We start from the raw sequence: 68924 nt of genomic DNA on the forward strand, positions 1-68924 counted from the left end.
TTGGGAGTCGACTGTATGTGCAAGGCAGCCTTATTTTGTTTTTGTCATTTTCTTTTTCATTTGACAATGTTATTGCTTTGAGGCATTTTAATATACTTGAAGAGTGTAGCTTTCAAAAGTAAACATTTTTAAATAAAAATGTAGGCACATTTTTGTATGTATTTTACTTAAAGGAGAGGTAGCCATGCAACTATAAATGTTTTTTCACGATGTATTTAACAAGAGCCCACGTCTCTCTAGTCTCCTTCATAGCTGTGATGGCCAGAGTCTTGTAACGCTCCCTGTCCAGAGAGTATTGAGTGACTCCACCCCCAAGTGGCTGCGAAGGAGACTCATTTGCTCTTAGCTGCTTTAGCAGTAAAGTACATTTTTATCTTCGTCCAGTATGCCAATATATTAATGACTCATTTTTAGAATTACTTCAAGTAAATTATCATTGGAGTAATTTAAGTACTATTTCTAGGGTTGCAGAAGGAATCTTAAAAGCCTCTCATAAGAGATGTCTGGGCGTTTTCCAGACCAAACTTGTCCCTGGGCAAGTGACCATGTAAAAATTGCTTTCCCAGCATAATGAGCTAGATGGTAGAGATTTAGTGACTGAATTAATACTAATATCGCTCAGTATAAAACACGGACTGTGGACTGTGGGCTATGGACTGGGTATAAAATACAGACCAGGTGTAAAACACAGACTGGAAAATACGGACTGGGTATAAAACATGGTAAAAACTGTGCTAATTGGTTCTAGGTAAGGAAAAATAAGATAAAGGGATCAAGACTCGTGAGTTTAAGTTATGAAAACTCCTTGATATTCTTGGTGGAGGTGTACCGCCCGGTTCTCCAAATCCTTAACCTGCAATCAGGTGTCTTTCTGAACCTGAGCAAAATGCTATTTTCTACACCCATTTTTAGACCTAGCCTCAGTCTCTCATATTCAATGAAAGGGGCCACAAACGCAATGTACATGTTTACATAGGTGCAGTCATCGCTTATGGGGCGTAGCCAGCCTAGGCCATCAAATTTGTGGTTTGATCACTCTATGCATTGTTGGGGTGAGCTAAAAAGCTTAAGAGCAGAAAGTGTTGGCGAGGTCAGTAGTGCATTTTATACCTACTGGTAGTCCGTGTTTTATACCCAGTCTGTAGTCCATGGTCCGCAGTCTGCAGTCTGCAATCCACAGTCCGCAGTCCACGTTTTACACTAATACTAATATTAATTTTATTACAGAAACAAGATTATGTTCTCCCACTCCCAAAGTTAATTGATGCGTGATTGATAGATTAAACTGGAGACGCTAGACAAGCTTGGAAAATCCATGCACTTTTGATAATAACATTACCAATGCAAAATAGCTACAAGACTAGTAAACAAAAGAAGACAATGGAATTCTACTACCTATTTCATGGGTTAAGTAAAATCACTCTAATAACTGTGGGAAACTCAACTGACTGAATTAAGATCTAATGAGGTTAAACTTGAAAGATGACATCTCTGAAAGTAATGTACTTTTCTAAAAAAATGTTGCCAAGTTGCTCTCACCTTTACTGTAGGATAACCTTCTATTTCATAATTTATACATGTCTGGAGATTACGCTCTTCAGCACAGTCAATAGCGCCAACATGTATGAGCTTTCTCCAGTCTGAAATAAATGAATTTTAATCAGAGCTATTTTTTAATATTGGAGTGCATAGAAAATAATAATAAAAAATAACATACAACCGGCCATGCAATGAAGTGCTCTAGGAAGGCAAACTACACTATTCTCAACATCTTTATCTTCTGGGTAAGTGAAAACCTGTTTTGATAACGAAGACCCTACTATAACAAACAATTTTTTCAGTACTATGGTACTTTCCAGATTTAGGAAATAATTTAGAAAATTGAACTTTTCTGAGTATATTTCTAATAATAGTAACTGTTGTAAACTCTGCAGTGAACAGACAATAATTTATTTTTATCTTATTATTATTATTTTTTAACTTTAAGTATTACAGTATCATAATGATCTACTTTCTGATGTATTTTATTGAGGGTGTAGATTTTATTGTAAATACTAATTTTTAGCATTTTTTTTCTAAATCGTATAGTCTATTTACTGTCCCCAACTAATCCCTTTGGGCTAATTAGCCATTCTTGTCATTCAATTACCAATATTTTTATATATATTTATAATTCTAACTCCTTACAGTCCCGCCCACAGTTTTTCACGTTTTTATTAGACTATATAACTTTTTAAATTCATTCAGGTACAACACTGAAGCCAAAACTTCAACTTCTCAATGGCTGTTAGATGTGTATCTCAAGTTACACCATTCAAAAGTAACACCTCACAGCTTGTGGGCTTATTCAATTTGCCCTGATCTTTCTTGTGGATAACCAGATGCTACAATTCAGACATAACACTTAAACTCAGAATCATTTTTGCAGCAGTAAAGGTGTATTAAACAAGTTGCAAATGGAAAAAGACAAAACAAATTCATGGTACATGTAGGCATGTAAGGTGAGACAGGATGAAATGAAGCTAAGAAAGAGGAGAAAAGAAGACCCAGTGAAAAACAAATGGAAGCCAGGAGGATAGATCATTGATCTCCTGGACATTTTTTTTAGACTGAACCTGCAGGGAAATAAAAAACCTGACAGCAATATTCACCCCACCTCTCTCCCCCCAAAATTAAAATATTAGGCACCATGAGGAGAGGGAAAGAAGAGAACAAGCTGATTAAAAATTCCCCCTTCCCACTCCTCTTTCATGATCTTGTGGCTTGTGGCTTGTGGTGCATTCTAGTGGTTTCATGGTCAAAAGATATTCAATTCAATTCATGGTCAAAAGATATTCTTGAAAGTCAGTTCTAACACAATTTACCTTAAAATGACATTTTGTGTTTAGGATATTGCACTACAAAATTTCTTATAACCACATTATTGACGCATTTGGAATGCCTAATCTTTTTATCTAAACATTAAAAGAGGACTACCGTGCTGTGTTATTAATTATCAACATATTCTGCTTTCATTCTATGTAGCTTAGCTGAGTTGATTATCAGAATCAAAGAAAAAAAGAAAAAAAAAGAATGGCTAGATAATCAACAAAAGAAAACGACAACCCAAGATTAAGCTTAAATTAGATGCGGAAGAAATGTGATCGTTACAAATGCCAGGTGTTTCCACTCGATTTCACGCTCGACAATTTTTTCTTTACGTCCTGGTTGTGAGATTTACACGTCAGCCATTGCTTAACAATATTGAACCATGGGTTCAGAGTTGAAATCTCCATGACACAGCTAAGCAAAGCATGTCAAGACACACGAATCTTGATGACATTTTAATTGTTCCGCTTCATATTGCTCTCTTCGTCTCTCATGTTATGATTAATTGATGTGGTAAAAACGAAAAAGGAACACGACCTATCTGACGTTACAATACTAAATATAGATCGTTTCAACCCACCACGACAAAAATTTAATTTTCCTGGCTTAACAAAGAAATGAAAAATTCTAGATAAATAAGATATAAAGCACTGGCCACTTTGTAGCTATGCTACATTGTACTTCATTAAAAATATATGTTACATTTAAACAAAGAACCGGCTATCGAGCAGATGTAGTCCCCTTTCGTTTTTCCTGACGACGTTTCCTCTCTTTCCTATCCCTTCTTTTCAAAATACCCCTGTATTTAGAAGATATCTTACTTAACTTTCCTTACCTTTCGCCATCCTTGCTAGCGTTTTCCATGTCGGAGCAAAGGCATGACAATGTCCGCAAAAACTAGAGTAAAACTCGACGATCCAAGCCGACTGACTATTATGAATTACACTGGAGATTGTATCGTTTTCTAAAAGCACTATATGGTCGGCAGATGAATATAATACACCATAGGAGAGTCTAAAAGAACAGTAAAATACAAAAACAACTAGAAAACATCTACAAACAAGCAAGTGATCGGCCATACTTATTTCCTATCTGAAGCCATCTGAAGGGTAACGGTCCGAAATAAAGCCGTGGCTGTAGTTTACCGCTGCATCATTGTGGGCTCAAGTCAATGAAATGGGAGTAGGGAGAGACAGTTGTGCAAGAAAAGAATTGAGCAAGGATGGGGTTTAGCACCAAAGTCCAGTTTATATCAGGGCTAAACGCTGTTTTTAAAAAGGCTAACTTTCATTCAATGTAATGAGCAACCCCATGTAAAGTACGTTGAAAATAACCAATGTCGAAAGTTAACGCTTAATGGTATTGTAGATACAGATTCAAGCCTTACACATGAAGCAATTTTCTCCCTTCTTTTATTTACTACTTTAAATTCTACGAGTCTTCCATGTATTTGAGTGAAGATGACAACCTGTTCTTGGGAATCCGTTCCAGTAAAAAGTATGAAGTTTCAGTGAACCAAAATAAAAAACAGACTAAAGAAAATATGACAGGACATCGTCTCAAAATGAACATCTCTAACTTCCTTATAATCGTTCATTTGTCTACCCTCTTTAAGACAGGAGACCTTATTTCATGACCCTGATTTATTTCGTTTCTCATTCAAATTACAGTATTGTTTTTTTTAACTGACATTTTCACTTGCATGGAATTAGTTTGTTTTTTTTTTAAGGTAAAAAAAATTGTCGATACCACACATGTAGACCGCTCTCAACGGCAACTTTCACACTCTTTTGAGTCATGAGGGCTTTCCTGTCCAAAAAGACACCTTGTTAAAAACGCGCGCCAAATAACTTGTATACCCTGTTCATCGTCACATACCCACTTAGGCGCAATAAGGACATCGACATACTGTCATGCATCTGAAGGTATTTTACGTTAAGGAAGACTTTTTGACACACGATTGACAATGTGTTCGTATTAGTGAGCCTAACCGTTCTACGAGAATCTCTTGGACAAGAAAAAAAATGTCCGTTAACAGGTAACCATTCTAATCGGAAAGAATGAAGAAAGAATGAAAGGGATTTTTGAATTCCCGGGACAAAAGATAAGTGTGCCCGATATAACGTGGTATCTCAATGTATAAGGCGGACGTCTGTAAAGTAGAGTTCGACTGTACGCTTTTAATTTGGGGTAGAAAGGGGACGGAGGACGAAGGGGTATTTTTAATTTTGTCCGAAAACTTTCGTGGCCCTTCCTTTTTCTCACTTCTTCAGTCATGACCCTCCCTTATCAGACAAAACAAAGACAAAACAATAAACCAACGGTGACCATCGACTGTTATTGAACCCGATAATCCACGTTATCGCGTTCTACTACCGTGGGGAGTATCAGTGACTGTGGAATATGCGCTTTCAGAAGTTCAAGACCGTCAATGAAGTTTCTCACCGGCCCTATTCTCGTCCCCAGAGCCACTCGGCTTTTTTTGTAACGAACCCCTCGTTTAAAGACCACGCGACCAAGAAGACGGGCTCGGGATGACAATACACCTGCCTCGACTAATAAGTTACCCTTTTAGTCCCAAGAGTGAACAGGGACAATTTTCTCTTAACAATACACTTTGAAGAGAAAAGGTTAAAAGAATTAATAAAATGATCACTTCAAAGAAATAAAGTGCTTTCATGTGATCTTTTGATAATTTCTTTCAACCAGTCCTCTGCAGTGTAGAGAAAAGTGTGGAGATCAATCTAGAGAATTAGTATGGGGATATCAGGGCTTCATGGTTTAAAGGTGATGTTACATGGGACGATTCGCAACGACGATTTTTAGCGCAACACAGCGTTGCCACATCATTGTCGGGACATTGTTTCAAATGGTTGCAACACTGTTCCAACATTGCAACGCTGTGTTGCGCTAAAATTTTAGTCTTCTCTGCGAATCGTCCCGTGTACCATCACCTTAAAAAGAAATTTAATAATTTCAAGTAAGGAAATAAAAATAATAAAAAGAGTTGTGTTTCTTCAATGATCAGTGGTTTTAATGATATTCCGAAGGCCCTTATAATTCACAGTTCATTAAAATTTCAAGTTAGCAGCAGGTGAATTTGCTAACCAATCAGAAGCTAGAAAAACTTAAAACATTATTGCTTAGTTTCCTATAATGTAAATTAAACTATATTTTCAAGAAGCATCACGGATCGATACATGTCGCTTCAAGGAAGAAACGAGTTCCTCAAGAAAGATGAAATAACAAGTTTATTTTCACCTCCGTCATCGAAATCAGTTTTCAGATTTGGGTTACTCTAAAGCATCATCTCAAAGCAGTTTTTTCTTGCGGCCAAAACGTCGGCGATGAGGAAAATATCATGAGTGAGCTTATTGCTACCGCACCATTGTATGCGAAAACTAGAGTTCATTTTACAAAGATTGGAAATATTTTATGCACCGGCAAAGGTTGTATCGGCTGCGACAGGAAATTTCATGCAAGTGAAGACGAGGAATTGTCGCAAATTCTTGGCGAAGTTGATTCCGTGGATTTTAACAAACAGGAACCTCGTTTTCTTCCAAACTCAGATGAACTTGCATATCACGAGGACAAAGCTCGTTGGTATGGCAACACGTTTCCTGCTCGGCGGATTTTGATGGGGACAAAAAAGAAACCCAGGAAAACTAAGCTGCAAAGGATAAGAAAACTTGGAGTGGAACAAGGCAGTGTGAAAATCAATTCACCTAGAACTGCGCTTAAGGAAAGAATCAATAAACCTGATTTATCAGGGTTTCGTGATAGCAAAGACCTTTCGAACCGTCAACCTGAAGGAGATTTTTTATCAAGTGGGAAATTTAAGCAGAAAACGCAAGAAAAAAGTAAAACAGTAACTTTTGCTGCCCCTCTAGTTAGACAGAGCACATTTACGGTCGGAGAAGAAAGAAGAAGATTAAAAATAAGCGATATCAAACCTGAGAAAGGTACACTCAAATCAATTCAATTATCAGGAAACAGACAGGGTAGTATAATTCATGCAAGGTCAAAAACATGTCCGTTTATTGCCGAAAAGAGAACAAATTTCTTGAAAATGCTTCAAAATAGTAATGTAGGAATCTTTGACATTGAAGCAATGCAAACCAAAAAATCATCGAAATGGGTTGAAGAGGCTTTGAAATCTGGCGCAAAAGAGGAAGACATTTTCCCTCTGATTCACTCTAAGAAACAGACTAGAGCGGTTAAGAAAATTAGTGAAAATAAAACAGCGCTTGCACGGAAAGACCCCCAAGAACAAAACAACAAAAAACCGCCGACAGAAACATCTGAAAGAGATTGTCTTGCTTATGGAGAAAACAAATCTGTTCTTGTGATTGAACATGCCTATAAAAGAGTAAAAGAAGACGACAGTCTGCATAAGCTTGGTTTCCGATCTCAGCAAGGTCAAAGACATAAGAGTTTTCCTCGAGTGTCAATCTTGGAAATTGCAGAAAGTCTGGATGACCTGGTACAATTAGGAGTTGTTAAACTGATCCAGGAAGTCCAAGGACGCTGGTTTATTCTGGTAAGCAGCAGGATTATTCGCGATCTTCTTATTCTAAAAGGAGTTACCTTGCGTGGAAGGACTTTTGAATTGATTGATCTAGATGTCGCCGCGAAGTGACCGTCAACTAACACAATTGCGGTTTGGACCAGCATCCAGGCTGGAAGTTGGCCGCAATTCCTTATTTGGCCTAAACGGGTATGTGCCGTTGAACATGGTATGGTTTTCAGGGTCTTGAGCCTTTCCAAAAGATCTAATTCTATGATGTTAGTGTGAAAAATTACGTAATCCACTGGATAGTGATTTATCCAGTGGATAGCGCTATCCAACGTTTGAACCGGACCGGGGCCAGGCCTTGAAAGTCAGTTGAGGGGGGGGGGGGCACTCCTCTGACCAAACTTCCTTTGAATTCTCGTCTACCTAGAATGAGTACAAAACATTGGCTACGAGCTGATACCAGAATCTTCAATTTACCTTCTTTAAAGAAATGATAAGTATCCCCGGCAGCCTCTTTTATATGGCAGTAATCCTTTAAAGATTAAATCGCGTTCTTTCAAACTTTTCCGCGTTTATTCCAATTCGCTTGAAATGTCAAATGTAGACGAATTTCCCTGGAGTTGATTTCATGGGAACCGCACTACAGCTTTTAATTAAAGAAGAGAACGAAAAATTCGTCGTCGTTTGTTTACATTCTCCACAAAATGTGAAATTAGGCATTTTCAGGTCGTAGTCTTGCAGTGACGGCAGAGAAATGTACAAGAAAAGGGTGATCATGGTGATGCACGCGCAAATTTGTTGTCTTGCTTAATAAACCTATTGCTTTTTGATAATTGCCGTTGCCAAGGTGATTACACGAGACGATTCGCAACGACGATTTTTAGCGCAACACAGCGTTGCAACATTGTTTCGAATGGTTACAATATTGTTCCAGCATTGCAAAACTCTGTGTTGCGCTAAAAACCGTCGTTCCGAATCGTCCCGTGTAACATCAAAGCTCCCACTTTCTTGGCGGTAGAGCGTCCACGCGAAGCGAGAGCGGCGTGCGTAGCCGTGAGGGATTGTCTTGCTCCCAGTCTTCAGGCGGCTCCACCACCAAAAAAAGATAAAGCATTCGCCTGCTAATCCCTCCAGCTTCTTAACTGTTTGTGTAAAGTAAAATTCTCACATCTTTAATACGTGAATAAAACATGTGAAAAAATCTGGCGCAGGCTAACTTTCATTTGTTCGCGCTTTGTGCCTGGTGTCCATCTTGAAAATGACGCCACGACACCACGAATGTTCACGATGTGTTCAGTAAGGGTTTCCAAAGATCCCAAAGGGTTCTTCTATTATATAACCTACTGTATGATCCCTGGGTAATCCCAAAGTTTTTTTCGACTAACCGATCCCAAACATAGATAGAGAATCAAAAAAGGAACGCAATGTCAGATACGCCTTCAGGAGAGTTGATCATCCTGTAACCAGACGCGCATTTCATAATAAATAATTTTGAGGTAGGTAGTTTTTAGCTTGACTCAGGAATTCAAGCTAGAGCGTAACTTTTTTCTGCAGGGATCTCAAGAAATGGAAGGTGGGCTTGATCTTTTCTGGGAGACTCACAACTGAAAGATTGACGAGGAGATGCTGGTCAGAAAATTAGAATTTTCCAATCTAGGTGTGGATTGGGCTTTATGTGATCTCTAAAGGAGACGCACAGCCAGGTGTAGGCCCCTGACACAATCCTATACGATACCTTTGAGGACAAAAATATTGTCTTTTTCTGCTGAACACCATTGGTGATACCAATTTCTGCAATTTCTACCCTAAAGCGAGACGACGATTATCCCCGTATATTGGGGAAAGCTTAGCGCTTTACTTCTCCATTTACCAATCAGGGGCACCCAACGACGATTTCCTCTTACATACCTTGAAAACACTTTTTAGGTTGTCCAAAGTACTTTTACGTCTCTAGAAATGCGTCCAAGGCTGCGCTATAAAATTTGTATCTGTTCGGTCATTCTAGGGAACATGAGTCCTTTGGAAATTACAAGGGCTTCAGTATTATTTTCCCGAAAATGTTAGATGCAATTTAACGTATTACGAGGTTTTCTTGTCGAAGAACATGCAACACGAGCTCGCAAAATACTGTTGAGCCTTTTCCGAGGTACGTTGATGATAAAAGAAAATGTTACTTTAAGCAGTACAAAGGAAGGTAAAATACAAAAAACCAAACAAAACTTAAGGGACTGGTCAAAAAGTATGGGGGGGGGGGGGGGCCGGAGCATTTGGAAATGTGGTTGATAAAAAACAGATGACCCACCCCCTCCCTTCGGCACAAAAATGACTGACCCACCCCTAAAGCAAGGTTGGAAATTGCATGACCCACCCCCTAGTTAAAACATGGATGTTTGGTTTCCTCTAAGGCCATCCCCTTTTTTCTCTTCGTTTACCGTCGAATGCGTTTCCTGATATTGGGTCGGTCGGTCGGATTGAAAAAAAAAAAAAACCTTAAAAAAAATCAAAAGAAGTCTCGGAATAGTGGGCCCTGGTCACCCCAGGACGACGTTAAAAGTTAACATTCATATATTTGGATTAACAAAATGTAAAATATACTGTGAAAAATGTTCATGTTTTTGTTCTTGTTTTTCTCTGTGCTGTTACTATGCTCATTTTTCAGATTAAAAAGAATTATTCCAAGTGAAAAATGGTGTAACTATGACGTTACTTTTTTTAAAAAATGCCTAAAATTTGGGTCGGTCGGACGACGGTAAACGGAGAAAAAAAAGAGGATGGCCTAACCTTGTTCTGTGCTTGACAAAATTTGTTGATACACTGCTACAACAAATATCAAAATCACAGAAATCATACCTTTCACTGAAAAGACAAATGTGGAAAACCGAACATTTCTTGTTTCGATGGACGTTATGAGTCTTGACACAAATATACAGCAAAACGAGGGTTTATTGAAATTGTATGTCACAACGCATATGAAAATTCCCACAAAGACAACCCATTCCTACACATTACTTGCCGGAAATTCTTAGATTAATCCTCAAAGAAAATTTCTTCCACTTCAATGGAAAGCACTACCTACAAAACCATGGAACTGGAATAGGCACAAAGACAGCAGTTTTGATTCCTTTGCCAATATTTTTATAACACAAATTGAAACAACCACTCTAAGCAAAACCTTCCTTTAGAACAACAGTTTGGAAATGCTACATACACGATGTCTTTTCCCTATGGGACATGAGTAAACCAGACATCGAAGCCTTCATGGAACAAGCCAACTTTCATCACCCAACTATTAAATTCATGGCCGAAACATTTGACACTGAGATGCAGCGTTTTTAGACACGGTTGTATACAAAGGTACAAGATTCAAGAAAACTCTATCCTTGATGAAAGACACATTTTAAACAAACGGAAACCTTCTTGCACACACATTTCACCTCGTGTCACCCTCCAAGTGTTAAAAAAGGATTTGTCAAAGGAGAAGCCTTGAGAATCCTACGAAAAAACTCCTCAGAAACAACCTTTGAGGAAAATAATTCAAAAAAAGCTTGATGGACCAAGGCTACCCACAAACTTTGATAGAAGACGTACTATCAGAAATAAAATTCACAAAAACGAGTCTAAACTCCTAAAGCAAAACCTACAAGGAGGAAAAAGATTTATTGCCATTTGTGACACAATACCAACCCTCAGTGTCTACTATAAAGGAAGCTTGAATAATAAAAATGGAATCTTATACAAAGCCAACCATAACTTTAATAAATCTTTAAAAAACCACCAATCATTTCCTTACAAAAAGAGAAAATCATTAAAGGACATGCTCGTTAGAGCTAAAAAAAAAAAACGTTTAATAACAAAGAGTTCAAGGGAAGGGATGTGCGGTCTGTCACCCGTTGCATTTTCTCGCACAACAGGTTTGTGAGTATTTTAGCAATAATTCCAGCTGGCTGTGTTTTATATAACAAGTGTGGTCAACTGTCTCGTTAGCAGTTAGTGCTTATCTATGTAATAAAATAGGGTGACCCACCCCCTAAGGGAAGCTGCAAATTGCACGACCCACCCCTTGCACAAGGCTCAAAACCTCATGACCCACCCCCTCTCTGCTCCGGCCCACCCCCCCTATACTTTTTGACCAGTCCCTAATCCCGGGGCGCGATTCATTCAACCAAAGTTCAGACCAGTCCGACCGGGAAAAGTGGTCCACCTCAAAAGGTGGACCAGTTTTTTCGAAAACTTTTCCGGTTGGACCGAACCGATCCATTGAGTTTTGGACCGAAATTTGCGGAAATTTTGGTTGAACGGATCTAGAATACGAGTATTTCCCCATTTTTCCTCAGGGATAGTGGAGGGAGCGAGCGAAACGAGAGCGTGCGTGAAAATCACCCCACGCGAGAAACTGCGCGTGTCGCCTTTTCTCGCGTGGGGTGATTTTCACGCGCGCTCACGTTTCGCTCGCTCTACTATCCCTGAGGAAAAATGGGGTCTTCTCGTAGTCTAGAACGGATCGCGCCCCCGGAGGACCCCCTGGAATTATTTCAGGAAAGGGCCAAATTCGTACCCAGATCCCATGAACCAATAGGAGCCTTGCGGTTATTCAAAATGGCGGCACCACGGGGGCATTTACTCAATTTATCAGTCATACTTTTTTTTGGCTTGCGTGGGACGCCATTTATTTGTCTCGCTGTGTGTCCGCTTCGCGTTATAGTGGGAAAATCTACAAGCCCAAAAAGCGACGGTAAAGTTAGAATCTTGGGTCGGCAGTTCACAGGTAAGAGCAATGAGCTTATATCAAACTTTCGATTACTGAGTAGTGTTTTTAATTTAACGCTGTGGCTATTGCTGGTTTTCAGTGTCACGCCATTCAAAATAGATCAAAATAAAAATCAAAACCGTCCAATAGATAAAGTCCAGAATCTGGGAAATGAAAGGAGGTACATATACAAAGACCCTGCCCAAGATTCAGGTCAGAGGAATATTTCGTATACGAGATATCCGAAGAAATGTTTTAGCCAAACTTATAGATTTCTATGGAGTCGCCATGCTGGTACTCACCCGGATGAGCTCCAACATGGCAGACAGAAACCAACAGAAACATCTGTTACCGAGTTTTGCTACAAGAGCGTGAATTTATTCTTTGAGAAACTTATTAACATTAAAGTAATACTTTTTCTAATACACAAACTGTTTAGATAGCAAAATTTTCTGAAATAAGTCATTTTTTTAACCTACATGACAGCTCTCTTGGCCTTCATGTAAATGCCGCGTGACACAAAAGTAGAAATTCAAGTGTACTCTATTACAAAACCAAGAACCCTTTTGAAGCGAAAATTTGTATGAAAATTAGTTTTCAGCTGCTCTAATACATCGTGAAAGTAAAATCTTGGTAGGATTGATACTTTTTTAGTTTGAATTTTAGTGACATCATGTGAAAGCCAACAATATGGCCGGTAACCGGTCAAGGTTTTTAAAACACTAAATGACTGGCAGTCCTATATTGTCAGAAAATTTCTCAAAATCAAAAAATCCCAACTAATCTATGTTGATAAAGAAAAGTCAAGCGATCCTGAAATGCTTTATAGATCTCAAGTCTAGCGTTTGGTTTACGCTGGGCTCAGAAGACGAAACCATCAGTTTTGTGACACTTAGAACTTTGTTCAGCTCGTCTGCCAGTCAAGGTTTTCAAACACTAAATGACCAGCAGTCCTATTCTCCGTATAATTTCACAAATCGAAAAAATCCAGCTAAGCCAAACTATAATATGTCGATTAAGAAAAGTCAAGCAAAATTTACTAAGAAGTATTATATAGGACTGCCGGTCATGTATTCAGCACCTTAACCGGCAGTCGAGCTCAAAAAAGTTTTAAGTGTTACTTAACATGGTTTTGTTTTCTGAGCTTGGCGTAAACCAAATGCTAGACTAGATTTCAGGAGCGCTTGACTTTTCTTAATGACATATGATAGCTTAGATTAGCTGGAGTTTTTTGATTTGTGAAATTTACTGAAAATATAGCACTGCCCGTCATTTAATGTTTTGAAAACCTTGACTGGCAGTCGAGCTGAAAAAGTGCCAAGCGTCACAAAACATGGTTTCGTTTTCTGAGCCCAGCCCCAGCGTGAACCAAACGCTATTCTTGAGATCTATAAAGCATTTCAGAATCGCTTGACCTTTCTTAATCGACATGTGATAGTTTGGTTTAGCTGGGTTTTTCGATTTGTGAAATTTACTGAAAAGACGGGACTGCCGGTCATTTATTATTTTGAAAACCTTGACTGGTTACCGGCCATATAGCCACAGCGATAAATTGCGTTAATTTTAGTTACAGGCTGGTGAAAAAATCCGCATTCTGAGACCACAAACGAAAAAAAGGACACAATAAAAAAAACTTCCATACCTTCTTATATCAGACAGCCTAATAAGCCATATTATTGATATACCAAGTGATAAATGGGGATATGTAGGTCATCCCCTGTGCAATAGGGTTGAGGTTAAAATCAGCACAGCAGATGATGAACCTGTAAAAATTGTATTTTTGTTTTTGTTATCAGGACTAAAATGGGCGGTAACCATAGCAACTTGCCTCCCAGGCCGATTAGTTTTGCTTACATGTGCATAACCATTCGTGACTCAGATACACTGAGCATCATACTTGGCAGTGATCATGAGGCATCCATCGTACGCCAGATCATACAAGAAACATGGCCCAAAGGGATGCAGAAAGAAACCTTTGAGCTCAATGGAGTATACAAGTTCAGATTGAAGGGCAACCCATTTTCCCCTCTTAGTTCATCAAGTGAAGCAATTGCTTGCAGAAGAATGGCTGAGAGAATTTTGAACAGGCTATACCAGCTTGGATGGAAGCTTCAGATGACAAGCACCTTATCCCAAGAGCTTGATCTGGCCACTTGGATATTTAAGAAAGTTCCAGTTCCAGAATTTACCCCACCCCCATTTCTTGTTGTTGGCCTTAGTAATCTTGATAGTTTGATGATACTCAATGCTCCCAGTGAACTCCATCAAGTCTTCAAAGATGCCATAGAAGAATCATGGCCCAGTGGAATACAGAACTGGACAGTTGACAATGAAGTGCTGTCCATCAAGCTGAAAGGTAAGCCATGGCTTCCAGGTGGAGAGGATACTGTCCATTCAAGAGTAATGCTGCAAGCAATCATCAGCAATCTAATAACAAAACAATGGAATTTATATGGAAATTCCAATATCAGGGCTGACAGCAATACGTTCTTCTTCGAGCACAACCGAAGCATGGTACCATGTGAGCACCCACCTCCAGCCTTTTTCATAATTACCTTCAACATGAATGATGTACTAAGGGTGATTGGCCTCCCAGAAAGCTTAGTGCCTGTGATTCAAAGTACTATCCAAAGTGCTTGGTCAAAAGGAATTGAAAAAGAATCACACTATGCTGGGAGTTACCAGTTCAAGCTTAAAGGATGCCCATGGTGGGCATCAGGAAACGAGGCAGTAGAATCCAGATTCCTTGTCATGAAACTGATGGAAGTTCTATTAGCTCATGGTTGGAGCCCTATCACAGCATTTGACAGCTCAAGAAAATGGTGTGATAAGAGATCTCTGCTTTTCAGACAGACTCAGCCTCGGAACACACCATTTTTCTGTTTGAGTCCATATCTCAACGACAAACTGCGGTTCATTAATGCACCAGAGGATGTAATCAAGGTATGTTATGACAAAGTGAGGGGTTCTTCCATTAATGTATGGGTCACCAAATGTCCCCCAAAAAATAGACTTTTAAGCTTTTCTGTGCTGTAGTTTGGAATTGAGCTCACTCACCCAAAATTGGAAATATTCTTTGATTTATAGTACAGTGTCTGGGGCATTTTTGCACGTATTTGGTCACTGACAAAGATTATTTCTTTATAGTGAATTTTGATGCTTGTTTGTCATGTAAGACTTTTTATAATAATAATAATAGTAATTTATGAACTTATTGTGCGCAGCTTAACATGAGAATGGTCAGCTGCTCATTACAACTACATTACTTTAAAAGAAACAAATAAAAGATAATGCATTAAAAAATAAAAAGAATATATATGCATGCAAGTAAGAACTGAAGATAAAATTGCTCACCAATATAAAGTTTTAAAAAGATAAGTCTTAATATGCGCCTTAAAACTGTTCACATTAGTAATCGACTAATTAGACTTTTGACTGAAGATCTAAGGTTATATAAGGACGATTTAAATGTTAGTAAATCACATAGATATTTAGGAGCAAGGCCGTGAATTCCTTTGAACCTAATAAGCAGTATCTTAAATTCTATCCGGGCTTAATGTAACAGCCAACCTATAATTTTGGGACTCGGTTAATTTGTGTTTATCATGAGGGAAGGGGGGTTGGGTTGTTTTTGAGGGAGGTAATGCAAAAAAGGAGTCTCCAGATTTGGAATTGGAACCCCCGCCAAATTTGTAGAAGGCAAGTGGTCTCTTCACCACTGTCACCCTTGCTCGCTAACAATAAGGGCAACAACAACAATAATGACCTTATTTACTCTCAGTAAAAGAATCGTTAGGCAAAAAAGGGTATGAGTCATCAGGGTTGTTTTCTTTTTCACATTTTTAGATCTGCCAGAATGTCATCCAATCCCAGTATGCCCCTGGTATTAAAAACATGAAGCAGTGTGGTGACAGCCTGAGGTTAAAGCTTCTTGGTAATCCTTGGTGTGCCTCAGTTAGTGGTCATAGTGAAATCCATGCCAGAAACATGATATGCCATTTAATTAGTGCTCTTGCAAACCATGGTTGGATGGCACTAATATCAGCTGATTTCTCAGGGAAACTTTTCTCTAAAGGAGGCACAGGCTGGCCAATTGATGTTGACAGTTTTTTCTTCATTTATGAGCCTGCAGTTGGGTCTACACCACCAACAGCTCTATCCTTGCAAATGTCATAATCTCAGTTGTAACTCCAGCTTCAGATTCAAATATATTCCTCACTTTTTCTCATCTAGTAAATTAATTCAACAAAAATCCAACTTTCCAGTGCTGTTGTAAAATACTGATAAACAAAGATTTCTATATCAATGCACTGCTCAGTTATTTTTATTTGTATGGACACAGCATAGGTTTTCAGCCATAGTCTCAAAAAAAAAGAACCATGTCTGAATGTACTGCTGAAGGACCTGAAGAGTTTTCATATCAGTGGTCTCAGGTCACACCATAGCCTTTCATCCACAGACTTAAAAGTTAGAGCTACATACTGAGTAAATAATGCCATGTAAAAGTACTGCTGAAGGGGTTTCATTTGAATGGTCACACCACAGGATTTCATCCATGAGATGAAAAAAGAAAGTAGTTGGTCTCGCAACTGGTAATGTTGATATAGAGTACGTCTAGGCTGCTTCACCTGCCTTTCTTTCCCTGCTGGGACAGTTTAATGGAACTCAATGCGCCTATAGATCTGCAAGTTCTCAAAGATGTTATAAAAAGATTATCCACAGGCATGGACTAAAGGTATCCAGAAGTTGACATATTAAATTGAATTGCTTTTAATCAAGCTAAAAGGTTATCCCTTGGCGTCCAGATGGTGAGGAGGCAGTTTATCAAAGGTTATTGATGCAAACTATCAACAGTGATCTTTACGAGACAACGGAATTTATATGGAAATTCCAGTATTAGGGGTGACAGCGAGACTTTGTTTTTTGAGCAAAACCCAAGCATGGTACCTGGGCAGCCACCTCTATCAGCTTCAACAGCACTAACTTTTTAAAGGTTATTGGAGTGCCAAAGAGCATAATAGGGACCTTAAGGTCCCTAATGTGTGCATACTATGGGTTTAATGGCACTATTTTGTGTGCAAATTCAAACCATGCATGTCAGGTCATTTAATTACATAACAGACTTGCTGCTATACAGTAGACAGCAGCATATTTAAGAACCTGTCTTTAAATGTTTCCTTTTATGTAATGTCAAATGGAATTGAAGCTACATATTTAATTGGTAGGTTCATTTATTTAAAAAAATTCCACTGAACAAAACAAAGCAACTGTGAAGATCATGAGGTATAATTCAAAGAAGGAACTGTGAACGATTCATTGCTGTGTGCTGGTTCTTACTTAGCGTTCGGGAAAGGCGTTACATATATAATACTTTAGCAAAAGAAAATAATGGAACAGAGAGGTCAGAGCCAGTCTAGCCCTTGGGGTTTGTGAATTTCACCAAAGCTATTTTTAGACCAAATGAACGCTTGAAATTAATCGGAACTACATTGTGCATTGTTTTCTTTGAGGCAGTCATACATGGACTTGATGATGTTGCAAACAGTCGATTTAAATGTGCAGAGGTCTCAGGAATTAGACTTCCGTTTAATTACAACCTCTAAAAGTAACCTAAGTGAAATTCCCATATCCCGGCCAACGCTCTAAGGTTCCCTAAGATTCCCTTTATGTCCCATTGTTTTTATTTCCTTTTCTTGTAACAAACTGTCAGTAAATTACGCATCATTTTAGCAATAGACCCAAAGTTTTATTCACAAAGTGTAACTTTAATAAAAATTTCCTTACGACGCCCTCCGTTAATTTTCAATGGTCCGTCCGACACGGTACAGTGCTTTTTTGATGTCAAAAGCATAGGCTGCTCTGAGACTCTATGGGACTTAAATAGAATTTGAATTTTACAAGAGAATGTATGAGAATAATGCATGGTTCAATTTAACCTGTTACCAACTCCCCCCCGGGGCATACCCCCCAGGGATTTGCAATTTTTTTCTTTCTTGGTTGTCTATTCCCCACCCTCTGGGCTCGCAGAAAGAGACAATTCCCCACCCCCGAGCTCGTGATGGACTTCACATGCGTGGTTTTGGGTACTACTTATAGGAGAGTAATACTGATTTCCGCACAAGAGCAAAACGAGACGTTTTTACTAGAACTATTAAACACGTTTTCTAAACATGAATACTAAATTTGAAAAGAAAACGAAGAAAAAACTTTTAACCTCTTCCTTGAAAGAACGACCAGCGAACAGAATAAGATAAGAAAGTTTCTTAAGACGCCTGTTGTTTTTTCGGACCCTAGTCTCTTTAGCTCTGAGCGCTACCTTGAAATACAGATTTCATTTTGTTTCAGGTTATTCTTGCCCAACCACTTTCCAAAAAATTCCCGCGGTTTCCCTCGAAAATAAGCAGTCTCGGGGTCTGCTGCCATCATGTCAACCGCGCGAGGAATGACGTACTTCACAAAAACATGGAGAAGCTAGTTTCGATTTGCCCCGCACCCTGCCCCGGGATAGGACCGTTTTAAAGAAATCCCCACCCCCTAACCCGAAGGACTGGACCTGTCCCTGGGAGTGCCCGTGGGGATGGTAGCAGGGAAAATTGAACCCCGCATAAACAAAATAGGTTATAAACTGAAATGGCTCTAGAAGCGAACTGAAAGTAAAAGACACAACACAAACGAAAGGTCAGTCATTTTTATTTCGAATCTTTTTAAAGAGCTGAATTTAGTACAACGAACGCCCACATGGTCTGGGCTGCCTGTGTCAATAGGGGAAATTTGCTCAACGCTGATTGGTTACGTTTCTTACCTGAGTTGAACATTGAAAATCTTGTTTTTGAGCAGACAGTTTTATTTTTGGAATCCTTAGTAGATGAGTTGAAGAAACCGCCTGCCAACCTTTGGAGTCCGTTCTAACCAGTGCCAGCTTTGCGATAAATGAAAGGACTCCCCGACTTAAGGATTTTCTCGAACTCAGGAGGAAGACAGCAATTAGCTTGTTCGACATCTTTAATATCATTGTGGACTTATGGTGAAAAAGCTCTTCTTCGCACGGTCATATCTTCACCATGTAATTTAAAACTTTTGAAAAAAGGAATGGGAAAACTCGCGTCCAAATGACTTGTTCAAAATTGATTGGACTTGAAAACTGTGGAGAGGTTCGGTGATGCATGGACAGGTTAGTTGAAGTTTTTTCCGTAGAAAAGTAAAACCACTTTAAAAAAACATTTGATGTTTATATTCCTTCAAAAACGGCAAAACTTATACTGTCATAAGTTTAAACTTGAATTCAAACGATCTTCAACTGGCCTTGTTTTTCAAGAAAATTGTAAGATTACAATTGTAAGATTATCAACTTCCTTTATGCTGTAGGAAAGGGTTTTTTATTGCCTTCAAAGAAAACTTGATTTTAAGCAGCAGATTAGACAAAGAAGGCTAAATTCCACATGAATTCGGAAAATCTTACGATATTTGCCTGCAGAATGTCTTTGCGCGAGCATTCGAAGAAAACTCGTCTTCAGAGCAGCGTTTGTGACGAAATACGTTTCCATAGCCATTCAAAGAAAACAATCATTTCGCTTCAGCTTTTCGTACGTGTGTACTTACTTTTGGTGCGGAGAAGTTTTTGATATTTTAAAAGTGACTTTCAGAAAAAAAAACGGCGAGAAGCAAAAACAAACAACAAAAAGTCAGTAACCAGTTGAGAAATCAGTCGTCTTGTGAAAATCCCTGTGACGATCACGATGGCTTCGGCGAGCGTAAAGTGTGTAAAGCAATTATGCAAGGATGTCGTTAGACAAATGAATGAGGAGTGCAGGATGCAAACAGAGGACACCAAGGTCTTGAATGTTCCAGAGGAAGCAGAGTTGGATGAAGGCAGTTATAATGGTGAGGATTCCTGGGACGCTTTAGTAGAGTTATACAAGAAAGAAAATGAAAAGCTAAAGGACCAGCTTGCTCTAATGAAGAAAGATCTTGAAGAAGTTCACAGCGAGAATGAAAGTTTTCAAACTGAAGTTGAAGCTTTAATACTTGAACTAAAGCGTCGCAATTCTAATGAAGAATACAGAGAAAGAGCATTTACAAATCTAAGAAAATCCATCAGGAAAAAAGACAAACAGTTAAAGAGTTTGGAAGATGAACTGAACTATACGCAGATGGATAAAAACTACTACTTGTACCAGATTGAACTGTTAGAGGATAAGCTGAAAGAAACCAAAGAAAAGAATGCTGATTTACAATTTGAATGTGACGAACTGGGGGAGATGGTTAAGGAGTTAAAGAAAATCAAGGAAGATGAAAACAACTTTGCGCAGATGGATAAGAACTATTACTTGCATCAAATCGAACTGTTAGAGCACGAACTGAAAGAAAGCAAAGAAAGCAACGAAGATTTACAATTTGAATGTGACGAACTGAGGGAGACTTTTGAGGAGTTAAAGGAAATGAAGGAAGCTGAAGACAACTTCGCGCAAATGGATAAGAACTATTACTTGTATCAAATCGAACTGTTAGAGGAGAAGCTGAGAGAAAGCAAAGAAAACAACGAAGTTCTGCAATTTGAATGTGACGAAGTGAGGGAGACGTTTAAGGAGTTAAAGGCAATGAAGGAAGCTGAAAACAATTTCGCCCAGATGGATAAGAACTATTACTTGTATCAAATCGAACTGTTAGAGGAGAAGCTGAAAGAAAGAAAAGAAAGCAACGAAGTTCTGCAATTTGAATGTGACGAACTGAGGGAGACTTTTAAGGAGTTCAAAGAAATAAAGGCGGATGAAAACAACTTCCTGCAGATGAATAAGAACTTTTACTTGTATCAAATCGAACTATTGGAGGGTAGGCTGAGAGAAAGCAAAGAAAGCAACGAGAATTTTTCTCTAGTTTGCGCATTAATTCCAAACCATCCAATTTTCTTAGTTTTTAAATAAGCAAAGCTTTACACTATTTTGGTTGCAGATATTTCAAGAACATAATTGACAGTAAACTAAACTAAAAATGAATCGAGTTTGAATGTGTGTTTAATATTCATGTTATATAAAAATTGTGAGAAATATTTTTCGCAAACTTAGGCTAAGTAATGAAATTGTATTATATAAGTGGAATTAAGTTTAAATAACATTGAGAAAATTGTTTATAAGCTTTTGTTTGTGTTATTGTGTTTAGGAAATATTGCCTCGTTTGGGAGCCCGTTTTAAGCTAATCGCCATTTACACAGTTCCCATTGTCCCACAAAACTTTGCTTCACCTTTGTTTTTGATGTCTCCGGTGTATTATAGCGGTCCCTGTAAAAACGAGTACCATACTGTCAAGAAGCTAGCAAAAAGTTTCCCAGAAGTCTTTTTAAAAATCATCTTTCGTTTCACGTCTCAGAAATTTTCCCTCGCCACGAGCGAGGGGGGGGGGGGGGGGGGGGGGGAACTCCCATATATCATATAAAAGTGACGTGATGCTCGTCGTCTCGCTTAGGGATTGAATGAATTTTTACCAAAGGTATCGCTTAAGGATGTGCATAGAGAAATATTTACATAAAAAGAAACAAATACCGTCGAACTTTGTCTTCATTAGCGGTCAAATAAAGCCTCAGCTACGCCCAACCTCGTTCCAAGGGCTTTTTCCTCAGCCTCGTACCCAGGCCTGTTCGCGCGATCCGAGTGACCAGAGGAGGCTTGGAACCGAGCGCGATAGGCGAATTTTCCCGACAAGCTTGACAGGTGACGTCACATCCGCAATCGCCGAGGACGACTAGGAACGAGGCTGCTTTTTCCTTAGAAAATGGGAGGAGCGCCCTGTGGACGAGCCGGTTGAGCTACGCACAGTTTGTTTCCCAAAACCTAATTTTCCGACGAGCATCCTTGTCTATAATGTTCATATTAGTGTCTCCACGGGGAATCACCGATTACCTAACAAGCGGAGAAAAAACGTTAAGGACGAGGTTGCCCATTACTCTCCTGCTTCCTGGCTGCTTCCTTGGGCTACTGGAACTGCTAATATGCCGCCAGAAACTTTCTGAGGGATTGCGAACCTTTTACGTTTTCCTTTGCCCCTGTACGGCGTCCTTTAGGCCTTCTTGGTCGATGCATTTCGGTGACATAGCCGTATGCAGGCCACAAGCGCAGAAATTCCACACTGATGACCTGTCACTTCCCAGATCTGGATCGTGCTTCTGATTGTTTGGAACAAATTTTTCACACAGTAGGACCAGTCAAGAGAATTACCCAGATCTGGGTAGTGACGTTCATTAGTATGGAATTTCCCCGCTGTCTCCGCTCGTCACGGGGAAACCATGTGCCAGTGGTGGCGCCTCCAGACTGTAAAATCAGCCTTGCTTCTTTTGTTCGATATTTTAATTTATAGCTGATTAGATCCTTTATTAGGATCCAGTCCTTCTATTTTATAACACTGCTCCTTGCTTCCAAAATTGAATTCACAAAACGACGGCTGCTGTTTTCTGAGGCTTACGACGCTCTCTCAGACCACGTGATCCGAAACGCACAGTAAACGATCGAACTTTTTTCGCGCTGACCGAGAGCAAGAGAGAATACCTCCCTTGCCGAGAGGCCGGCACAGGCTCCCTGTGAGGGATTTAAGTGAGGGATAGACTACAAGTAGTCCTCATTTTCCCCCAAGGGTAGTAGAGCGAGCGAAACGCGAGCGCGCGTGAAAAATGGGGACTACTCGTAGTCTATGTGAGGGATAATCCACATCAGCGTATTTGAACTTCACCGGCGAAAAATGTCTGCGCATGCTCTACTAAAAATGGCACGTGATCTATTTCGCGCAATGTCATTGGCTCTGAGGCAAAAATGCCGATTGAGATGAAAAAAAAAATGGCTGTTTTTTTGACAGTGATAGCGTTGTGGTTTTCTTGCCATAGTAAGAGATCAAAAAACATTTTGGTGAAAGTTTTGAGTGGAATGTTTTCTCTAGAAAATGTAGCGCCTTGGAAACGGCGGACAAACCCAGTGGTGGGTATTTGTCGGAGATATTGGCTTTGCAATCGCCGGCATGGGTGCGAAAGGCATGCCAAAAAGGTGGGTAATTTTGACTTTCTATGCTTACTGTTAGTTTCGTGCACATCGGTACAACAGGAAATTGTAAAGAAGTGAAAGAAAAATTATTGGGCTTTGTTATGTATATAAATTAGCTTGTACCGCTGTGCACGGAAGCGGCAGTTGTGTTAAACGTGTGGACCGTTTTCGTACCAAATATCGACTTGCATCTTTGAAGTTCAGGGACCCTCTGGAAGTCTAGTTCAGTGTATCCTCAAACATTCGAATTTTTATTTATTAAGCTTCGCTGGCATTTTATGCTCAGGTTAAAGTTTCTCGCCCCACAGTCCAACACAAGAGAAAATTGAAAGGTACAGCTGGTGGAGGGCCGTTTGAGCAACAGAATAATAATCATTATAATTATAATTAATAGGAAGACCGCTAAATCTAAATCAGCGCGTTTTCTCTTTAGAATGTGTGTCAAATGGGACACGATTTTGATCGATCGAAAGTGAAAAAAATAGTATTTTCCCTAGGGACCGTACATGCATTATGCGTGCACAAAGTTGTTTTTTTAAGTGAGAACAAAAATGGCCCTATCATGTTTGGCACCTTATATTACAATTTAAACTATTTCCTGAACGTTTGCTGGAAGTTATTCTGTACTTGTACTTAGACATCTTTTTTAATCAGCCATGGCATTAATGTTTTCAGGTGGATTGTTCCATAATAATTTGCCCCTCTGTATTTCACTTAGAATTCTTTGGATGTTAATCTATGTATACGTGTATGTTGTGCACAGTTAATTTTGTATCTCAGCATAAATATTATTTTTTCTTTTATTTTTAGCATACATTGCCATACACAAAAAGAACAGAAAATTATAAATTAACTGCAATAATGACAGCCCTGAAAAGGGATGGTTATATCTCTGTAGAGCAATCCTTGGAGTTATTATTATTTTACACCAGCATACTTGCCCTCTTTGGGTCACAGAAGATTGCTAGCATTGGGGGTTTACCTGTACTATGTATTTATTAATTGTGATTGAGTACTTTTAAGTTTTATGATATGTATACGCATAATCAGTTCTTGTTTTGCCAAAAAATGCTTTCCAAAATATGGGTTTTCTTATTTACGATGTCAGCTAGAGCCAAAAATTGGCACATCATGCTGGTTAGTTTCAGCCGGTGAGAAATTTGGTACATCAAGTACAAACTTGTCCAGTTTTCAATTCCAAACCTTTGTCAAATTCATGGTTACATGACTGATGCATGCACAGCAAAACATTAATTTTTGACATTGTTTCATTTTCTTCAACAAAAGACCAATTTACATAACTTAAAAAAAGGGTAAGAAAATACATGTAACTTAAAAATAATATACATTTCCTTTCTTTAAGTTCCATCATGAGGTCACATAGTATTACATCTTTCTTATTGTTGAGTGTTGGATTTTCTTTTGCGCATGTATCAAATTCATCCATGAATTGGCTCACGGGAGGCAAAGTCTATGATCGATAAGAGTGCAGTCAGACCCTTCAAAAGTATTATTGTACACTGTAGCCAGTTTCAAATAGTAAGTTGTTCGTAATTAAATTTTTATACCATCTGGAATAAGATAAAAAGAACTGCTGGTAAATGAAGTTATAAGCACCACTTTATGAACAGCTCATTATTACAGACAGTTTTCTTTGTCCAGAGAGAACCCAAACAGTGTATTAGCTAAGAAATAATAATTTAGATGTACATGTAGTAACACTGTATTAGCTTATAAGATAGTTATCTTGAGGTGTAACTGTCGCATCCGACTCGCCTGACAAGCAAGCATTTGACACTGGCAATGTTAACGATCTCTGATTCAAATCCCTTGTAAAACGAATCATAAAGAAACAGGAACACAGGTTCTTACATCTTATGTTATTAGCTACTACAGCATAAATGCAACTTAGAATTATTCCATAATACAGCATTTGAGTTCACTGTGTCCAGTCTTTGGGCCGTAGTAAAAGGGGACTGCTCTACAATGTACACTGTAGCTGTAAGCAAAGTACCAAGCTTTTTGAGAAAAATCCACTTTTCAGCATAAAACAACCAAATCTGGCTATTTAATGCAAAATCAGGTGAAAAAGTCAGCAAAAGGCGATTTGTAGGTTTTTTGATTAAGGGATAGGTAGCATGATGGTCATGGACCGCTTGCATGTGTATATCCAATAGTGTTTATTTAGTGTGCAATATCAGGGCTGTCAAAAAGTTTTTAAGTAGCAGGCTCATAATAAAATAATAGTAGGCGGCTTTGGAACTTGCACCAAAGGATTTTGTTAGAGTCTCAGTAATGTCCCAGACCTTCCATGACATTGCACCGTTCTAATGTTTCACAGATCTAATTACTGTTTAAATATGCATTCAATGTGATTCAAACCTGGGAAAAACCTTACAGGAGTTTAAAGTTTGGAGTAAACTTTTAGTCTTCATGAAATTTTAGTTGGATCATGTTGATGAATGCAGTTGTGTAGGATATGCAGTTTCCTGTTATGATCTTCTGTCAGAATTATGAGAGAACTCTCAAATACAGATCTCATTCAAACATTATAGTTTCATTGTAATTATCATTTGTTTCTTTTCCTATAAACTTCTCATCAGGTCTACATTTTGCATGAATTTAATGTTACAGTGAAGTATTTTTCACTTTGTTTTTTTTATATGAAGTTGAGTTTCTTCTTAGTTGTTGGCTAAGGCAGTGTTGAAGTAGTGACATGCTAACATACTTTATTGTTCATTTCTCTTCAGAAAAGATTGATTGATCCTGAATCAAACAAAGTGCAGCTTCACAAACAAGATTTTTGAAGAACAAATGTGTATTCAAGCAAAGTATATGTCCCTGACAGTGTCAATAAAATTTATTAATGGAAAGATCTGGGTTTTTACTCCTTTGTAGCACTTTTGACTACTCATCACTTTTCTAACCTATATAGTAAAAAGATCATGTAGTATAATCAGTATTTTTTCCAACTAACATATTTGCAATCAAAGTTCTCTTCTTTTATATATAGTATTGCCCTAATTTTAAAAATTTCATTATCTTATTCAGATCAAGCACAGTAACCATTGAAAAGAAAAAAAGAAAAAAAAAACCTGCTCGGTCATAGACGGCTTTAAAGTTTTGATATTAAAATATCGATGAAAAGAACATGAATGCAGACACTACAGTTCATTTAGCTCATGTTCAAGCTTTTTTTATAAATTAGAAAGTCTAGCTTGCTGGAGAAGACATAATTTTGCTTTATCTTTTCGGTAAAAAAAGTAATAAAATAACTTCCAGGTGTCTAAGCAATTTCAAAGGACCCATAGTGTCTTATTTCTCTGCTGCATAGAGCTGTGAACAAAGGCCGTTCTTTCTAGTGACCCGGCTTTCATCTAAAATATTGTTGTCCTTCGTGATCGTGAAGAGTGCAAAGTTGAATCCGGTAAACCGGCCAAAACGTGAGCATCGCAGGGAACGAATCCCATAGGAATAGGTGAAAAAGGATAATAAAAAGTCTAGGCTATTCTAAAAATATCCGTATATGCATTTGCAACTCATATTAAGCCGCAATTTCACTTCTTTCCACTGGAATAAACAAACGATGAATGTATTGCCGCCATTTTGAATTTGGCAATGTCACGCGGTCGCGCGTCGACCAATCAGACAATTTTCGCCGGTGAAGTATTTGAACAACCTACTGCAGTCGGGCACGCGCATTCGATCGGACGCTGTTGCTAAGTTACGCGGTTTGTGAGAAAGTCATGGCTTCCCGGCTTGTTGTTTGTCTTGTTTTTGTTAAGAGATTCTACGACTGGAACGGTTTTCAATCGGGAAATGGCCTTTGATGTTTCAAATAAGGACTTTCCGAGGACTCCGGGGAGAGGAGCAATATCGAAGACATGGCAAAAGTCGAAATTTGAAAAACAACGCGAAGAAGAAGTGATTCGCAATGCCCACGAAAGAGGATATTTGAAGGCTCCAACTGTTAGTGGTATTTGGGACAGCATAGGTGAAAAATGCGATCTTGGAGAAATCAGCTACCTAAATATGAGTGGGATATGTCTTCATACCGTGAAAACGATTGACTTATGTACAAGACTTCGAATCTGCGTGCTACATTCCAACTACATTTCGACGTTTGATTCCCTCGCTTGTTGTCGCGAGCTTGTTTACATGGATTTGCACAATAACCAGGTGAGTTTGAAAATGTGATTTAATGTTGTGAGTTAAGTTAAAAAAATAACTTTTCCTATTAAACTCTCTAAAATACTGCATTAAAAAGCTGATGAAACGTTGCTATCTATGTGATGCTGGCATTTCCTGATCTTGTGTCGGATTAAAATTGGTTAAATAATTAACACAGCACCGTTAATTTGTAATGAAATGGTTCGATTTTCAATACCGGCTGTAAACGTACGGAAGCATGCTTGGGTATATATATATATTTTTTATTCAAAGGACAAATGTACCAAATCTGCAGCTGCAAGTGTCGTGTTGGGGATAAGCCGGGACCTACCGCATTGGTCTCAGAAACTTTTGAGCAGATTCAAAAGCTCAGAAACTTCTTGAAAACTTACATTTATTTGTGTGTTTCTTTGCTCTCATCGTAGGAAAATATTGATGACAACTGATGTGCTAACAGTGCTATTTATTTGCTAGATTGCCAAAGTGCCTGGTCACAAGTTTTGGGCATCTCTTTCTGAACTCAAAGTTGTATTTCTTCATGACAACAGCATTTCAAAGCTTGATAATGTACATTACATGGTAGCATCCCCAAGTATCTCTATTCTGACACTGTATGACACTCCGCTTAGTCTAAAACCCAACTACAGGCATCACCTGGTGAACAGTCTGTGGTCATTGAAATCTCTTGATAACATTGTCATCTCTGATGAAGAAATAATCGAGGATTCATCATTTGGTGGTTCCTTCTCAGCTTTGCAGCCAAGTTTTTTTATCAAGTCATCATGTTCTCTAACAAAGGTAAGGTGATTTAAATTTTGTTAGTCTCTTCTCGTTGGTGGTCTCTTATAGCCTGTTTCCCATATCCCACCAACCCCGGGGGGGGGGGGGAATACTCCCATACATTACCTATACGGGTATGTGCCGCCCAACGGGGTCATGATTTTGAAGCTCCTGATGTAGAATGGGGTATCCATTTCAGAGGCGTTTTCTAGAACGGGGTATAAAAAATTGTGGATCACGGCTTTATCTTCTGCTTAAAATTGTTGCTGATTATGAAGAAGCATTTATTTGATGTATAAGTCGAACAAATAAAGAAATATCTTTTTAAAAAAACAGGGCTATTTCAATTTACAAACTTTCTAGAATGGAGTATAAAAAATTGGCCCAGTTCTAGACCGGGGTATCAGTTTTAGGGCGAATTCTAGAACGGGGTATAAAAAATCGGCCCATTTCTAGAACAGGGTATCAATTTTAGGGGAAATTTTTTTTTAGAACAGGGTGCCAATTTGGAGTCCCGGGCGGCACATACCCACCCAAAAAATACCCAAGTGCCCTCCCCCCCCCCCCCCCCGGGCCACCAACCTAACTGCAAAATAACCGCCAGTATTGCCTGGGATACCATTCCAATATGAGCAAAGAAGACACTGGCAACATTGGTTTTGCTACTTTGGTTGATTTACTTTGCCAAGATTGCAACTCCACGATATCTGGTGGTATTAAGAACACCCTGTGATGACTCTTGTTGCTGCTGGTGTGATGTTAGATTGGTATCCTTATCTGTCAGAAAAGTTTAGCGGGCAGTGCTGGAAGCTAATTGCTGCAGGTAGGCTTTTGTACAGTTGGTGCCAAAGGTGTGTAGTTGTCTTCGAGAGAATTGAATTTGTACTCATTATTAACATTATTTGTATTTATACATCCTGGATAAAGGCTTTTTTCGAGAGGCACTTTACAAAGAAAAAAAACTAAAACCAGGCCAAAAAACACAAAACAAAAACAAACAAACCAACAAGAAAGAATATTGTATTTACTGTACTTGTTGAGGGTGACTGTAAAAGTTAATGTGGCTAACTCTAACTGTGGTTCTTGTTTAGGAAAACACATATGAAGAAGCCTGGAGAGAGGTTAACAGGCTTATAGCTGTAGTGAATGGTATCCAGGCTAAGTACTGTCCTGTTCTGATAATCCAGCGTTGTATCAGAGGATATTTGGCAAGAACAAGATTTAAATTTATCCAGGATTTGAGATTGTGGTAAGAGCTGTTAACCGGTGCAAGTTTTTTGCTTTCAAGTTGTGATAACCATGAAATTTCTGAAATAATCTGTCCAAGCGAAGAAACTAAAATTAACTATGAACATAAATGTAAGATGAAAACACTACAAGCACTATGGTTCAATCAGATTCAGCATGCCCCCATAAATTTTGTTCATGAATTCATTTGATTGTCTTAAAAATTGTACTTTTTATTTCATCATGGGACTCAGAAACTCGAGATAATCATTTTGGTAGCTGTGGTGGTCATTTCCTTCCAACTTTTTTGTGTTTCAATGGTTAGGGTATCCAGATACATGTAAATTCGATTCATCAAGAAGCATTTGAAGTAGAAAAAGTTATTCTGCCTAGGAGGAAAGCTCAGTGTTGAAGCACAACTAATTTGAAGCAAAGGATATTATTCATGGATTGACTGGGTACAAATGTTGGCCTGAACACCTCAGGGGGTGGGGGGAGGGGGTAGCCTGGCCATGAACCAGGTTTTTTAATTTTATTTTATTCTATTAGCTTTGCCAGAAAAAAACAAACAAACAAACAAACAGAAAGAACGTTGGCAGGGACACTGCAACAGCTGTGGCCAATTACAGCGGGCCCGGATGCTAATAAAAAAAAAATTAAAAAACAAGAAATATTAAAAAACACAGCGATACAAGAAAAACTACAACTACAGGTTGGGTGTGACTTGGCTGGCAAAGCAAAAAAGAGGCAGAAGCTGCAGAGCTGAGTACCCCAGCCACTACTAAAAGTTAGAGAATGGCCTTGCTTCCCATGTTAGAGCCTTCAGGGCAGTCATGGGATGGCTCTCACTCAGTAATAATGGCACGCCTGTACAAATCAATTATATTACAAATCTAGGGTACCACCCTCTTCCTTGCATAGTATTGGCTGGTAATTGTCCGTACTTTTTTGTCATTTATTTCTTGACAGGGCTGCAGTATCTATCCAGCGGTTCTATCGTCATTACAAAGGTTTCACTGAGGGGGGTACCCTGCCACCTCCCACGTCCCCAGCTCCCAGCCGCTCCTCCACGGCCCTGACTCGTTTTGATTACGAGGCTTATTTGCATGGCGCGAAACCAGCGTATCCCAGTAGCCCTCGAGGTTCCTCGGGAAAAGTTTTAAGAAGAACCAGGAGTCGAAACGTGTCAATCACGGTGGAACCAATCAGTAGCATTGTTGAGGAAGGTAATGGAAGAACTGAGAGCAGGGTGACTACATCTCCTGTGGGGGATATCGAGCCGACAAGAAAGGAAAGTTTTCCTGTTAGAATCACCACAAGAATTACGTTGAACCTGAAGAGGCTGGAAACGAGTACTTCTGACATCATCAGGGCGCAAGAGGAGGCCGTGAGCGTTCAGAGGAACCTGGGTTTAGTTGGTATAAGATCTAAGAAAAGTATGAGTGAAAGCCGTGAGTCAATGCGGATTAAATTGGCTACAAGGAATAGAATCAGGGCGAAGAGCAGAGAACTGAAAAAAGAGGAGGAGAGAATAGGAAACAAGGATAGAAAACAGAAGAAAAGGGAGCGTATTGGAAAGTACTATGCTGTGAATGTGTTTTTGGGGCGGGTTGTTGATACGCATCCCCGCACCGATAGCCAACCGATTGAGACCGAACGAGATCCGAAAAGGCTCCGGTTCAGGTTATCGGGATTTCGTCCTCCGATTCAGAAAGTAGATCCTTTACGCGAACTGCTGATTTCGAGGCAAGAAGCGGGAAAGGATGTAAGAGAAGCCGCGAGGGAAATAGAAAAGAAAGCCGCGGAGGAGCCCAGAAAAGTTGCCGTCAAGAGACATACGGTTACTACGGACCAGAGGTTGTTTATCCGTACTCATGGCACAATGGGATTGGCGTGTTTACGGGCTGTACAGCATGCGTACAGAGAAAGAGAACGCGCTGATGCAGTGTCTTCCAAGGCTAACACCGTGGCGCAGCTCAGGGAAGACAGAGAACAAGCTAAAGAACGTGTTAAGGTTTTTAAACAGGAATACAAGGAAGCGTCGCTAAGAAGAAGGGTTCGGGATGGTGTAAGAACTGCTGAAGCATTAAAGGAACGACAAGCTAAGGAAGTTATTGAACACGAGCGGCTCTCAACCGCCAGAGCTGTCACGGCAGAGCAGGCGAAATCTCGACGTGCAGAGCTTGCCTTTATAACAGACTTCAACTGCCAGCATACGTCTATTTCTAATGCGCTGCAGCGTCATGACAGAGTCTCACACAGAGACGAGCGGGCTCAAGAAATTGAAGACTTTGTCCGAAAAGAAAAGGAAGTCACCGAAGACCAACAAGTTTTGGTGCGCCGCTACATGGAACACAGGCAGCTACTGCGTCAGGCGGAAACCGCCATGGCGCGCGCTGATCTGGACTCGCATTTGACACGCGAAGCCAATCAGCGCAAAGCGGCGGCAAAAGAACGCGTTGCGCAGATAAAAGCGCGAAATCGGGAGACAGTCGAGTACTTCTCTCCACCGTTGACGCATGCACCAGCTAAGCTTCCTCCACTGGCTGTTGTTTCTCCAGAGCAAATGGACGTATGGAATGATTTGGAGAAATTTGATTGGACGCCTGCAAGACACGATCGTTCGTATTCTGAGCCTTACAATAGAGTGATGTCGTCAAGGAGACAGCGCATGTATTCTTTGGAGCCTACATTTGGGGTCGCTTAATCAAAAAGAAATACTTCTTCATTTCAGAAATGTTCAAGGGTATTCTGTTGCGTAACTTTCATAAAACAAAGAAAGATGTTTAATCCTCTCGAACCTTGTTCGCTAAACCAGAGCTACATTTTTACAGTGTGTCAAGTTGAAAATTTGCGAGTTTCAAATGAAGAAGTGCACATTTTGTTAAGTAAAATTATTGAAATAAGCAAATTCGTAAGGGAAAGAAACGTCTTTTCAAATTGCTGAAGCCCGATACGGTTCATTGAAAACTAATGAGATGTTGTAAAAGTGAATTATGTTCTGACGTTCTGTTTTCTTTCTTCCACCAAATAGGTTGGTAATAATGATGAATTGTCTTAAGAGACCTAATTTAACCTAAAAATCTATTTGAAATTTCATATTACTGGGTTATTAATTTATGCTTTACAGTAGATTCTATTGTAATATATTTCAAAAAGTTCACCTAGTCAAGAGTTCGTTCTATTTGATTGTATATGAAAAAGAATAAGTATGAAAAATATGTATGTGGCTGAATGGCCATTTTGGGCAGGGTTTCTACAGAGACTGGGTCGGCATTGTGTCGAACTTCATTATTGGATTGTTTCTGGATTACGACTACGCGAACGAGGTTTTGTAGCCTGCAAAAACACAAATGCATAATTTTTCCTGCTCCCTTCCCCGTCGCGCGTGTCCCGGGCTCCTCGCTCGCTTCGCGCCTGCCTTCGTTCGGCTGAAAAATACTGGTTTTTCTGCAGGCTTGACTGCTGGAGATTTTCCGCGAGCTTGAGCCAGCGTCATTTTGGCGGGAAAACGCAATACTGGTTATCATTCTATTACGGGTTTTGGAAAGAGAACGAGTTATCCATTGCGTTCAGGAGAGGTCTTTTATTACCTCCTCCAATAAAAATACCAAGCTAACTTTCCGTGTTGAAAAAAGAAGAGAAAAATGAAGCTTTTCGGGGTCTCTATCTTCTCGTCCTTGAATCTAACAGTCTCTATTGGTTATTAAGAAGTTGCGCATGAAACTAAACGGGTCGGAATTGGTCCCCCAAAGCAGTCCCATAATGAAATTCGACGCTACATAGATCCAGTCTTGTGCTCATAAAGTTGGCTTTTAATTTTGAGGGCATGCATCCTAAAGCAGGGTATCATTTTTACCGTAGATTGTTGGCGCTGTGTTTCCCGTGTGATCCTTAGATACGGCACCGGTATTATATCAGCTAAAATTCAAGCGCGTAATTGCACAGCTACATGAGAAAAATCATCTTGGTAATACTGAACTTAACCTTAGAGTAGTAGGAAAGCGATTTACTGCGCTTTTCAAAAACACGCGAACTCCGAATTTCAAAAGCCAACCGACGTTTGCGTCTTTCGCTGCCGTCAATCATCATAGCGGAGCTCTTACGAAACAGAACTTTACTTAAACGGGTTCAAAAAGTCATGGTTTGTGATCTGTGATTGGTTGATTTGGATCCTTTTTGTGGGTTCCTTCAAAGTTCGTTGCTTGTGATCGTAATTATGATTGACGGCAGCGAAAAAACGCAATTGTGACGGCGGGTTTTGAACTTAAGAGTTCTTTGACTCATATCCAGTCGTCACTGATCAAATCTGGGAAGATGTTGATGCCCGCAAAGGCGCTTGGGAAGGAGGCAAAAACTGTGTGTTGCCGTTTTTCTTCCTTCCTTCCCTTGACGCAACACGAACTTGCTTAAACCTTCCCATCAACCATTGCGCAAACAAGAGAAGCGGCTGGGTACGAGTTTGTAGTTTTCGGGTGTTTGTTAAAAGCGCTGTAAGGAAGATTTGTGTGTTTCCATTAAATTTGAGGTTTGGGCCTTAAATAGCGTGTTACATGGTGCCTACAGTCTTGAAAAGGACTTGGATTTTAGTAGTCGTCTTGAAAAGTCCTTGAATTTGGTTACATGTAAGGTCATTGAAAAGTACTTGCAATTGATTTCTTTATTAGGTCTTGAAATATCCTTGAAATTCACTGATTGTTTACGCCATGCACCATTTTCTGTGCAATTAGATTATTTCGCCGAGGAAAATTTGGGACATCCTCGGTGTAAGAACCTTATGCATGAACAAAAGTTTGTTTCTGTTTCTTTATTTCAAATGCTATTTCTGTACCTCAGACGCAGCTCCAAGTCATACCCAGTGACTGTTGCACTCTTGCAAAGCGTCATTGCCGAAAATCAACCATGCCTGAAGAAGTAAAAAATTGTAAAAAGCTAATAATAGATGTTCAAAAGAGAGTTAAACAATTCCGATTTATTGAACAAATCTTAGTCCTTGAAAGCTTTAAGTTGTCCTTCAAAAGTCCCTGAAGTTTGCTTGTCTGAAGTTGTACGAACCATGGTGTTTACTTTTGTTTGTCTCATCCTTAAATTAAATAGAGTCAGCAAGTGATCGACGATTCTGTATGACCCACGTACGAGAAACTTATCACATTTGCAAATTCTCGTGAAAAGTTGATCATGTCGGGTAGATGGAAAATACTGAGGGCGGATCATTTCGAGGGGTACAGGCTACTTTCATTATAACGAAGCAGTAAAAAGAGCAAGGCTGACTTTGAGAATAACAGCCGATGAGAATGTATTTTTCCATTATTTTGTCTGGCATGGCCTGAATTTTTTAGGGATTGACTTAACCTGCCATCAGGCGTTTTTTTGAGACTGAGAGGGAGGGAACGATCGCGGTTTAGGAGTGACGAAGAAGAAGGCAGGTCTTGCCTGACAAAGTATTGGAAAAATAAATTCTCATTGCTAGTCAGCATTGCTCTCTTTCTGCTTAACAAGCATGGCCCTAATTAAATATATAAATTTGCACAATGACAACAAGATTTCAAGGAAATAGAGCGATAACTGCTCTGAATGACGTTTACAAGCAAGGCTAGTTGCTCACGAAAGACGAAAAGAGAGGGAAAAAAGCGATTCCAGGCCTCTCTCAGCCTGTTGTGTCAAGATGAAGAAAACAACTCGCTGGGGATAAAGTTGCATTTTTTTAATTGGTTCGAAGTATTAATTCTGGAATGATACAAAATGATTGTCACTAGGCTGATTTCTCTCTGTGACTTATTACTCAATTATAAGAGCAAGGAATGTACATATGGCTGAACAATATTCCTATCAATATTTACACTGTGGATGTGAACATTTGCCAGTCCCATTCTTGTACAATTTGCAGCTTTCGCGACAAGACCATTAAGGTTATAAATTAGTCGAGTTCTATTTAATTGAAAAATAAATTATAGCACAGGATGCTATTAACCGCTCTCACAGCCAGGCGCATGATCCATGATGCCATCTTTAATAGGGGGATTTATCTAAGTTTCTCAGAATGGGCTATTACAGCCCAGTCCCTAGGCGTTCTCTTCGCGCGTAGTCTGGGAAAGGGTGGCCGAGGGCTCTGAGCGCCTCATTCGGTGAGACGTCACAGCTCACAGTAGAGTTCTGGGCCCGGTTGCTCGAAAGATATATAGCGCTATCCAATGGATAAATAACTATCCACTGGATAACGCAATTGATTTCCCTAATACTTATCCGCTGGATAGTGATTATCCAAAACAACCGGAGCCAGGATGAGCACGCATAAAAAGTTAAATTTATTTTCCCATCGGCTGTACCTTTTGGGATCAGTGTAAGATTCTGGTAAACTGGCTACCTACCCCTCCCCTAAAACCTACATTTTGCCCGAAGGAAGAATTTAGCATTAAAGTTAAGTTAGGGGAGGGGTAGGTGGGGCAGTTAGCCACATCTCGTGCTGATCCAAAATATTACGTACGTTTTGATTTAAGTTGAGATAATTTATATGAAGACAGTGCACGTTATTGGGACTTAAAATCCCTAACTATCTCAAAATACTGTGTTGGATCAGGCGATGGTGCGTTTTTTTTTATTGGGACTGGCTAAATATTAGAGGTAGAGTATGTATATTTTTCAATACCACCCGTCGTTTATATAATTTGAAATAAACTTCTAAAATATATATTTATAACATCTAATTAACTATACTCTGCAGTCTAACTGCAACTAAATATTTCTATTCTCATACTTTATATTTTGCGAAGGAAATTTTTTCCTCCAGCACGTTGGATCGCTGACACATGACTAGGATGTATGAGCAAACGCTTAAACAAAAATTGGGATAACTAATGGCCATGAATACCGTAAATCTTTGCTTTATCGCAAGGGCTCTCATATCCGATTAGAAAAACGATTACTTACTAAATCATTACGAGGGTGTGTTTTCTTTGGGCGTAGAATTTGGCCATTTCGAATTTGAAGGAACCTGAAACAATCTAATCGGACGTGAGGGCCCCCTGTGCTTTGTCAAAGTGCACACTTGAGTACCTTAATTCCAGCTTTTTAAAAAACAATACTGCCAAAAGTTTTAAAAAATATCCAACTTATCAACTTTGTCAGGTACATAACGCCTTACGGCAGAGAGGGCTAATTGAACTCGCCTTCAGTTCCAATTTCTGACCATTCACAGATATTATTTTCCTTTAGCACTATTTTAGCCAGAGCACCGCGACGCCGCCACTGGGTTCCCTGTGAAATGACGTCTGAGGAACGAGCGCAGAATTCCATACTGATGAGCGTCACTCACCAGATCAGGGTAGTGCCTGATTGGTTGAAGATTTCGCGGGGAAACAAGTGATGGCCGTCACGAACCTCGGCTGTTTTCTTAGGCTAACATTAATCAACAGCTCACAGTCAACACAGCTAAAACCTAAGCCCGTTTTTGTTTCTTGTTCTCTGACTAATTTCCGTTATGGGTTCGTCAACTGTTTCTTATTTTAGACATCACCCCTTCGCTTTCACTTTTTCTTCTTAGGGAAACGACTTGCCCTCATTCAATGCACTAACAATGATATTCTTTTCCGCCATTTCGTATTCCTTGAATTATCTAAAAATCTTGATTCTATAATTACTTTAACAAAGGGCGCCCACATTTTATTCAAACCGCGTCGGAGGATTGTAGGCTACTGACGTTTCTCGAGAGACGTGAATGGCGAAAAAAACCTCCGCACGGTTGCAAATGTTTTTCAAACTACTGCGACTGTTTTTAGTGTATTTAACATAGACAATGAAATTTTTGTTACGTCTCATAAAGTTTGTTGGGGTGTTATAACAGGTTCAAAAAGTCTGCGATAAATTGAAGCGTTTGTAAAAATGTTTGCTAAAAAGTGCCTAGTTCAGTTTCAGACGAAACGATTCGGGAAAAACCCAGTCAAACGCCTGTGGCCGGCTAACTCTGCTTGGGTACCCTACAAGGAAACCTGATCACAGGCTAGTTCAAAGGAATATTTTTTTCGCGGTATTTTTTGTAAGGCCTTACGTTCAAGATGGCATACATGTAGGTTACGTGCAACAGCTGAGGCCAACCTATTTTTGAAACTCCAACGACGTTTTCAAGCTCAATGCTTTCTGCCTTGAATTTACTCAGTGTATCACTGGAATCAGCTCGGCTCCATGAACGGCCATATACCATTGCACTTTTGATTGCTGCTGCTGCTGCTGCTACACTTATTAAGACTGCAAAGCTCTTTCATGCTCATTCTTTCTGTACCTGTCAAACTTCTTATAAAATTCACAAGGGGTCGGGTCAGCTGTCAGTTTCAGAAATGTAGTCTGGTCCCTGGAAGGAGAAAACAAACTTTTTATGGAAATTTATCATCGCTCATTAAAATATTCCCCTTTTCTGGTTGACTTAAATCTCCTGTCTAATTTTTCATGACCACCGAATGCTAACCAAATTTGGAGGAATTAATAATGGCATAATTACAAAAATATTGGACGACTAACGTCACGAGAGGACTGCAGTGTGGAAACTCAGCTGTTTCGGTGGGACAGCAAGCTCGACAAAATGGCATAAGATTTCATAAGCTATGGCACGACGGAACAGCCGAATTAATGCCCCAAAACTGCGCTCTCGATCTGCACAATTCTTCATATTGCAATCAGCCTCAAGCAATAATTGTTAATTATTTCAATCTCACTATAAATGCATAAATAAAAGAAAAAAATCTGTAATTTTCCAGGAAATTTTATTGCTAATATTTTAAGGAAAAAAACCAAAGAGGTCTGAATGAAACCTATTTCACGACACTTACATACGGTACAATTTGAATTCACAACCTTAAACTTGAAAGTAACCTTTTAACCTACAGATCATGAAACCTTTTTTATTGCACTCTGACTGAGGTCAGGTTTGTAAATTGAAAGTTGTGTGCAAACCTGGACCTAAGCACAACACTCACAGACCATGCAGGCACCCAATGTTCAGAGACCCACAATTAGCAAAAAAATCTTTCTGTTGAAAGTTCCAATTTGCTTTGTTTTTTCTCCTCCTCCGCGTCAATCCACTTTAAGACTAACAATTTTATGTTGCCACAGGAATGAGAATGACAGCTCCTTATTAATAACTTTCATGCCACATAACAATAAGAGAAGTAATACTTGCAACCAGGAGACCTGGAAAAAAAACACAACATGCACACAAAAAGGAGGTAATGGGATCACACAAACCTCGTCAATTTTTTTATCAAGCATTTTAAAAAATTCTGTTTGAGACTTTGTCATCTGCCTGTAATAACAAATGATGAAAACACGTACTGTTAGTTATAAATTTGTGTGACGTAGGCATTTTGTATATGTTGTAGTTGTATGGTGAAAATATAATTAAGTCTCACTTTTTGCATAAAGAAGCAAACTGACTACAAATAGATCCTGTCCATTGTGATTTATCAAAATAAATTGTTCCTGGCTCCGAGGCAACGCGGAATAAGACAAAAGGAATGAATTATTGTCGATCCCTGAATGGAATCTCTTTTGTTTTATTTCTCCCACACCTCTGAGTCCAAGAACGAATTGTAATAATTCATAACTGGATAAGTGAATGAACAACAGTAACAAACCAGTAACTATACAATTATTTATAGTTACGTTTATTTGTTCAATGATAAATGCCAAAATAATATTTTTTTTACAAATAAACAACATTGAAGGAGACAATTAGAGTACATATGTGGGTTGAAAAAAATAAACAAACAAACAAACAAACAAACAAACCTATTAAATGATAACACATAATAATTATTATTATAATCATTCAAAATATTTCCCCAATTCTGGCTAGAAGCACACGTTTAATTCACCATAACCAGTTACTGATGACCAAATTTGGAAGAATGTTGTGTTTCGCGAGGAGATGACATAAAAAATGCAGCATTCTTGCAGGCTAATGCACTGTTAACCGAGAAGACCTGGGGACGAGATTGAGTTGTTTGGTTGTGAACTTGAAAAATGGCCGACATTTCACTCGTTTCAAGAGTAAGAACTAGGCAAAAAAATAGCTAAAAACATGGCAAGAACAGCAAGAAGACAACTTGAAGGGTGACATCTGCTATTTGGAGAGTATTAATTATTTTGCGGAGCTGAACAACCCTAAACGTGCACTATCAAAGATGAAGTTAACATCGATGGATCGATGGAGGTAAGCATGTTTTAGCCATGTTTTTAAACTAGGAATTATTTTGAATGAATAATAAAACAATATTGAATTCGGCTTTCATACCATGAAGAATTATGGAGATCTCGGAAGGTGTTATAACACCCTCCCCAATCTCCAGCCTCATTCATTAATTGTTCATTATTTACTTACACTCTGACTTGGTTAATTGGAATGGGCTTTGGAGGTGCACCACAGCTTTCACTTGACCTGGGGAAACAAACATGTATGGAAATAAAAGATGAGCACATCAAACCTCAATGTGTATGTAGCCAGTTCTTGTAATAAATAATTACAACAAGTGGCCACAAATTCCATAAGTGGCTAACTATTAAAACTCACACCTTTTTCCAGTCAAAGCCCTATAGCTGGAGGCTCACAACTGGTGAGCACCTAAAACAAGCGACTGCAAATATTTTGGGGGATAATGGTTTAAAAATTTTCTGTTCTTTTAAACCTCTTGTAAACAACCATTGAAACATGCTCCAATCTCTTATCAGTTCGCTGTATGTACTACGCTTCTCAGAGTATAATAATTAGGAAGAACTTTAGCTCTTCAAAATCAAACCTGAAACAATTATTACCATTGAAAACTAATCAATGGAGAGCTTTTAATTATTACCTGTTAATTGGAATAGGTCTTCTTGCAAAAGTTCTCTCATCCACCTGAAAACAAAGTGATTTCATCTCAAATTATATTAATGAGGCCCCCTTCTGAAAGGCGGGGGGGGGGGGGGGGGATTGGCTTGTCCCTAAAAGCCCATCATTTTGTGCATTCCCTGGGACTGGGAAGTAAGCCATATTTACCATTATCTTTGCACTAAGTTACTGTTAAGCAGTTTCAACCCATCTTAGTATTGTCCATTACCATTTCACCTGTCTTAAGTTTCAATGTCAAGGCCATGTTACTTGTCAGAATTTTACCTTAATTAACACTCGGCATCATGCACTAATTAGTGACCTGCAAAGCTTTACTTGTGGGGAGCATAAATAAGTGGACAGTACAAAACACAGGTCATAAGTTACAAGTGTAGGTCACTGCATGCTCTGATGAATGACTGAGATAAGCATACGTTTCCCCTTTGGCTAAAACTCTACTTCGGGTTGTGATTATGTCTATAAGACACTTTTAGTGTTGTTTATATACATGTACCATAGTATGGTGACCTTTACTCTAACCTGCACTTGAGACCTGTTACCTCCCGCATTTTGTACCTGCTATTAAATAATTTCTGAACCTATGAAATCTGGGTTGCCTAGTTCATGTACTTAGGTTCTGAGCTTGCACTAAGATTTCTTTCCATCCAAAAGTCATGCAGGAGTAGCCATAGCTAGGTTTTTGAACGCCATTATTTTGCCAAAAAGATTTTAAAAAAATTACATTGATAGTTATTAATATTCCATACATATGTTTTGTTGCAATAAGGTATTATTCCATGGCAGGATTGCATAATTTGACAGTTCCAAAAACAATGTTAGTTAAATGGCATCTCTGACACCTCTTATGATTAATGCCGATTTCAAGCATTAGATTTTACCTTTTTGGTGGATATAACCGAGTACATGTCATTGTTTGGATCAGGAATATCAGGTTCCTTGACTGAAGAAACACTGTTACTTGAATCTTTCCTCTTGAGGTTGTGAGTACTGCTTTCCAGAGAGTGTCTAGGTACATCTGAGGTGATGGAGAGAGCAAATGGAGTCATGTTACATTAATGTCTTTAAAGATAGAATCCAAATAATAATAACACTGTTTAGATCCCTTGAAACAAAAGAAAATAAAAAATTATATTTCTTTTTTTATTTTATAATAATTATAAATTATAATAATTATAAAATTATTATTATTATTATTATTTATTTAAGGATAGCTCATTATACAAGCAATACAAGTTTGAACCAGTGCAAATATATATAACCTGTCAACTCTCACGCACTATGTATTGGTGTCACGCCCATGGACTAAAGACCTCACTCCAACACATCAAGGACGATTTCCTATGCCTGACTCACACATCTTGAAAAATTGATCTTTTCCCTTCTCACATGATAACTGGTCACAACGAAAATTCATTTAAATTCCCCCCCCCGCGCCAAAAAAAAAAAGAAAATTCCAAAAAGGCGCTTAACGTTGATTTGTCCACAAAACACTATGCTGCCTTTTAAATAGCTTTGGAAAATGCTCAAAGGTTGTTGGAACATCTTCCAACATTTTAGACCATGTTCAGAAGTCTCAATATTGGTAATCAGAGATCTCAAGTGAAAAGTTTCTGGAAATCTCAGTCACGACAATAACAGACAAAAATCTCATACATTCGACTCAGAAAAAGTTGGCAGGTATATAAACATGGTATGCCTAATTATTATTATTATTAATATTATTATTATTATTATTATTATTATTTTCCACAGGAAAACTGTTTGCCAGATGGAGGGTGCACTTTTTTATGATTTTTACCTATTGAGAAACATTTTTTATTACATGTACATGTACTGTAGGTAATCAATGTTGGTGTATTAATTATCACATAAAATGAAATCAAAAAAAAAAATTAATCACTACTAAACTTACAGTACTAAATGACTGACCTGGAGTGTGTGTTGCATGACCATTCTCCTTGGTCGAGTGAGAACTGGTGCTGAGCTCAGGACTTGTAGTCAAATGTTTGCCAGCAGAACATCCCATAATATTAGCCCACAAGGGGCAAGGCTGCGGCCAAGACAACCCAATGATGAAAGATCTTCTGCCTTTGCTGTTTTATTTTAACCAACAATAACCTACCATGATAAAGCAGAGTTCTCCCTAAATTTTAGCTAAGCAGGTAAGGGACCATTCATGGCCAGTAAGGTGAAAAATATGCGCCAGAGGTGCAATTTCCTGGTGGGGGGGAGGGGAAAAGTACAGTGAGGGACATGGCCCTACTCTCACTGGGAAATTTAGAAGCTAAATTCCCTAAAATGTCATTCTCTCACTTTAAGACCTATTTCACCCAAATCAACTGTTGTCATCTTTAGACAACAAATTTAAAACATTTAATTGCTATAATTTTACTCTGTCTCCAAAGTGTGTGGCCCAGAAAAAGAAAAGCTGGTATACTTTAGTACTTTTCCATATATTCATTCATTTCCCTGTGAGAATCAGATCAGATCACAACTTGCGTATTTTTTGAAACTAATTATTTTATTTTAGTAAACCTTCAAGCGGCTGCAGGCGGTAAGAATTGTTGCTTCAAGCGGTAAATTTTATCGGTTACCTCCTGATAAGGAGAGCACTGATAAAGACAAGATATGGAATTAAGGACATTTCAAAGCGGATACTATTAAGGTACCTATACCCTACCTAAGGATCACTCCAAGAAAAAAAATGCCAATAAGGGCCAAAATGATGGATCTTGTGTCTTACAGGGAGGTGCCAGCTGACATACCAGTTGATAATCAGCCAAGTATTGGTCGAGTGTCTGCCAAGTATTGATCTGGTATGTCGGTTTACTATTGGCTGATATGATGGCTTAGTGTTGGTTGATATATGGCCAAAGTCAGCCATTGATAGTAAGTGATTACTTTGCCAATGGATCACCAATATATCACAGACAATCAACAACATTCCAAAACAAATGGATAACAGGCGAAGCCTGGGTTAGTGTTTTCATGACTGTCTGCTCAATCCTATGGGCGATGCATGCGTTATTTGTGTGACGATGCTAATACTGGTGATGGTAATTGGCCAACTGAGGGCCAGTTCATAAGATTAGCCAGCTTGCACGGTTAGCTGGGCTGGCTTGGCTCAAGCCGCAATCCTCTTAAATTTTTCATTGTGTTCATGTTGAGTTTTCCCTTGCTTTATTTTGACTAAGAACAACGTACCCTGGATTTTAGACATTTTTTGCGCATGCAGTGGAATACTTCGGGGGCTGACACATTTTCAGATGAAACAGGGCATGGAAAGTCTCTGACACCAATGGTGAAACATTGAGATTTGAATTAAAAACTCCATTTATACTTTATGTTTTTATTAGTAAGTTTATCCAGTAAATGCATTGTCAATGGCTGCAACATGGAAGAGGTTATTGAGCCTACAACAGAGTGCATAATCAGCCCTATCGCTTTTTCTGTGAAGAAAAGGGGAGAGGCTACTGTCATAAAAACAAATAATTCAGGTGTCAAATCAAAAGAAGTAAAAGTGCCTTAGGAAGCTCAGAGGATCTATTTGGTAACTTTGTTACACACTACCATGCACTCTTGAAATCTGCATGACTGAAAATGGAGTTAACAGAGTCTTGAGGTCAGTCTAGTACTAATCAAAACCAACTCCGAGATTTTCCATCCCCAATTATATGGACATTTGGGTCAGATTAATCTTAGGACAAAAAATTTAAAATTGCGTTTTCGGTGTTTCATCAACTTTTTTTGCAGTGATGCAGTGTTTGATATTTTTTTCTGTGGTGTTGTGGTGTTGACAGTCCCCCAATGTCCCCCTCCTTGATGGCCTTGCGATAACTCAATTCTTATTGTTTAAAGAGAAAATAAGGCTATTTTTTCACTGCAGGTGGACCCTTAATCCATTCCACTTGTTTCCACTTTCAGGTTAAGTAGATAAAGGGTTAAGTGTTAGTTCTGTTATTGTAAAATCATGCAAAATCACCAATTACAGTCAAAGCCACAACTGAAACTAAGTAACTGTAAATAAAATGGGTTTGACATGATAGACAGGCAATAAATGAAATTGAACTGATTATTTTTTTACTGTTACTTTTAAGGTGGTTGCACTGGTTTTGCACTGCGCATCTCTTACTGCGCATAACAAGATGGCCTCCGTAAAAAAGAGCATGTGAAGTAACATTATTAAAATGAAGTTGACCGAAGAGAAACGCTATTGCAATTTTTGCTTGCGGTTGTTTCTTACCAAGGTGAGACTCAATGTGGTGGGAATGTGCATAACGTATGCAGTATGCGTGTTGCTGAGTTCGACTTCCTCACGGAGAACCTCGATAGTGGATGTTTAATTTGTGCTTATTCACTTTGATTTTCATTTAAATGCTTTCTTTATCACATTGTGTCCTAAATGTGATATCTCGATGTAAATTCTGTAAAAACGGATTTTTTAATACTTTCTTCCCCCTTTCGCATACATTCTATTTTGAAACTTGCCCCAGTCCTCTCTCAAAAATCAAGGAAAATGCATTTGGTGCGCACTTTCTGCAGCTCTACCACAAAAACGAGTACGGTGACCCCCATTTTTTATTTCATGATTTTAATAACAACAGTGCTTCCTTTCGGTGAGAAAAAAATTGGCACAAATCTATGTTCAGTTTTTTGGCAATTTTACTAAATTGTACGGATTGAGCTATCACGTGTAAATAGCGCGTGTCCAATTTAATTCTACTTTGGAGCGTAAAGTAAAAACAAGGGCATTAAAAGGCATTTTTCTAGTACGTAAGTGGATAAACAATACATTTAAGTCAAATTCTGTGCGATACCACATGCATCATCGCAAAAATCTCTCCTTTTTGTCTAGTTTTGGGCTGCGCGCGGTTTTTCTTAAAGGGTCCAAAATAGCCGTATTTGTCAGCATTGTGACGTCAAAACGAGCACGGTGACCCCCACTTTTTATTACCTTTTTATCATCTTCTTGACTTGTTACATCAGTGTACCAAGTTTCATCTACAATCTATGTTAGGTTCTTTTACTAGGGAATCACCTTAAGTAGAGACTATATCATTCTAGACGTCACAAATTCATCCATTTTGACAACAAACCAGCACTCCTGACCTAGTCTATACTTAACAGAGAGAATTAAGAGCCATCAAACGCAATTTGTCCTTCCTTTAGCCTTAAAATTACAACTTTAAAAGCCTACAGTACTTTCTCGAGTACCATGTAAAATTTAGTTCTCTTTCCAGTTTCCATTAGCAGGTGCATTTGTTTGACAAGCATTAACATGAACAAGGAAAGTCATTTGATGACATACTCAATATTCGTTCTTTGACGCAAAGCCAGGGCAAAATGAAGAATTCACGTTAAACTTTCTATTGAATTATGGAAATTGCCTCTGAGGTGACGATATTGTGACACCGATACAGTCTATTTCATTCCTTATTCATAATCACCGTCCTTCGACAGCTCTCGTCATCCTAAGACCTTTCAACCTCTGTGCTGCAGGGGTTCCATGCCAACCAAATTGATCATCACGCCCACCGAGTTAGAAAATCTTTTTTACATTTATTTCTCGTGAGAAAGGTACAGTATTAGTTACCACTCGTCCTAGAACACGAAATTGAGCATTTCCTACAGTCAGTTTGAACCAAAACATTAGCAGCTGGCCAGCTGTAAAACAACGAGTTCAATCACACGAAGAAGACTGCGCTTTGCTCGATATTTGCGAAAGGATGGAAAAACTCAATTAGTAACAACTACCAAGGTGCATATCCTGGTGGGATTTTTAATTCACACTGACAAAGTTCGCTTGCGCCTGATAATCTTATGGCAAATAACGCCATAACAAAAGGAGCTCACACTGTTAACTGAAGACAGATTATCGATAGCTATGCAAATGACCAATTCAGCAAACTCCCCTCGCGTATCAACGCCGAATTCCGTTAACTTTCGAGCAAAATAGGTCCATAGTAAAAGATTAAACAACTTTAGTATTACCATGAGCTTATAGCGTGTATCCCCTTTAAAATATGCAGCGCTGACCGGCGCTCTATCGAGATTTCGTTGGTTAAGCTGACATGTTTAAGTTGATCTGCTTGAACCCGCTGGCGAATTTCTTAATGACTTCACGAAAACGGTTCTCAAAGTTGTGCATAACAGAAATAAACTTACCTAACGGGTGAATCAGCATCTATCTGATTATAAAAACTTGCAGGATTCCCGGGTATGTCGCAGTTTGAAAGAACGATTTCTGCATCACTTACATACAAGCTTATATAAGTACTGACAACGAGAGATAGACAGTCAACTCGGAGTGTGAAGATTGCCTCTCACCCTGCAAAAAAATAAAATATCAAGCTTCCTTATCTGGTAAATCAAAAGCACACCAAATGGTGGCAACTTTTTAGCTTTAATTTGCGCCAGAGCTATGTGAAGAGCGAACCTTGCAAGAGACAAATTAAAATGCTTCTATAACCACTAACTCATCTTACTAGAATAATCAGCCGTCTGTAGTTTGCAATTTCCTTCAGCGGGTCTGTAGACTTCAGAAACAAACTGCCGTTTCTCTGGTTAGAAAGCGTCGTTTATTCTCAACATTGCCGGTCGGTCGCTGCACATTCAAGCAAGACTGGTTGTTTCTCCGATCCTCGATTTGTGTGATGTTGCCAAGGCGAGCGGAAGGATGGAGTGACGGGATATGTAAAGCCCCCGTGTCATCTCCGGCCGGGGGCCGTCTGCCATTCAAAAAACAGAATAGCAAACTCAAGAACACAACAAACTTTCCAACAGCTGAGCAAAATCTGTAAGAACTTCCCGAAGGATTGGACAAGTTTTCATGACTGAATGATAAAATAGGCAGTGCGAAACACAGGAGATGTAGGTATCTGTTTCGTGATACGTTTATTTGATATTTCCGGTCGCAAAAGAGAATCATGAAAAACTACATTCCGAAAAAATGCGATCACTCAGATCGCGGTATGTTTATTCTAATATTAAAAGCCGTGGCAATGTATCTATAAGACATAACTTAGTAATATCAAAAGTATTTTATTCTTTAAAAGTTAAAACTCCATGCCAAATCGATCTCCGACTCTCCCGATGGATGTCTTCTCTCCCGAATTTTTAGGAATGTTAAGCCTATAAAGTTTTAAAAGTAGAAAATAACAGTTTTGTTTTTAGCCACAAATGGAAAAGCGAACGGTAAAAATTCCCTGGGACTGCTGGATTCCACTACATACCACTACCATCAATACTCGGAACCGTTACAGAAAACTGGATTTCCAGTGTCCGTGGCAGGTTCAATATCTTCTCCACGAGTTTGCCTTGATGCACTGTTCCCTCTCGTCTAAAAGTACCCGGCCTTTCCCAGGGACCCAAGCCTCCCTATTGTTAATAGCTTGCTGATGTCTAATCGAATATATCATTGTTATATGCAGTGATAATGAATACAAATATATCTAGTAATAACAACACATGATATATATTTCATAATAAAAACACGAAAAATAACACTGGGGAGAGAAAGAAGTAATTCCAGGCTTACGTCTCTACAGGTGGAAGAATTGACTGATAGACCATTTTTCCCGTCCTTTCTAAATAAACAACAAAAAGTGCTACAGGCCTGTAGATTTGACCACGTGGAAAAGAGTTTCAGGAAATTAATAAAAAAAAGATGTTTTTTTGGTGTCCGCGTTGATAGCTAAATTAAATTTCTGAATATTCAAACCTTCGGTAAGACTGAGAAAAAGAATCATATATTTTAAAAAATTCTGGATAGTTGAGTACGTGGTAGTCTTTTCAAGTTCGCGGAAGTACTATCGCGTTTCTACTCATTTGTTTACATTAAAATATGTTGAATTTTGTGTGCTATCAACTGTATCAGATTCTTATCACGTTTCGTCACTTTAAGTCTAAAAATACGTTGCAATATTTATATTTATCACGGAATATTTAATAGTTTACTGATATATTTATTTTCCAAAAGTCACTCTCTTTACAAAAATTGCCTCTCATTTTGAAGTCTATGATTTGGAATTTAAAGACTTCCAAACTGAAGAGCGTTTTCAGAAGAGATACTTATTTATCATTAAAAAATATAGTAAGGTTCCATGCGATGAAATTAAATTGCAAAAGTCCTCACGTGTCGCTTTGTTTTAAAACTTGAGCCAAGCTTTTTTTTGTTTCAACCAATGAAAACGATAAGGTTCATCCCTTCGCAAATAATATGAAGATCTGACGGATGTTTCACGTCATGATTCTCAACGAGAAATGAATGGTGATCCGAGCATTATTTTCTTGGGCCCGAACAGGATTGATAATTCCAGTCTTGCTTTATTCTTTTCCAAGACTGTGACGACGTAAACATCCCTTATCAAAAATAGATGAGATATAAACTAAAAAAATTAAAAACCACTTTTAATTTCCTCGACGTGTTCTGTTATGACTTTTCCTCCGTGACCGGCGATCACGTTAACTCAACGTAAATTTCTATTCGATCTGACATCGGCGCTAAGTTGAGTTCCTTGTATCAGCCGAGGTTTTTAATTTAGTACCGTAATTGGATGTTTAATGCCCACTTAGCGACGCTTTTGTGGAACAAGTTAGCTTGTCAGGTTTTAAGAGTGCTCAGTGGGGCCGCTCGACAGAATACCCTCTCTTCAGGTAGAAATTGGGCTGGCTGGGAAATAAAACATTTGCTAATAAGCTAAAATCTGTATAAGCGCCTCTCTTGCTGTGAATTTTTTTTTTCGATAAAATACTTTTTTTTTTCTACTGGCAGGAAACGAGTCCTCTATCTTTTTAATCTAGAGCGAGTGAACAGGCAAGTGCGCGTGAATATCACCTCACGCGAGAAACACACGTTGCACATATGAAAATGGCGTCTTTTGCAAAGAAAAAGGATTTATTTAGTTGAACACAATATCAAGAATTACAAAAACAAAGTAAGGTGGCAAACCGACCATGAAGTACTTGCAGCGTTGTTGACTGAAGAAAAAGAACTTAATGCCCGAGAGTAGTCAATCGATAAAAATCGGTATCGAAAAATCAATCGATAAATCGATAGAAATCGGTGAGTCTGATTTGATTGATATCGATTGTATCGATCAATCGGCAGAAATCGATGACACACCGTCGTTGTCGATCAGTTGTAACCCGAGGATGTGTTTTCTCAGCTGTTACTTTCTTACTTATACCAAAAAACAACAATAATAGCGGACTTCCGTTATAAATCGTTAAAATCATGAAAAGTCGATAATATCGATTTGACTCAGCGATTTAGTTTGTCAATTTTCACCAATTTCCGTTAACAATCGATAAAAATGACGTGATTGCTACCGATTTTAATCGATTGACAAGGCCGGGCTTAATGTCTAAGTTTTTAGAGAGATGATCAGTAGAACATTATTTACCCAATTATCAGGGACTTCAGTGGGGATTTTAAAATTTTTTACATACTGAAAATTAAAAAGATCTGTTTCAGCCCCAAAGTGTCAATTCAGCCCTTCCTGGAGCCATTTCATCACAATTTAGGCCAAAAAAGCTCAATCAAAAGGCCATTCCAGCCCACGGTAGGGCCCATTTCAGCCCTGGGACCATATCAGCCCTGGCTAACTGGACTGTATCGGCCCTGATTTAAGGGAGCCAAATTCGACTCAAACATAGGAATGTATTTTACTCGCCAAAACGGCCCTATTTTTAGGCCAAAAACAGATCTTTCTGATTTACAGTGCAATCCTATCTTTATACACGGTATTTCTGTCCTTTCTTTTTCAGTTTATATCACGTGCATATCGTAACTACTACTAGTAGTAATTACTCTAACGTTAATCATTTTCATTGGCTCTGCTTGTATTGCAGTGTAAACATTGACAAGAGATCTCTTGACATTGATTATATTAACTTTACCTTTGTTCTGAAAAGCCTTTTTTGAGGTGAATAAAGTGTGATGTATATTACTCTACGGAAGTTCTTCAAGGGTACATTCAGACCAAACTGTATTTTCTCAAGTTTGCGTAAAAAGGTTCTTATATAAATGGTGGTTAGCACAAATTTAGGCTATTTAGGTTCTTATTTTCTGAAGAAATAAATAGATTGTAGCTAAGAGTATTGAGTGATATTCAGCTTATTCCCTACATAAAGTCTGCATAGCATTACGCGGAAGTTGGAGTGATAAGGCACCTGTATATTCAAAGAGGATCCTTAATCCTTAATTGTACACAATTTTTTTTGTGGATTTTAGAAAGCAAAAACCTGTTTCAAATTTTAGGCTAAACAGTTTCATGTATAGAGGGGTTCTAACTGGCAAATTTAAGCCTAACAGGTTCTTAAAAACCGTGCAGGTTCTTACTTCTTAGTCGCGGGGTTTTTAGTATATATATAGACCTCCAACAAATTGAAAACAATCTCTTGCTACGCTACCCTCTTCCATTTAAATCGATACTGCTCATGCCCAAGCTCTTTGTTGAGATCAAACAAGTAAAAGCATCACTGCGTGCATAACCTGCTAAGGGTGTCAGCCCCTGTGTCCTAGCTCTACTAGCTTCTACTCATGAGCATTCAGCCTTGCCGCCGGTTTGCCGGTGGACAAATAAGATTAGCCTTAACGTCCTTAACGATTATCGTCTTCGATCAAGCGGAACTTCCTTCCTTTTTCTTTGCCCGTCCGCTGACCTTCCAGTTCTCCCCTCCCACCACCAAAAAAAATCGTCTTATTTTAAAAAAAAATCTTAGCGGCATATTTTTTTTCACATAGGTACCCCTAGAACGCGCGAAAAATCAGCTGTTTGAAGGAGCCTTCAGGACCTCCACATGATGTTCCCGTCCTTTTAGACCTTTTTAAAGCATTGTAAAGCGCTTAGCACTGAAAAGTATAAGCGCTATATAAATATTTTATTATTATTATTATTATTATTATTATTATTATTATTATCAGCAGTCAATATATCTGACATTGACATTACATCGGAAAGGGCGCAAGCCAGAATTTAAGTAGTAACTTTTATCAGTTTGAATTATTTTTAGATAGTTTTATTTTTTTATTAACTTTTTGATGCTTTTTTTAATGTTATTAGTAGTTTTTAGATAGTCATTTTACGACAATTCTCTTTCGTACACAAGAAGAATGTACATAGGGTATATATTTTAATAGGGTATATATTTTAATAATTCATATTCTTGAATCTGTAAATAGTCTATTTTTTTGAACCTATGAATAAAGTTATTTTATATTAAAAAAAAATTATTATTATTATTATTATTATTATTATTGTTATTATTATTACTTTTAGCCAGCTTGGCGGGCGCAAATGAGTGGCAAGAAAATCCCAAAAGGAAGGCTAGGGTTTGTTTTTCGGCCTTGATGTGTGGGCTAATCATTCAATATCAGGGGTGAAATAACTTACAAAACAAATCATAAAAACAAGTAACAACAACGGAAAGAAGATTACCGCAATCAATATATACAATATACTTAAAGCTATGGCTTGAAAAGGGTGCTGCTTGCAAAAAGAACGCCAGTTAGGACATTTGCTCTCTGTGTCTGAGTGCTTCACAGTAATGCTGGTCTCGCGTTCAGCTGCAGAGGCAGAACTTAAAGCTGGCGAGGCACTGAGTATCATATTCACGTCAGTCACGTGACAACTCTGGGGAACAATTTGCGAGCCTTCGAACTCATTGTGGATCTGGTCAGTTCCGTTTGGAGCAACTTCTGCAGACGGTAAATAGTTGTACTGGATCGTTTCATTAGAGTTGCTACAGACGGTAAGAGTGTTAAAGTCGACGATAGTGTAGGTGTTCGTTGAAGAGCCCAGATACACTTCTTCAAAGAAGTCTTCGCTGTGTTCGCCCTCTTCATTTTCCACGGTCGAATGGCTGTCATTTTCACTGTGACTGTACGAAAATCAAAATTAGGAGGATTAAAAAAATAAAGGAACACGACAAGAATGTTACATCTGTGGGATTAAACGAGCAGGGAAAAAGACCGAAGGTGTTTTTTAAATGAACAGCCCAAATTTTATGTTCAGTTAGTTTGTATAATTGGCGGACATGGAAATGGTGAGTCAAAGGGTTGATTTCAAAAGCCAAATGCTTGGCACAGTGTTTTTCTCAGCTGAAATATTTTTGAATCAACGATAAAACAATTATTATTGGATCGGTTTTAGTATGTTTTTTCTATGGTATGGTTCGGTTTTTGATGAAACAATTGATTATTGGTTCGGTTTTTGTATGGTATGGAGAATTATGCAGATCTCAAAGCATGTTGTCAGCCTCGGCTGAAAAACTGCTAAGTACATAAAGTAGTCTTTTGAAAATTTATCACTGAACATACAAATGTTTCCAAATTTATAGCATATATTTCATATCATTTCAGTCCCATTATTCTATCCTTAAACCTTTGCTGATCATTTCTTCAACATCTGACATGGAAAATATAAAAAAAAAAAAAAACTATAATGTTTGATGTACTGAGCAGCTGACTGAGTACACTGGGTACCAGTGGGTTTTCTCGCCTGCAGCGGGAATTTTTGGTGTTGACCGGAGGCCGACACATCTTCGGCCCTAGGCCGAAGACACGAGCGGCGAATGTGCTGGGCCAATCATTGACGACAAATTCGCATCTAACAACAAACTCGATAAAATGTCCCGCGGAAAAATTCTTTTCACAATGTCATAATGATAGAGTGATTTTACCTAACCCGTGAAATAGATATAGTAGAATACTACGCACTATTATGCACTAATTCTATTGTGTTCCTTTGTTTATTTGTAGCTATTTCGCTCTAGTTGTTATTAACCGTCTCACAGGTCAAGTAGAATCGCTCTGTGATGTGAAATATGTTCGATAGACAGAACAAAAAATGCAAGATACATTAGTTTACAGATCGCGAAGAGTGTGAGGAGTGAGGAGGAGTTTGTTCGTCCATCATATATGTCTAGTTTAGTCAAAAAGATAATTCATGGGGTCAGGTTATTAAACAAAGTCTTGCCCGTTAGGGTAACAAGTTTATTTATGAAACAGTTACCATTATTATTTTTAAATAGTGGAAAGTGTTAAAAATAACTTTGGGGCCAAACTAAACTGGATCGTTCAAGGATATTATGATAATATGAAGTTGTTATGTGAGAAAGACACTGTTCACGGACATCACATAAAAGCGAAGTTCAGTCTATTTTAGTGATTTCAAAGTAAACTGTCCTTACTTTTTCAGGGTAGGATTTGCCTCAGTTGACGAGTTAATCTTTTCTTGTTCAATTTCTGAGGATGGCCAAACTAGTCCAGAGTGTTTATTCTTTAAATGCATCATCGTTGATGCCATGACCGCGAGATAACAGTATTTTTTTTTATTTTCGTCTCCAACCCTGGTTTCGCTAACAACTCCTTTGATCTCACCCGGAAATTAAGTAGTTTCTTATTATCTTGATAATCATTGGTTCACAGGAGGTCCGACAAAGGTGGGTATGGTAATTAAATTATCATAGAAAATTGTTGTGTCAAAGTTCTCAAGGGTACAAAAAAGAAGTAATTTGGATCCAAAGAACACATTTCTGTGTTTCTTTTGGCTCCACTGTGTTTACGCCTTCTTCAACAATGCATAAAAAGTTACGCCACAATATCGTGCACTTTTCTTTACTTAAGACTATAACAATATCAGAATGTCTAAAAATTGTATTCGTCGGTCTTTAATTTCAGGCTGCTTCCCCCTGCACGTGGGAAATTATTTTCTCCTGCAAGACAACCGTGATGACATGTCCACATCGGACTTGTTTCGCAACTGGTACTACCATGTACCACGTTCCTATGTACTCATGGATATAGGACGGGCATCTCCTTGCCAGTTTACTGGCTGTTTTTGTGCCTACACCATTCCTGAGGCGGCTGCTGGAAAAAGAAAAGACTTTGTTGAGTAAAACATTAAATTGTTGTTGTTGTTTTCCCGTCAATCCCAATATTCCCGTCTTCTCTCATACCGTATGAAGAGCCATTTCGTGAACATGCTACTACTAATATCATATTCATTAATTTAATAGCGTTGCAATTTCCAATTTCCTTACTTTAATTTGTTTAGCACTTGAAGATATATCATGGAGGTTTTGATTTTCTCTTCTATTTTGGTCTAAGACCATGGTGGACCATGAATTAAACGAAGAGAGTATGAAAACCCTATTAAATAAATCAGTTACAACTGACTCGTTTGAAGAAAATGAAGACCATAAAGAACATGTTTTGTCTCTGACGTAAGCTTTTTATTTAGAAATGCCAGAGTCACTTTATAACTCTGATCATTTGCATTTAAGCAAAACAATCAAAGGAACGAAGAGACTCTGGCACTATCAAAATGTCCTAAAAATTGTATTCCATGTACTTTGCATGTATTCATGAGTCTTTAGGCAGCTTGATAGAATAGAAGTGATTTGAGCCACATGGTGGTGTTTCGCTACTTCTGCTGCATTTACCTCGTTTCTTTAGGAAGGGCTTCTTCTTGTCAGTTTTTCCTTGATTATGAGCTTTTTTCAAAAACATCATTGGCTGTTTTTGTGCCTATATCATTCCTGAGGCAGCTGTTGGACAAAGAAAAGACTGTTGATTAAAACATAAAATTGTTCCTACAATCATCGGAAGAAAAAATGTAATGAGTTAAATAAAACATCAGTAGTAATGAAGGCAGGACGTGCTGCATGTCTTAGGAATAGCGTCGATTAAAAGTTTTTAAGGCCCTATTCATAAGTCGTGCTTCTGCCTTGCTGAACGAAATTCGACAAAAGCACAGAAGAAGCAGGGCGCATGAATCATACTTTTCAATTCAGTTCAACTCGGGACAGATGGGAAATTTTTCTTGCTGGAAATATCTGTAAGTCCTAGCTAGCTGTTCAACAAAGTTCGACAAGCTCGACTGTGCCACGCTACACGCCTCTGATGTGGCAGTGATTCAAACCTCCGACCATATTAAACATAATAAAGTATCCTGTGTCCAACTAAATTCATAAATTTTGGAACTGTATTTTCGGAAATGTTTCATATATCATTTCTGACTTGATACTAGATACACAGTTCAGCTTTATTTTGACATCTGAATTGAACTTGTCCTTTTGTCAAGCTTCTGAAGCTCGGCAAGGAAGAATGATGAAGTAAGCTTTAGAATCACATGTACGGCAAACAGCAAACCTCACACTCAAGTTGACAGTTTCTCATTGTAAAATAAACAGATAAAAACTTTCCACAGCAATTCTTATGGATGAAACTTGCACGAAACTTTTTATGTATACATAATAAAAAGTAAACAACAAGTGCAAATTGATATTAGTTTGCCTTTTTCCGCAAACGCCATTCTAAATTCACGAACCGAGTTATTTTTTTGGCAAACAGTCAAAACTAACCAAATAAATGTCAGTAATAAAGCTAGAGATCTCTGCTTTATATGACTGACACAAGCAACAAAAGAATTATTCTTTACCAAAAAAGATAAACTTGAAATAGACCTTAAGCATGCTACAAGTATATACTGTATTTGAAGAAAGCATTCTTAAGTATACCGTATTTATTCGATTAGGCGCCCTTTGCTGACACACCTTTTCACGGTTTTTTCAACTTTTTAACCCTTTAAGCCCCAATATCCACAACCAAATTCTCTAAACTGATCTCTATACATTTCTTTAAAGAATAAGTTGAGAGAATTTGACAAAAGATCAAAGCATTTTCTCTTTGGTGATCATGATCATTTCATTAATTCTCATAACTTATCTCTTGACAGTGTATGGCTATCATTAGGAGAAAATTGATCTTGGTCACTATTGGGACTTAAAGGGTTAATATGGGCCAGTTAGGGAAAATCCATCGACACCAATGCAAAGACGGAGCGCCTTAAAATTAGTAAAATTACCAAATTTGAAAGTGATACGTCTTTAGCGAGGGAAGGTTTAGCTCCCTAAGGTTGCAAAGTTAATCCACTGAGACAAGCAACAAGAATTTGAATAAACACTTAGGTGTTTATTATTGGTCTTGCTTTTTTCAGTGGATTAAAAGCTGTCGCAAACACATGTGATCTTGAAGGGCCTCGAAAAAATCATTTTGAGTAAAAACAAGACTACTGGCTGCGTATTAAGGTGTGCGAGTTTTGTGAATGGTGCGTGTAGACTTGTGAATACTTGTCCCGATTAAAAGGGTACCTCGCTTGCCTAAGCTACCCTGGGCGAGCCAACTTTTCCTAATTTTTCCAAAAACTTGCGAACTGTTTACATGAAGAAAAAACCAAGTTCAGCTAGAAGAGCAGTCTGCTGCACAGCGGTTTTAAGTGTCGTCACACAACGCTCCTACACTAAAAACGGCTGCGTAGCAAACTACTAGAAGAGTGACCTGCCATCTTCTTTTGAGGAAAGGGTCAGGCACCTTGCTGGGCCAACTTTCTCCATATAAACACTTTGGCTTGCCCAGCGGGGTCAACTCGGCCAAGGCAAGACAATCAGAGCATGCGTGATCGCTGTTGTCAGTTATTAGAGACTTTGAGATCCAACGACGCGACGGCAACGAAAACGTCGTTTAAAAAGTAAATTTGCGTTCTTTCATTCTTTATTGCAGTAATTCCTACCCACTTACTCTGTCAAATGTAGGCGAACCCTCCTGAAGTTGAATTCTAAGGGACCTTATCCAAGTTTAGAAATAGAAATATAATTTCGTCGTTGCTTGTTTACGTTCTCCATAAAACGCGAAAATAGGCATCTTCACGTCGTAGTCGTGTAGTGACGGCAAATAAACGTACAAAAAAGTGTGATGCACGCGCAGAGATGTTGTTTTGTTTACGTTCTCGTTGCGGTCGCGTCGTTGGATCTTAAAGTCCCTATTGGCTTGGTCAAAGGGGTCAACTTTTTTCTCAGATAAACGCTCATTAGACTTGACCCGGCTGGGAGGGTGACCCTCTTTCTCGAGACGAGAAGTATAATAAATGAATGTATGACTTTCAATTGGGACAAGAAATGTGGAGACATTGTCGGGAAGTAAGATCTTTGATTAGAGCAAGCAACTAGAAGAAAGAAAGCAATAGGTTAAATTAAGAGAACAAAACAAAAACTTTGCACGTACATCGTCGTACTTTTGGGTTCATTTTGTTGCTATCATTGCACAACTACGACGCGAAACTTCTCAATTTCACGTTTTTGAACGATGTGGTCACAAGGCAACGAACTTGGATAAAGTCCTTGAGAATTCTACTCCAAAAAAGAATGATCAATCAACATTTGACAAATTTAAGGTGGCGAAATGATAGTGATGAAATTGGAAACAGCGCGAATCAATTATTAAGTGACATTTTCGCTGCCATCGGTGTCGTGGTTGGGACCCGAGTAGGTGGCTTGAGCTCCCTTGCTGAATTTCTTTACCTGAAAACAGGGTTCATGGCACGAGCTCCTAGTTCATAGCTTGAAAAAAGGGGAACCTGATCCTTGTCTTCCTAGGCAGCCTTAAGGTCCAGCCTCTCCACTGAGTTGAGTGATAAGCGTAACTTTACCTGTCACTAAGTTCAAAATTATCCTGCGAGAATGGAACATGAAGCTTACTTAGTGCTAAATATTTTTAGTTGCTAGTTTTCACAGACACCCTGGCGATAATAACATGGATCTGAAAATATCAAAAATCCCAGAAGTAACAAACAAAGCTAGAGAAATAAGATCTTGGGACTCCTCTCTATTTTTAACACCACTCCAGCTAAGAGCAGCTACCAGCTGGCTAATCATGCTAATCACTGCATTCCTCTACCATGAGGGACAAAATACTCCAGCAATTTCACTTCCAAAGACAAAAGTTATTTAGCTGGTCACACCATAGGATTTTCGCACAGACTCGTAAATCAGAACTTAAAATTCTTACAAATTAATAAAGGGTGAAAGTACTGCTTAAAAAGTTTCGTTAAAATGGTTACACTTTAGGAGTGAGTTCATCCACAGACCCAACAGTTAGAACTACCTACTAAATAAATAGTACCACGTGAAAGTACTGCTTAGTAGCTTTCATGTGAATGGTCACCACATGGGATTTCCTTCACAGACTCAAAAGTTAGAACTGGATACTATAAAAATAGTACCATGTCAAAGTACTACTGAAAAGGTTTCATTTGAATGGTCAAATCATAGGATTTTGTCCATAAACTCTAAAGTTGGAATCATAAAATACTAGACAAATGGCACACCATGTGAAAAAACTGCAAACTGAAGACGGGTTTATCAAGATCATGAACAAGTTTTGGATTCTCCCTAAGCGAAGCCCTCTAGATTTTTGGATCCACTTAAAGTAAAAACTAATGAGAACGTGCACTTATTACCTTAAAAATTACTCGGAGTTTGTTTTGCTGCCACAGAAACAGGGAAACCACCGCTTGATGAAGGAAGGCTTATTTCTTGCTTTGCCAGTTTCCTTATTTCCTCGTTTTAGTCTCGATTTAAGAGTTGACCACAGTCGTCTAGTTCTCTGTGAAAAATCGAAATAAAACAAGTTTACATTATTTGCAATCACATTATTTTAACCAATAAGTAAACCCCAGGCAACCCGTTTTTCACTTAGATTGGTAAGTGAAACACGCAAGTGTAAAAATTGGCGACACAGTAGCACCCTCTATTTTAGGGGCTCATGTGTTTAATACACATACTAACCCAACCAATTTTTAAGACATTGAGTAAATAATTGCTCCCAATCTAGCTGCTAAATTGATAGAATGAAATGCAATGCTTTTTGGTCCTGTATTCTCTAAGTTGGACCCTGCTGATTCAACGCAGTATAATTTGCCAGACACCTTGAGATTAACAGCGTTGATCTCCAAGATATTTGCAGGCTGATGATAGATACAACTACACCTAGTATTTTGGAAGAAAAAAAGGCAGGGAAGACCAACAGAGGAGCTTCACCAGCAGTCACAGCTAAAAACAAGACATTCCCACTTGAAAATAGGCTAGGAGCCAGGAGCTCAAGAAAAGTGTTGGACTACCTGGTGCATCTATTCCTTTTTTTTCACAGGCCTACAGTTTTTTCCTATCTCAGATTTTTTATTGTCCTAACATATTAATATTGCACCATATCCGTCAACTTATGTATCTCAATCTACTTACCATTATTGCTTTCTGATTCTTAATTTCTACTGTTGGCTCACTACGTACTGGGTCAATAGCTTTGGCTAAGAACGAAAGAAATTAAAATCTTTTATCTCGACTACTGGCAACCAGTGTAACTGTCTCAGTACGGGCGTAACGATATCATGCTTGCTAGTCCCCGTGAGGAGAGGCGCAGCACTGTTCTGAACAAACTGTAGTCTCAGAGTCTGATTCTTGGAAAGCCGGGATAAAACGGAATTACCATAATCTAGCTTTGAAGTAATAAATGCATGAATTATGGGTCTTGCAGTGCTGAAAAGATATAAATTTCCTTATTTTGGCTATGTTGTTTAGATACTAAAATGCACATTTGCAAATAGAAGCAATCTGTTTATCCATTATTATCCATATCCTGTTTAGACACCAAACTGTCGAACCAGACACCGATATTTCTTGCCGATGTTGATGCAGTGATATGATCAGTTCCAGCATAAATAGAATTGAGTGTGGGCGTCGGCCAATGGCAAGCATTGAGAACCAACAGTTCAGTTTTATTGCCATTCAATTTCAACTTGTTTATCATCATCAATTTTCGATATCCTTAATGCACAGTTCAACTCAAGATCTGAAATGCTGGATCCACACCTGTTTCAAATTCCACGCACCCATTTAATGGAAATCAATTAGATTTTTCAAAATGAATACATTTTAATCATAGAAAAACTTTTCAAGTTGAAATCTGGAAAATGGTTTCAACGTCAGTAAATATTCTGTTTGAATGACTCAAAAACCCAGAGACTTTAAGGAGTTAAAATTTCCAAAAAATTTCTCGAGGAGCGGACTGGACCCCCCTAAGAGCTTGCGCTTTCGGTGCTTGTTTTAAAGGAAATCGGTGAGTGTTGATTTTAGACCCGTGCCTGATGTTAGCCGGTAAAATGATGGATGAATTTACAACAAAAGACAAGCAGGCGGGCTCACATGAGTATAATACAGTGCAACAACGAGGCTATAGTGCACACATTAACATTAACAACCGCCGCCTGGTTAGCTCAGTTGGGAGAGCGCCGGTCTGCAAAGCGGGAGGTCACGGGTTCAAACCCCGGCCGGACCAACACTTAGGGTCTTTAAATAACCGAAAAGAAAGTGCTGCCTTTGAAATGACATTTGCAAATGGTTAGAATTTCTAGTCTTCTCGGATAAGGATGAAAAACTGTAGGTCCCATCTCACAGCACTTTCACTGATCTGTTCTTGTGGGACGTAAAAGAACCCACACTACTGTTCGAAAAGAGTAGGGAACGTAGACCCCGGTGGTGTGGCCAACCATAACGGGTTGTGGGAGTGGGTAGGGATGGCACCTTGCATGGGACCTGTGAGTCCCGTTCGTGTTCGTTGGATTAGCAACAAAATATCAGACACAAGGAGAGGCTGGAAGTAAAATAGGTAATCTTTTTAGCTTTCAGCCTCTCCTTGTGACTCTGATTGCTGTCTTCTGCACACTTCGCAAGGGTGAGTACTTTGACAAAAGAAGTTGTGAAAATACAGAATAAATACTGATACTAGTAGAAGGTAGTGTCTTTTGGAACGATTCCTAATGACAACTTTTAGCACAACAGAGCCTGGAAATTTGGCACAATGTTGCAACCATTCAAAACAATGTTGAAATAATTTTGTAACACAGCTGTCTTGTCACTACGTTGTCCTAAAAATTGTCGTTGCAAATCATTCTGTGTAACATCACATTTTTCAGTGCATTATCCATAAACAATGACCCATAAACAACAACATTTAGTTATAAATTACTTAATTATTCTTTCTTAATAATATTGTAACATTATGTTCTATTTTATTGCAGATGATCAACATCCATCTGTTTTTTGGCTAGGCATACATAGCCTGTGAACAGCAGACCTACAGTATTGTCGGTCGTCACTTTTCTCCCTCCGAGGAAGAGAAGTGACCACTGGAAATATGTCTTTGGTTCACAGGCTAAGGCACACAAAGCTCTATTCAGATATAATTCCTTTAAGTCAGAAGTCATGCATTCGAATAGTTTTTGTTAAAGCACGTCTACTCAGTTGTAAGCCGAGTCTATCACACTGTGTAAGAAGATTAAGAGGAGAACTTTCGCAGTTATTAAAGTGTAGGAGATTTGGAGTTTTTCTAGCCCCCAGAGTCAAGATCACTAGAGAAGGAAGTCTCAAGTGATATAAAAACTTACTACTTTCAACAGAGGGACTGGGATCTCCAGGAATTCTCGGTGAACCGTCCACCCCCCTATCTCCTTTGTCTCCCTGGGAATCTCTGTCTCCGACATCCCCATCTGCACCCCGGTCTCCCTTTTCACCTTTCACCCCAGTTGCTGCTTGTCCAGACTCACCTTTGGGTCCTGCAACAAATACCAGGTGATGAGCACCTCACAGATGTAAGAGCATTACGGTATAACCTGTGACTAAGAACCTGTTAGGCTAAAATTTGCCACTTAGACCCTCTCTATACAAGAAGCTGTTTAGCATTAAGTTTGAAATAGGGAAATTTGTCATTTTGATCTGTAAAAGGGCTAACAAATAAACTGTTTAGAAGTCAAGGAAACCTTCTGGTTTTGTGGTCTATTAAAATTATAAAAACAGCGCATTTACAGTAATTAAAAGGGATGCAAAGTTCTAATATAAGTAGGTAGGTGAAAAGAGTACGATTCATCCATGGAAAGTGTACGACCTGGACCATGGGGCGGAGATGGGGCGGAGTACCCCCCAAGCGCCCCCCCCCCCCCCCCCACCACACCGCAAGTCTGCACACTCACCTTGAGCACCCTGGTCTCCATCATCGCCTTGAGGCCCTTGATCACCCGAAGGTCTAGGCTGGATCTTTGCACCTTTCTCTTCATTATCACCCAGTGGCTTTTCTGGTCCTTGTTCTCCTATTAAATCTGATTCCCCGGTGGGACCAGGTGGATCATCAGTGCCTGCCGTTCCAGGTTCACCCTTTTGGCCCTGTGGACATTGGAGTCCTAATCCTCCTGCCTCTTCTTTCAAGCCAGCATCACCTATTTGACACAAAATAAGTCTCATCAATTAGGATTATTTTACCGTCATCAAAATCCCACAATTAATTCTTCAATTCAGGAAACATGTTTTGGTGGCTCAATATCTTTCAAAACACCCATTCCAAAACAATGCATACCTTAACAGGAAACCCTTAACTGTTCTAGCATAATAATGTAACATGAACTGAACACAGACTTTCAGGTTTATTCTCTTTCTGGGACAGATACCATCTTTCTCTTTCTTTGAGGCTAATTAAGCTGGGGAATGAGATACCCTGTCACATCCGACATCTCCCTTAAAGAATAAACTGAAAGAAACTGTCCGCAAATTACTTTTGGATATTTTGAATTCAGAAGATGACTATTATGATGTTAGCTGCTAAAATGATGGAGGAATTTATAACAAAAGACGCACAGACTGGCTCATGAGTATAATACAGTACAACAACAAGACTATAATGCACACATTAAAATGTGTTAATAGGCCATAGTTAAAGTTAACCATAGCAGGCACACCAAGAGGCTAATGAGCTTGATGATATCATTTAAGGTGGCTCGATAAGGTTTTTCAGGGTCAATACTTCCCAAGTTTGACAAAAACTACATCGCCAGTAACAAAGATATGGAAAAATTTCCACCACAGCTTTATTAGATCAGGGTTACAATGAAATTGGAGTTGTCGCAGCAATGAAATGATGACGTTACCTTTGTTACTTGGAGCCTCTCCATGTGTCTCATTGCTGTCTTCTGCACACTTCGCAGGAATGAGTTCTATAAGAAAAGTATTGTGACAATAATAATTATGGTTATGTACGTTTTGGAACAATTCGCAACAACAAATTTTTAGCACAACAAAGCCTGGAAATGTTGGTAAAATGTTACAACCATTCGAAACAATGTTGAAATAATGTTGCAAAGCTGCGTTGCACTAAAAATCGTTGTTGCAAATCGTTCTGTGTAACATCACCTTTGTCACATTATCCGTAAAAAGTGAGCCGTAAGCAATGACATTTAGTTATATTCAAGGACTGCTTGTTCTTTGTTAATTGTAACATTGTTTTATTTTCTTGCATGATCAACATACATCCATTTTTTGGCTAGGCATACATAGCCTGCAAACCACAGATGTATTTCAGTCGTCGCTTCTCTCCCTCTAACAATGACGGAAATATGTCTGCAGTTCGCAGGGTAAGGTATACAAAGCTTTATTCAGTTTTATTTCCTTTATGTCAGAAGGCATGCATTAGAATAGTTTTTCTTATAGCAGGTTTACCTAGTTGTAAGAAGTCTATCACACTGTAAGGAGCTAGTGGAGAACTTTCGGAGTTATTAAAAATGAAGGAGATTTGGAGTTTATCTAGTCCCGGAGTCAAGATCACTAGAGAAGGAAGTCTCTAGTGATATAAAAACTTACCTCTTTCAACAGAGGGACTGGGATCTCCAGGACGTCCCGGTGAACCATCCACTCCTCTCTCTCCTTTGTCTCCCTGGGGATCTCTGTCTCCAACATCCCCATCTGCACCCCAGTCTCCCTTCTCCCCTTTCACCCCAGTTGCTGCTTATCCAGGCTAACCTTTGGGTCCTGCCACAAATACCAGATGATGAGCACCTCACAGATGTAAGAGCATTACAGTAAAACCTGCAACTAAGAAACTGTTAAGCTAAAATTTGCCACTTAGACCCCCTCTATAGAGAACCTGTTTAGCCTTAAGTTTGAAATAGGGAAATAAATTTGTCATATTGATCTGTAAAAGGCCTAAAAGGGCTAACAAATGAGCTGCAAAGAAGTCAAGGAAACCTTCTGGTTTTGTGATCTATTCAAATTATAAAAGACAGTGCATTTACAGTAATTTAAAGGGATGCAAAGTTCTGATTTAAGTAGGTAGGTGAAAGGAGTACGATTCGTCCATGGAAGGTGTACAACCTGGACCATGCGGCTGCTGGACTGCTGTGAATTCTTTCCACTGAAATGTATACAAGTCTGTGTGTATTTTATGTCACCAAATATACATGAGCAGGAGAACACACTCAAAAGTTGCCATGCCCTGGGAGCGATTGTCTGGACTTGCTTTATTCTTTGCCCTCCCCTCATCTAACCCTCTGCACTGGTTTCTCGCTTTGCAGACAAGCCCCATTCAGCCTTGCTTGGCTCATAAACTGAGCACCTGCTATGCAGGCTACTCTAATAAACAACCGTTACAGTAAGCTCTTGATGTAAGTTCAACAATCAACATTTTTGCACGGAAGCATACAAGGCACCACCTTCTTGCTAATATGCTAGCTGAGTGAACAGTCCATTACACGACCACAGTCCTTGATAAAGTATGTTATGTATTCAATAACTACTGACTGGCACACTTTTAACCATCTCTACAGGAAGAGTGATCTGCAACTACCTCTTAGAAATTCCAGCTACATTTGACACTGACACTATTAGAAATTTGTGGCCAGAATCAAGAAATCGACATATGAGGACATGCACCCGCAACCAATGCCTCTTGCAACAACACCATCCTAAGAAACCCTGTATGCCAAATTGCTGGCTACGCCCCTGACACCCATTCCAAAACAATGCACATGTTAACAGGAAACCTTAACTGAACATAGACGGTCTTGTATAAGATGCCATGAGAACTTATCTTCAATGATCTTTTAAGATCAATGATACAACTTCAAGTGCCTCACAAATTTCAAAATTTGCATAGTGCTTGAAGTTGTATCATCAGATGTTTTCATCTTCTCATCTGCCATAGTCTTTGCATTCCTCAGATCAATCAATTTCTCTTTTAAATTTTCAATACCTTTTGCCTTTGATGTAAGCACGTCATTTGGGCAAGCTGCCCAAGTCTCTAGCTTTTCGTGATAACGTTGATGCTGTTCCTGAAAGAAGAGAAAAGACTATAATGACTTAAACTGCCGTATTGTCATTGATTGCCTAGATGTAGAGTTTAAAGCCCTCCTTACTTGATGCGATGTTATCATAAGCACAGGAATAATGTATAAGCATAAAAATGATCATGAGCAGGAGAAGCTTTTGCACTGGTGAGGATGCAAATGTCTACCAATAAATTAACCATAAAAAGAATACAAAGCTCTTGTATTTACACTTATGCTTATGCCAAGGCTGTCTTCACCAGTGCATCTGATGCTCATACGAATATTATTTTAAATACACTTGTGGGTAAATAGCATCATGTAGTGCTTATTGATGCTATTGACCTTGCGCGGTACTGGGAGTGATTAATAGTTCTTAGCTAAGGACAAAGTTTTGTAAACATAGATTTGACTACTATTCTGTTTCCACTTATCAAGTTATTTTACACACAAATTATTATCCATGCAGTGTTTTTATGAAAAGCTTTTACAAGTTCTCATGCCAGCAAAAGAACATGCAAGCTTGTATGGAATAGAATAGAAGAATTCTTTATTTAAACACAGTAAAATTCATCAGGAGTATAAAAAATTTTAAATAAACTTAACTAGTAGTCCCTAAACAATATGCAAAACTGTCTACAACTAACCTAACTAAGACCTGTTTTTCATGAATGCAATGTACACAGTACTTTAAAAATTAGAAATTTAGATGAGCCAATTGTTTAAATTGACTTAAAGATTTAGCCCCTCTCATTTCATAGGGCAGACTGTTCCAGAGAACTGCTCCGCTATAACTGCAGAAGCTGTTCTTCATGAAGTTAGTTCGCGGAACGGGACAATTAATTTGTTAACAGAGTCCCTTAGGGAGTTAAGCGCGTTTCATATCGTTTAACAAATTTAGAGGATAAATATCCTGGAACAAGATCATTTAAAGACTTGTAAAACATTAGGGCTTTTTGCATTTGAAACTGACAGCTCAAGTCTCTCCAATTATGTTGTCTAAATAAGCGGTTGGCATCAGCATCATAATCTAGAAAAGGTTAGAACACGAGCAGCACGGTTCTGAAGCTTCTGTAGCCTGTCAAACAAAGTTTTTCCACAATTACCTCAGACAATATTACAATAATCAAATTGAGATTGAATGAGAGCATTGTATATACAATGGAGAGTAGGCGTTGGAACAAAATCTCTAATTCTATTAATTGCTCCTATCCTGGAAGCAATCTTTTTCGATAATTTATCGATGTGCATGACTGCCACCGTAGATTTTCATCAATAAATATTCCAAGCGATTCTACAGAGGTAACTTTTTCTATCTGAACATTATCAATTGAGAGCTTGGGTTGGCTCGACAAAGTACTGAATCTTTGTCTTGATCCAATTAGCATAAATTCAGTTTTAGCAGTGTTCAAAGGAATTAAGTTTGTATGGACTAGGGCCAGCCAGTTCCTGAAACTTCAAACACCAATGGGCGGTATAGTCCAGGATTAAAATTTTGTTCCATTTTTTTTGTTTACCTTCCTTTTAGCTATGCCATGCTTAGAGTAAAATTTTATGTTATCATTATGGTATCTTGAAGTAGAATTTGTTTCAGATGAAAAGGACATGGTGAAAAAACGCCATTTCGCAAAATAGTAATTGTATTGAAATTACTACTTTGCGAAAAAGTCATTGCGTCATTTTTCGTTAACTATTACTTCCAAACACATTGTCAATGTTGTCTTAAGCTGTTTTTAGGTTAATAAGCATTTTTTCTCCCTCTCCCATATATTTCGTTTCGTTTCGTTTCGTTTCGTTTCGCAAAATAGAATAAGCCGAAAGTTCTTGAGGGTTTTTACTACATTTCTTGTTCTCTCTCTTTGGCGTTTTGTCGATCATCTTTGATGCAAGCTCATCAGAGGCTACATGTACAAATTGTCAGTATCAAAAGCTTACCAAGAGATCATAAAAATAAGTTCTTTGCACATTCTAATCTGCATTAAAAAACGACATTGTGGATCTTGCCTTTAAAATGGTTAAATCCACAATGTGACTGTTAAATCCAGCCAGTTGGACAGCCGCTGTGTTACTGGTACATTTTTAAAATGTACCATAAAAACAGAGGTGGCCAATTAACTGACTCTATTTTTTCATTTTGAATTCAAACAAACAGAAACTTTAAACCTAAATACAATTGCCCTGCAAATTAGCAAAGAAATGCTATTCGAGGAAATGAAAATGAGCCAACATAACAAAACAGAAGCTGATCTGTAGATTTGTAATTGGTAGCAGACACGGGGAATAAAAAATCTTAGGCATAATTAAATGGGGAATAACATAATGAACAAATAATGCATAACTAACTAAATCACTACAAGACTTAATGATTTATGCATTATTTGTGCATTAACGGAGAAAGCTCTTTTGGTGGCTCCATCTGAATAGAGTCGATAGATTTTTTTTGTACAAGAAACCTATTGCAATCCTAGCTTAGAGGATGTGTGGTGTGCAGAATGGGGTGGTGAAATCCTGTTTGCGGTTCAAAACACAGTAAAGACATAATGATACTGTTTAAGCCTTCCCTAAATGCTCATATTATGGAAATCACTGTGGACAAAAATGGATGTTTTCTCGTTTTCAGTTGTTAATTGTTGTTAAACTGTTAAACTTTCGTATTTCGCTGTTTTTGTAATGTTACATTTTTATGTTGAATTATGTTAAATAAATAAATTTCAAAAATAAATAAATAAATAAATCCACAATGTCGTTGTTAAAATTGAAGCCAGTCAGGTGCCTACCATATTCATGGCATATTTAATATGCCCTGAAAATAGTTGACACCTGACTAGCTTTCCCAACTCTCAGGTATGAATCGGGAATGTGTAGTTCCAGAAAATATCCAGACCCCCACCACGGAGGGAATTTCACTTAGGACCCCCCCACCTCCCTGGATTTTCCATTTTTGCAGAGAACTGATGACCCCCCCACCCCCTCGGAATTTCCACAAGTGTGACAAAGATCCCCCAACCCCTCTGGAAAAGTTCATTTACACGAAGAAAGACTATTAAAGTAGAAGAATGAGGCAACTTATGGATAGTACCCAACGGTTTCCATCAGAAGCTTGTATGCTTCTATTTCCATTTATTTGAGTGATCTTGCAACATTAAAACACACTACACCACCACAAAGTAACCTGATCTGTAATTTTTGCACATCTCTTACTTTAAATGAAACAGAGAAAGTAACAATTCCGTTATATTTGTGAATTTACCTTAATCAGGGCAAGCTTACGATTTGTTATCCGTCTCAAGGGCGTAATTAATGTTGATAGAATTAACGCCATTTCGTGCGGGAATGTAGAACAATTCAAACTTACGACCACAAAATTAATGCAAAACAAAGAGGAGAATAAAAACTCTGAATTCTGAAATCATAACAATGAACACCCCCTGCATCTTGAAGGTACTTGAAGGGAAACCAAGTTCAATTTACTGTTTTTCGATCGACTGGTGCGATGTGATGCGAGATGGCCGTATAAATGTTTGGTGAAATCGACACCATTTCAGCGAGAATTCGATCATGAACATGCGACACGTTCAACCACAAAATTAAGGGAAAATGAAAAGGAGAATAAAAACTCAACATTCTAAAATGGTTACAATGCATAGCTTGTGCTTTGTGAAGCGAAATTGCCACTCTTCTGATCTATCAATCGACTGACGCAACGTGATGTGTTGCGTGATGTGTTGCACGCGTT

General features: G+C 38.6%; 5 protein-coding genes across 5 annotated transcripts in view; 3 read left to right on the forward strand and 2 right to left on the reverse strand.

Moving 5' to 3' along the window:
- LOC140937193 (sulfhydryl oxidase 1-like) overlaps positions 1–3973 on the reverse strand; it is a 14979-nt gene extending 11006 nt beyond the window's left edge. Inside the window, exons 1-2 of the mRNA XM_073386727.1 lie at positions 3704–3973; positions 1540–1640 (exon numbers count right to left, since the gene is read on the reverse strand). Of these exons, the coding sequence (XP_073242828.1) occupies positions 1540–1640; positions 3704–3947 (345 nt within the window). The 5' untranslated portion in view covers positions 3948–3973. The remainder of the gene's footprint in view (positions 1–1539; positions 1641–3703) is intronic.
- Positions 3974–6061: 2088 nt separating this feature from the next.
- LOC140938342 (uncharacterized) lies at positions 6062–7668 on the forward strand. The gene has a single exon (XM_073387830.1). The coding sequence runs from the start codon at positions 6230–6232 to the stop codon at positions 7505–7507; it is 1278 nt and encodes a 425-aa protein (XP_073243931.1). The 5' UTR covers positions 6062–6229; the 3' UTR covers positions 7508–7668.
- Positions 7669–12085: 4417 nt separating this feature from the next.
- Positions 12086–18625, forward strand: LOC140938621 (uncharacterized). Its single transcript, XM_073388120.1, has 3 exons — positions 12086–12149; positions 13928–15074; positions 15978–18625. The coding sequence occupies exons 2-3, from the start codon at positions 13935–13937 to the stop codon at positions 16305–16307; spliced, it is 1470 nt and encodes a 489-aa protein (XP_073244221.1). The 5' UTR covers positions 12086–12149; positions 13928–13934; the 3' UTR covers positions 16308–18625.
- An 8243-nt stretch (positions 18626–26868) lies between these two features.
- On the forward strand, positions 26869–32224 carry LOC140937514 (uncharacterized). Its single transcript, XM_073387075.1, has 4 exons — positions 26869–27331; positions 27797–28120; positions 29194–29351; positions 30299–32224. Exons 1-4 carry the CDS (start codon positions 26972–26974, stop codon positions 32034–32036), a joined length of 2580 nt encoding a protein of 859 aa, XP_073243176.1. The 5' UTR covers positions 26869–26971; the 3' UTR covers positions 32037–32224.
- Positions 32225–34178: 1954 nt separating this feature from the next.
- On the reverse strand, positions 34179–46873 carry LOC140937322 (uncharacterized). The gene is made up of 8 exons (XM_073386867.1): positions 46691–46873; positions 46371–46533; positions 42135–42323; positions 41084–41220; positions 40168–40211; positions 39699–39755; positions 38564–38621; positions 34179–37673 (listed from the first exon to the last, which is right to left on the reverse strand). Exons 3-8 carry the CDS (start codon positions 42229–42231, stop codon positions 37641–37643), a joined length of 426 nt encoding a protein of 141 aa, XP_073242968.1. The 5' UTR covers positions 42232–42323; positions 46371–46533; positions 46691–46873; the 3' UTR covers positions 34179–37640.
- Positions 46874–68924: the final 22051 nt, after the last annotated feature.

The sequence above is a fragment of the Porites lutea genome, chromosome 5, assembly GCF_958299795.1.
Source record: "Porites lutea chromosome 5, jaPorLute2.1, whole genome shotgun sequence".
Lineage (NCBI taxonomy): Eukaryota > Metazoa > Cnidaria > Anthozoa > Scleractinia > Poritidae > Porites > Porites lutea.

What these genes read in the sequence shown, in the direction of transcription:
- LOC140937514 (XM_073387075.1), top strand. Translation starts at nt 26,972, where the DNA reads ATGGCCTTTGATGTTTCAAATAAGGACTTTCCGAGGACTCCGGGGAGA. An exon ending in CATCATGTTCTCTAACAAAG is followed by an intron (nt 28,121 to 29,193) that starts GTAAGGTGATTT and finishes GTTCTTGTTTAG; the next exon opens with GAAAACACATATGAAGAAGC. An exon ending in ATCCAGGATTTGAGATTGTG is followed by an intron (nt 29,352 to 30,298) that starts GTAAGAGCTGTT and finishes ATTTCTTGACAG; the next exon opens with GGCTGCAGTATCTATCCAGC.
- LOC140937322 (XM_073386867.1), bottom strand. Translation starts at nt 42,231, where the DNA reads ATGGGATGTTCTGCTGGCAAACATTTGACTACAAGTCCTGAGCTCAGC. An exon ending in CGGTTATATCCACCAAAAAG is followed by an intron (nt 40,212 to 41,083) that starts GTAAAATCTAAT and finishes CTTTGTTTTCAG; the next exon opens with GTGGATGAGAGAACTTTTGC. An exon ending in TTGATAAAAAAATTGACGAG is followed by an intron (nt 37,674 to 38,563) that starts GTTTGTGTGATC and finishes TTCTCCTTCCAG; the next exon opens with GGACCAGACTACATTTCTGA.
- LOC140938342 (XM_073387830.1), top strand. Translation starts at nt 6,230, where the DNA reads ATGAGTGAGCTTATTGCTACCGCACCATTGTATGCGAAAACTAGAGTT.
- LOC140938621 (XM_073388120.1), top strand. Translation starts at nt 13,935, where the DNA reads ATGGGCGGTAACCATAGCAACTTGCCTCCCAGGCCGATTAGTTTTGCT. An exon ending in CACCAGAGGATGTAATCAAG is followed by an intron (nt 15,075 to 15,977) that starts GTATGTTATGAC and finishes TCACATTTTTAG; the next exon opens with ATCTGCCAGAATGTCATCCA.